Source organism: Lipophrys pholis (assembly GCF_963383615.2).
Source record: "Lipophrys pholis genome assembly, chromosome: 12".
In the NCBI taxonomy this organism is placed as follows: Eukaryota; Metazoa; Chordata; class Actinopteri; order Blenniiformes; family Blenniidae; genus Lipophrys; species Lipophrys pholis.
Window position 1 is genome coordinate 14,696,773 of NC_137641.1, and position 60,948 is coordinate 14,757,720.

The 60,948-nt window shown below is 41.3% G+C and overlaps 2 protein-coding genes across 5 annotated transcripts; one reads left to right on the plus strand and one right to left on the minus strand.

The window, feature by feature from the left end:
• Positions 1 to 17,515: 17,515 nt before the first annotated feature.
• smad2 (SMAD family member 2) lies at positions 17,516 to 39,366 on the minus strand. Of its 4 annotated transcripts, none has more exons than XM_080477181.1 (11): positions 39,202 to 39,366; positions 36,248 to 36,769; positions 28,202 to 28,291; positions 26,913 to 27,106; positions 26,529 to 26,663; positions 26,307 to 26,369; positions 26,100 to 26,153; positions 25,790 to 26,002; positions 24,888 to 25,025; positions 23,874 to 24,018; positions 17,516 to 21,590 (listed from the first exon to the last, which is right to left on the minus strand). In XM_080477181.1, the coding sequence occupies exons 2-11, from the start codon at positions 36,502 to 36,504 to the stop codon at positions 21,467 to 21,469; spliced, it is 1,413 nt and encodes a 470-aa protein (XP_080333307.1). In that variant the 5' UTR covers positions 36,505 to 36,769; positions 39,202 to 39,366; the 3' UTR covers positions 17,516 to 21,466. The 4 variants fall into 4 exon arrangements, with proteins under 4 accessions (XP_080333307.1, XP_080333306.1, XP_080333309.1 ...); XM_080477180.1 differs by having other exon boundaries at positions 26,295 to 26,369; XM_080477183.1 differs by lacking the exon at positions 28,202 to 28,291.
• Positions 39,367 to 41,140: 1,774 nt separating this feature from the next.
• LOC308118013 (N-acetyllactosaminide beta-1,3-N-acetylglucosaminyltransferase 2) lies at positions 41,141 to 43,596 on the plus strand. Its single transcript, XM_080477184.1, has 2 exons — positions 41,141 to 41,299; positions 41,748 to 43,596. The coding sequence occupies exon 2, from the start codon at positions 41,777 to 41,779 to the stop codon at positions 43,118 to 43,120; it is 1,344 nt and encodes a 447-aa protein (XP_080333310.1). The 5' UTR covers positions 41,141 to 41,299; positions 41,748 to 41,776; the 3' UTR covers positions 43,121 to 43,596.
• Positions 43,597 to 60,948: the final 17,352 nt, after the last annotated feature.

The following is a 60,948-nucleotide window of genomic DNA, read 5'->3' on the forward strand; positions in this document are numbered from 1 at the left end:
ACATGTCTGTGTAGTTTCATAACAAAATCAAGCAACAGCGCCCTCCAGTGGCCCGGCATACTAACTACATCGTGGTCTCTGTGTCCGCTGCTGCAGTGTAAACGCCCTTACTTTTTTTTTTTGCGGATTAGGTGTTACAGGGCCTAAGGTGAAAGAAATACAACTCTCTATAATATAGGTTTACCTCAGCATACATCTGTAAACAGGGAGGCAAAATCTCTGGTCAAGTTTCGAGAAAAACCGATTTGCTTTTCCTGATGCTCGATTGCCAGTCGGCTTGCTGCCGTCCATTTATTTTACCACCTCACCAATTCACTGTACTTGAAACTTTATGTGAGTAAGGAAGTTTTTAATATCTGCTGTTTAAATGAAATCACTGCTAGCATTAATGTCTGGGCAAAAAAAAAAACACACACAGACACACACACACATTAACCACACAGTAAAACCCCATTATCTCCTAACCACAAAAAACAACAGCGCCTCAAGGTTAAAAAAAACCAAACTCTCTAAAGCCCGTTAGTGATTCACCGCAGAGCAGAGCACTTTAGACTGGTGTTTTACACTTAACCACACTTTCTAAAGCACATTACCCACTCACCACAGTTTATGTGTGTGTGTGTGTGTTTCCCTCTACTAAAATCTTTGTTTCACGTTAGTTGTGTGTGTGTGTGTGTGTGTGTGTGTGTGTGTGTGTGTGTGTGTGTGTGTGTGTGTGTGTGTGTGTGTGTGTGTGTGTGTGTGTGTGTGTGTGTGTGTGTGTGTGTGTGTGTGTGTGTGTGTGTGTGTGTGTGTTTCCGAGTATGTAGTGTGATTGTGTCTTACCGTTTCCTGGCTGTGTGTCCGTGTACATGTAATATGACACTTTAATGAAAGGGAAGAGAAAGACGAGGGGAAAGAGATGACAGAGGAGAACTGCAGGCAGCGACATACGGGGCAAAGAGAAAAAAAGAAAAAGAGACAGAAAACACATGTGCACATCAATACTGTCAAGCCACAAAGTCACATCAGACACACGAGACGGTATGCAGACTGTGTTACGGTGACGGACAGATTAAAAAAAAACAACAACAACAGAGAGACGAGGCAAACTGCAAAGGAGACGTGGAGAAGTTTGGAAAAAAAGGAGGTATAATACAAATATGAGCGAGCATTGAAACACTTAGTTTTTACTGGAAAGGTGAGAAAAGCGAGAAGACGAACAAGAGCAGGACATCCTTGGAGGGAGACAAAGACAGAGAAAGAGACAAAGAAAGAAGTGAGAGAGAGAGAGAGAGAGAGAGAGAGTGAGCGAGTTAACAGTGAAATTCAAAGAGAGGAACTGCGACGGGGCGGCAGCAGTACATCTTGATCAACAGATGACTGATCATATCGGCGCCGGCCATCTTTCACCAGCCGCCGTTTGACGACACAACGTGACCCCCTGTACACACACACCGACGCACACAAGCACGGGCCCACACGCACACACATCCATTTCCCCCGACGTACCCCGAGGCGGGAGCATCAATAACGGACGGCCTGGCCAGGGGCCTCCACTCGCTCACACACACAGCCGCGCACATTCATTCATTCACACACACTCACACACACACACGAGCATGTGCACAAATACATCCCCATGTGTGACACGCCGGCTCATATTCATGCATTCATTCGAACACACACACACACACACACAGACACACACACACACACACACACACACACACACACACACACACACACACACACACACACACACACACACACACACACACACCGATGGTCAAGCTAGAGGAGAATAACAGGAATAAATTGGGCGCGCGCACACACACACACACACACACACACACACACACACACACACACACACACACACACACACAATAGCCCCACAATATGGCTGTGTGCCCTCAGGCCTCAGGTCTTACTCCCACCCCTGGAGTCCGTGTCCTCCTGCTGCAGCGTCTCTGTGTTTACTGCTGGCAAAAAACATGGATAGAATTTACTATAGTTAAGATCGTAAAAAATAAAAAAAAAATAAAAAATTAAAATATATATTTAAATAAAGTTTCTTTTTAATGTTCCAACATTGTTATGTCTACTTTGAATATTCAAAACTAAGGTTAATAATTTAAATGCAGAATACAAGTAGTTTGTACCATCACTACATTAAGCTCATTTAATTTAATGATTTACATTTCGAGACTATAGTAATGCTTAGGTGTGTGTTTCCCATAATGCCTTCACATAGTCTCTTAAGACGATTATTACAATGATTCTGTGAAAAACAAAATGGTTTTTTGGGGTTTTTTTCACACAGGTTGCTGGATCAGTGCAGAGAATACTGCCCGTGACTAAAGGAAATCCGGTAGCTACTTTCTTTAATCAACATAATCTTCACAATTCAACACTCCCGCTAGGATTTTTGTGGAATAATTATAATTGTCAGAAAAAAAAGAGACTAATATGAAGAATGTACATTAGTTTGTGGATGTGCGCTACCTTTACCCAAAGCCAGCTGGATACTGGATAAAGAAGTACAGATGATGGATGGATTGTTTACAAAGTATGAACAGGATGAGCAACAACAGTTTGATGTGATGATGAATTTGACTTCTTCTTCAAAACCACCTTCAGTGATCTACAATCAAACTGAAGTGAACCTCAATTTCTAGGTTTACCGTACAACTATCTGTGTTACAAAGCTGAAATAAAACTGAAGGTTTGTCATGAAGTGAGTTTGGTGCAGAGAAACGTCTCATTTTGGACTTTTTTTTTTAATTCATTCTATTTACATGTTAAAAAAAAAATCACAGCTTCACAAATTCATTTGTTAGGACTTTAGTAAAAAATATTCCAGAGTTTCTTTGCATCAAACTAAAGCATCATGACATATGTGATAAAATTCCCGCCCTGGACCAGGGGTGTCAAACACATTTCAGTTCAGGGGCCACAAACGGCCTAATTTCAGTGCCATGAGAACCTTTTAATTCAAACTTCAAAGTGTTCCTCTGTTGTGGCGCAGAGTATACGTCATGAACATTTCTCTATTTTTGCAAAACCAACTAATGACTACTGGAAATTATTACAATCTCAACATCAAGACAATTTTAATGAAACCTTCTGGTGCAAAATACAGTGAAATGTCCAAATAACTTATAACCGTTGCTTCATGCATGTTTTTTATAAAATCACCCTGACAATGGGGCTTTAGGGTTAATGCAAGTTTGCTCACAGCAAGGAAGCTCGCTTTGCATGAAATGTTCAGGGATGATTTGGTTTTATCAAAGGATTTTTCTATCCAATTGTGACAGTGATTGGGTCAAAGGTCAATGACTAGAGCACGACAAGGTCAAAAACTTGTTTTCGTCATAACGTGGTCAGTTTTAATCCGATGTGTTTCAAACCAACGCCAAAATGTTCAGTTTTCAATTCCATATCCTCTGATGTGCCACATAGTGCAGTGATGTCATTACCCTGGTTAGCAGTTGAGGTCAAAGGTCAGGGGAGGGGTCACACGGAAATTATAAATTTGTAAAAGGTGTGTATATCAGTGTCAAACAGTGTTAACATGAAGCAATTTAAAAGACCGTGACAAATGATGTAAGGAGCGGTGTGGTAGATCAAACAACCTTGTGATCCACTGGTTTCCATGGTGACAAATGTGGAGTTGGCCAAGGCATGTGCTCTACAAAGTGCCTGTTCTAGTTCCACATGTAATTTTCACCGATGTTCTTTTTTTTTTTTCTTGTAAATTTTCTTAAATTTAGAGGAAAAAACATTGAAATTGTAATTGTTGCCCTTATTATTAGAGGAGTGGAAAAACTGGCCTTGTAATAATAATTAAAAAAAAGATTTTCAGCCTTCAATCTTCTTTGCAGACAAAGTAAACATCACTAAAATATTAATAAAGCTTTTTACTCAAGTAAAAGTTCATTTATATTCATCAATATTATTACATGATGATAAATCAGAAAGGCTGTGAGTATGTTCGTCTTCCTTCATCAGCTTAATGCAGAACCTGTTTTAATTAGTTGACGTCTAATTTACATGATCGAACATCAAAGATGGTGCTCGACTGAAGTAAGGCAGGGATCTGAAAAGACGAGCCAAATTAAATGAGCGAGAGCAGACGAGATGAGCGGGGAGGCGTCAGGAGGGTGGATAGACGGTGGCGCTGTGTCTCTGGCCTCGTGTCTGACAACTCCGAGGTGTAATAGGAGTGCACTTTAACACCTGAGTCCACCGCACATCTTCAGATGAGCTTTCCCCGCCGTCCTTTTGCTCTCTTTCATCTTTTACTTATATTATAGTGTTTCCGTCCCTTCTGTTTGGTCCCTCCTTTTTTCCTTCCTTTGACGTTATTAAACAAACACACCTGGTGTCCAGTTACCCGAAGGCCACACATGGGTTCTGCTCACTCTTCAAATACGAGAGCGGTACTGGATCAATTCTTCACAGCACACATCCAATCATCTTGCCTCTCCATGCTCTTACCTCCGTGTGCGTCTCTTTGTTCCGCGATGGTCTGAGTCCACTTCACCGGCATTGTAGTTACCAACAGTGTGGACCAGGTGGACCAAGACGAGTGGCCTGGAAAAGACAATTAATTTAGGGACTTGGCTGAAGGCAAACTTTTGCGAGCAGACCGTGTTTTAACCCGGAATAAGTTACTCGAATATGGAGCAAACAACATGTAGCTGAGATGCCGTTTTCTGTTTACAGCTTCCATTCAGAATTTTACTGTTGAGCTTAGAGAATGTTACATATATGTTTTTCAAAGACTGTGAGGCATCTGTTTCAAAAGACCTGGGAACTGTAAAGTAAGGCCTCCGAAATGTAATCAGAGTATCAAAACAACACCACCTCCAGATGGGTATTTTTACTAAACAATTCCCGCCACAGACATCAAATTCAATATGTGTCTCTTACTGAATGGTCCAATTTTTATATTGTTTTGGATTCTTCGTCACACATTTTGAATTATGTTCCAGTCGAATATAGAAAGCATGTTTGTACTGCGCAATGCTGTCTCACGTATTTGAATAGTTTGAACATTTATTCGCATAACAAAGTCTTTGCGCTCAATTCGTTTTTACACAGTCAAGCCCATAAAGCTAATGTAAGTAACTAAGTTTGGTTCACCAACTCATGTGTGAATATGAGTCCTGCTGTAAACTACTGAGTGCAACACTGCAACAGTCCATTCATAAGTACTGCAAAAAACATTGTTAAAAAAAAGTGGAGCGTCGAAAAGACCACGACCGAGCAACTACCAATAAACGGGACAAATTCACCTCAATCATCACTCGGTACTTAAAAACCAACATAATCAATGAATTTCCAAACAAGCAAAGCAACAATCTCTGTGTTGTTGGACTGGTCCCACAACCTGAAGACAATCGGTCGAGAAAGTGTTCCCCATTTCCAACCGTTTCCCTCACACACAAACAAATGAAAGTGATGCACAGTCCAGACTCCTCTGGGAGGTGTGGCCCACCCCTGACTATTTAATAACACATACAAATTTGCTGCGCATAAAGCTGTCTCCGCTTCTTAATTGGACTCTTTAGTTATTCCCGTTAATGTTAAATACTGGCAGAAAGGCTTTAAAGACTCATTAACACACACGGATTCACACTTACACACACCTTAAGGTTGGAAGGCAGGCTGAACTATGCTCACACACATACACACACTGAAAGCCATGTTGGAGGTGGACTACTGCACGTGCGCGCGCGCACGCACGCACGCACGCACGCACGCACACACACACACACACACACACACACACACACACACACACACACACACACACACAGAGGATAATTATTACCTTCATATGCAAATGCCTGCAGTGCCCGCCTGGCAGCCCAGCGTTTCTTAAAGTGTGTACTTTTCTTATTTAATTAATTAAAACAATCGTCAATGAACTTTAAATTAGTCCAGCATAAAATAATCATTTCCAAAGTGTGTGTGTGTGTGTGTGTGTGTGTGTGTGTGTGTGTGTGTGTGTGTGTGTGTGTGTGTGTGTGTGTTAATAATTAGCAGGCAGTAAAGCGGCTGTGTTAATTGCATTTAGGATCCTGCCTGGGGAGAGAAAGAGAGAGAGAGAGAGAGAGAGAGAGAGAGAGAGAGAGAGAGAGAGAGAGAGAGAGAGAGAGAGAGAGAGAGAAAGAGAGCGAGAGCTTCATCTCTTGTTCCTGAAATAAAGAATTCCCATGCATTTTGAGATATAAAATGGAGCGTGGAGCCCGGAGGAGCAGGAAAACACACACACACACACACACACACACACACACACACACACACACACACACACACACACACACACACACACACACACACACACACACACACACACACACACACACACACACACACACACACACACACAGGCCCGGCGTCCGTCTCACACACACTTTTTTTTTTCCGTTCACTCACACTCTCGCACACGCACACGCACAGCCCCTGGGAGGATGGCGCTAACCTTAATTAGCCTAACACTGTGGTGAAATTGATTGAAATGCAGAACATCAATTATTAAGCCTAACTGTTTTCATAACCCCACACACACCCCACCATGTAGCACATGGCGGGGGAGGGAGGGGAGGGATATTAGCGGGGTGGAGGTGTGTGTGTGTGATGATAAGAAAGGAAAGGTACGAGTGTGTGTGTGTGTGCATGTGTGTTGCGACAGGAGGCCGTCACACGCAATGAAATGACAAAAAAGGACGAGCGAGCCTGCCTATGTAAGCTGGCCAATCGTTTCGCAGCGTTGCACTTTTGTAAACCGGAGTAAAAGATGAACGGCGGAGAGAAAGAAGAGTGCAGGTGACAGGACAGGAATCCGATTTGACCTGAGAAGGAGGAAGCTGCTGCTGACCACCCGAGCAAAACATTGAGGAAAAACAAAACAACACACCACAATCTGAAATCCTTGCTTTGGATGAGATCCGCCCATTTTTGAACCAAAGAGCAGTCAGCAGGTGGAAGTGATTGTAAAAGCTGCAAGATGAGCTGGTCGTATTTTATTACCATAAAGATTAATAACATCAACATCAGAACTTGATCAAATGTCTAAACAACGATAAAAAAAAAAAAAAAAAAACGATAATCTTCAAATGACTGGAATAACTGCCAAAAAAAATATGGATATTTCGACATTCAACAATCACAAACATCACAAACAACATGTGGTCACACATTAGGACGACCCTGGTGAGTATTTGTTCATGTAGACTAGCTTGTCATGACGAGCTTGGTGTTTACAGCGTCTCTGGGTAAACGATGTCCAATCAGCCCAGACCAGTCCAAATGCAGCGACCTCCCTGACAGCCCCGACAGGCACCTCGGTGACCCTTTGAACCCAACTGCGGGTCACATTCGGGCGACTCCGACGCCACTGAGACCACAGACACACTTCCTGCTCATTCAGCTTTATGGCCTCATTGTTGGGTGGGTCCAGAATTCACAGGTGAGCCGTAAAAACACTAAATGCATTCAAAGTCCACTCTCTGATTTGCGGGCAAAGTGATTCAAAATAGGTTTTTGGCAAAATATTTTAGCCATTAGTGTCACATATTCGCTTAATTTAGAGGCTCGGCTGCTTTTTTGATTTAATGCAGGAGGCGGACAGAACTGAAGGGGACGAGTCAAGAGTGCCGGTGAGCAGGACGTCACTCAGGCTGCACGAAATTGACGATGTAAACTCTTTTTTTTTTTTTTTTACACCTCAATGCATTCCTAACAAGCTTTTATTGACTAAAAGCTGTAAAACAACTCACTGCTGTGAAGCAAGATGTTTTTTAGTTGTTTTCTTAAGCTTCACTCCACTCCAGTCTGACTGGTTCAGTCTTTTTACTGAGCCTCAAATCAGGAACACAAAGAATCAATAATCTGATGTCTTTTTTTTTTTTTTTTTAAACATGCAGTTGATTGCCTGATCCCAGTAATACAGAGAAAGATGCTGTGTGCAAGACAACGTGTGCGACCCGCTCGTGAAAGAGCATTGCTCAGATTCAAAAGCCGACAAGGTGTTTGTACAAGTCTGACGTAAGACAATCAACCCTGGCTGAGTTTCCCTTGAAAAACCTTGACCGGGGGGGGGGGGGGGGGGGGGGGATCTCCATCCTCTCTCCTCATGCGACCACTGCGGTGCCCCGTCCCCGACTCGGTGACTCGCTGACCTCCGGTCTATCTTTGTCCCGGTGCTGCCACGACCCACTGAGTCAGTGGAAAACTCATTTGGGCCTAATTACATGGGCCAGGCTCCTGCCTCTCTCTTACTTGCTTTCACGGAAGAGCCACTTTCTTTCTTTCACCCCCCACCACCCCACCCTCTCTTTTCTCCTGCACTCTTTCCCCGTCCTTTTCTCTTTGCTCTCTCGTTTCTTGCCTCCTCGTGCTCCAGTTACCAGATCAAGGTAGCCCCGCACTACTAGCCAGCCAAAACAAACACACACACACACACACACACACACACACAGAGGACATCCAACACTCTAGTGTGGCCAAGAGGCCACAGGTACACAAGCACAAAAGGCTTTTAGATGGTGCATTGTTATTTCTTTGGGGTCAGTCATAGGTTAGGGCCCAGTCTTAATTAGTTGACATAACTTATACATGATTACCTTTCTTTTGAGTCCTATAGCCAGAGCACACACTCACGCAGACACAGTGGCGAGCCACCTCTCTAAGACGTATGGCCAAGAAGCACACAGGGTTTACCTCCACCCCCGTGTCTCCTGTCCCCCAGGCAACGACCACACTTCACCCAGTCCAGGAAAGAAACACGCCGACACGTATCGGGCCGCGTGTCTAAGGTTTAAAAGGGAGGGGTCGGGTAGGTGAAATGTAAGGAACCCCGGGACGTCAGATGGCACAAACAACAACGTCAGAAACAAAAGTCATATTAATGATGGATGACAGTCTGGGGTCAGCGCTCGGGTCGTATGTCAGGGCCTGCTCCGACGCCGGGAATTAAAGATGGCAGACGATGGGAGTTTTAACGTGCTTTTTAAATATCGGCAGGCGTGACGGGTCGGACTTTAACGTACAAACAGGAATGGGCGGATGGAAAAAGAGGCTGTCAAAGCACAAATAAATGAGATTGCATTAGCATTTCGACAGCCAATAAGCAGGCCAGCTGGTAAAAGTAAAGAAAACGTAATTTGTAGTCATCTGCAACACAGCAAGTCCTCGCAACTCCGCCATATCATGTAGGTAAAACTGCTTTGGTTGTCCCATTTATGCCAAGCAAAAGTATGTCAATGACGTTTTGTGAAATAGCAGCTACATAGTGTAATGCAGGAAATATGTGCTGCATGCAATTTCTAGCAATTCATTCTTATTTTACCAGAATCACATCATATATACACACAGTATGCACATTATTCAGCTTACAGATATTATTATTAGTCATTTTTGACTGGCCAGTCAAAAGGGCTAAAGAAGATGGATTAATAATTAGCTGTGAGGCTGTTAGTAAAAAGCAAAATACACTAAAAGTTATACATATAAACACATGTAAAGTCACTTTTTTTCCCCCCAGTAAGGATATCTTATGCAGAGAGCTTAAGTTGTTCCCACAGGTTTCCCTCATGGCGTGAAACACCTGTACTGAGAACAATTATTAAACTAATAGTCCTATGGGTACTTTGGAGTACTGCTGATTTTTCAATTATCCAATTTTGAAATCATCACATCATAAATTATTGCAAACGTTCATCTTGAAATATTTTACATCGACTGTTAATATATACTCAATAACTGTCACAAACCTGTAAACCTGACTGCACTGATCTACTTATAATATCACAAATACTCAGCTCAATCACATTAGTACAAGATGATTAAAAAAAAAAGTGGCTCTGAATTCAGCGAGGGTGAATCTTAACTTGGTGAAATGTGGCTCTCAGTCACAAGTTCGTTCATTTCTGAATCGGTCCTTGATATGTTATTGAGTGCTCTCTTGATACGTGACTTGAAACATATTTGAAAAGGGATTTTTTTGGTAAAAAAAAAGTGTTTGACCAACGCATGTTGAGAAATCACAGCCAAAAGGGTTGTTTTTTTTATTGTTTTTTTTAAATTCTGATATTAAATGAGTTTTATGGATATTTATCAACAACAAACCAAATGAATTGTTTGCCTAAATGTTCTCTTAGTTCTGAATAATTTGTTCACCTGGAAAACTGTGTCATTTCACCAGTTTTCCAGGAATTACGTCACAGTGGGAATCTTGTAGGAGCTTATATCAGCAGGAAAGTAAATGAAATGTGGGCCATCAACACTCGGGGTACCTGTCCCCTCTCACTCGGTTTCTATATGAACCCACTGAACACCAAGTGACTGAGTAGCCTCAGAACCGATGAAACGATCCTAATTATGAGCGGAGGGCTATCAGATCAGAGATATGAACTCCGCTCGCGCCAATCAGCCGCACGTTCATGTGAAATCCATAGTGGCACGAGACGTACCGCTGTGACTGTAATTTACCAACCCGGATTGTTCTCATGGTTATTGAAAAGCGTTTTGCGTCTGCAGCCCCGCTGCACAGAAAAGTAGGGCCCCGTTACAGCACGCCCGGGTCGATATCTGCCCCATAAACCAGACGCCACGGTCGCAGCAGCTGACGTGCCCGCGTCTATAAACCGCCCCGAAACATAAACATGAACTCGAATCTGTTCTGCAAAAACCGCAACGGATAAAAATGACTGCCACCATTACCAGTCTATATTACACTTCCAGAAAGTTTAGGTACACTCAGGATATGGTATTAATTTGTTTGGGAAATGCTTACTGCTCGGTTCTGTAATAGGGCTCTGGGGAGGGGATGAGATCCAAGGCCAAACCATAAGGAAGGAGGGCAAGCATCAACAACAAACAGCCTAATGATGCTCTGGTAATGGAGCGCAAGTGGGTCACTTAGGACGAGTACTTACTCCGGCATGCAGAGACGCACATGGCAATATGTGCACCGGCAAAAAAAAGAAGCAAGCACAAACCCTGGTAGGTGACAAATATTTGCAACAAAACATATGTAAATGAAGTAAACCGGTGATGTAAACAAAAAAAAAAAAAAGAAGAGAGAGAGAGAGATGTGCCCGCAGGTAAAACAATTAACTCGGTTGCTACATTTGAGACATAATGACATCAACTAATTTGCTTGTTACTGATAAATAACCAACAGCTCATACACTCTCTCACAGATTATTCACTCGGCGTCTACCAAGCCTTTTAACTGCAGAGGATTTTTTTATTTATTTTAAATGTGTTTTAATGTGTCTGGGATGTTTAACTATGAGACCTTCATTTTCCTAAGTAGCTGGCTGCACTATATGCAGAAGGGAGGGGTTAAAGGTTTCACTCACTGACAGTAAACAAATCTAAATAATTCAGATAGAGAAATTAGTATCTTATTTATTTCTTACTTAGCAATTACCGTTTCGGGGTTATGACCCACTGCCTGCATGTATGCGCGTCCGAAAGAGGAACATTTTCAGCACAACAATGAAGCGTGTGAAGGAAACGATCTGTTTCATAGATTAAACAATTGGTGCATTGTGACCAGCAAAATCTGATAAACAGCTGTTTTAAATCCTATTTCTAAAGTCTCAAAAAGTGTTAAAATTCAATCATCTTAATGCAGGGTAATTGTGAAGATATGTTCATCATGTGAGCTTATTTCTAAATTATTACAATCACAGGGCAGTGATCATGATGAGGTATTCGAATTTGAACAATACAGAAAAGATCCAGTCTGAACATCTCATTCAGCAACGTAACTCTACCTCCATCTAGCGGCCATTTTCAGGAGTTGCATGAGGGGCCTATAAAAGGGAATTATACTTTTTAGACAAAATACTTTCTGGGTCCATTTGGGGCAAACTCGTATGTACCGTGGACCACAAGCTCACTGAATCCAACCACTGACAGTTGTCCTGTAACTGTTTTCACATAGATATCTGTTTAGTTACACTTAATTTGTCTATTTTGAGACTTGATTGTCCATCCCCATAGACAATTATGACAAATACCAATACGCAGCATTACTAAACCTACATGGACCACTTTGTAGTACCAGGAAAACACAGTATCAAATGAATGTATACATTGTATTTCCACACAAATGTGGGGGAAAAAAACATATAGGAGTATAGAATCGTCATATCCCCAAATCTTATTGATTTTTTTTAACACCACCCCTAATGCTCCATCACTCATTTGAGCTAACATACTACATACTAACAAACTATCATTTCCAGGTGTTGTCTGTTTTTCACTCCCAAATGATCTCCTAAGTTCATATAAGCTGGATGGTACATCCATTTCTTGGTCTGAATGTTGTCTTTTATTCCTAAATTCTTCTAATTTCTTGTTTACTCATCCTGTGAGCTCTTGCTGTTTTCTTTTGAAACCGTAGAAATGATGGAATTCATAACATGCAATGCTAAGAAAGGCTGCCTCTCGGTTGGAAAATTATGTGTTCTTGTGTGAAAATGAAAACAAAGTAAAACTGTTCTTCAATGTGTAGAGGGTCATAAACTTTGACTTTTTCACTTGCATTGAATTGTAACTAAACATTTGTTTGAATTGATTTGCAGTTAAACTTTTATTGTTTTTAAATAAGTATGAACACATCTCATTAGTATCTAATCACAGGTTGGAATAAGTTCAAATTGTAGAGTAACTGGAAGGTCAAACTATCAATTACATCATTGATGAAGTTCTTTGTTAAGCTTTGAGCTTCCCAGCTCTTTAAATTCTAACTTTCAATGAAACTTACTGATCTTAAATTGGTGCCACAACTAGATAAAACACATTTTATTTGATTGTGTGTTGGACCTTCGCCCTTTTAGCCTCCCAGAGATTATTCATCTTACTGGTCAGTTCAGGAAGCCCAGAGGGTTGGACATGGACTTTGTTTCATGCTATGGTCAACATGCAACTCAATCCAACTATCTGGAGAAGTTTGGGGTAAAATGTCTTGCTCAAGGGCACTTCGACATATAAAGAGGGGGAGATGGGAGTGAACCTGCAACCTTGCAATTATAAGACAAACTGTTCTTCTACCTTCTCAGTCCTCCATAAATACTCACAGTACATACTATATGATCTGTACTTGGTCTGTTAAAAAGGAATCGTGGTATTTTGGGTGCTCTGAACAATTTTTATGGAAAATTATTATCTGCCACTGAAGAATTCAGCTTTTTCTCAGGATCCTGAAATGTTTCTTGTACCTGTGCTGTCCTTGTACAAACCTGATCTACGGTCTATTATCTATGCTCCCTTCTGTTTTCCTTAAAATGCTCAGAGCAAACTCTGCACAGGACACACTCTAAGGCAGACTCAGCTTTGACTGTGTTGTTGGTGTGTCTTGAGGCCTCAATAAAATACTCCTGACAGAAAGACTTTGTTTAAAGGCTTTATTCCAAAGCATCACCCTTGGTGGCTCTGAATAAGGTGCCATTAGAGGACCTCCTCCATGAAGGCAGCTGCAGGAGCACGCACTCTGCCCCAGTTCTTGGTCCTCAACTTTACCAGCTCCAGAAGGATCTGTTTTATGTTTCTGAGGAGAAAAAAAAAACAGACATTCAATTTGTGACCAACCTGCTGATTTGTATGACCACTTTCAGTGGATATATTAAATAGAATCCTCATTTCTATTTAAACTCTTTGAAATATATTATGATGTTTTTTGATGATAAACGATCATCAAAATATGTTTTTATGTTCATGTCTCAAATTGACTTATTGTGAAGACAATATAAAAGATTAATGATGAGCTTCGGCATACAATCCACACAGATGACCATAGTGTCATACACACCTGCTGCACTCGGCCTCCAGGAGGAGATTTTCCATGCACTGGACGACCTCGTTCATGTACGGCTTTCTCGCCGCCGTCCAAGCGTCCTCAAGAACTGCTCCTGTCAACTATAAGTTTCAAACGCATTGTGTTTTACTGCATGAATTCCAGCCCAAACTTCAACAGTGATCCAAACATTTTAAAGACATATTTGAATCAGTTTTCGCACCTGGAGCAGTTCCGCAGCACAGCTGATGTTTGATCCCACCGGGTTGGACAGCAGGCTGATCAGGAGCTCCTTCAGAGCATTAAGCAGGATGTTTGCTCTGGTTACCGGTCCTTTGGAGCTCTTAACCTTAAAATAACATCAATACATGTGTTTATGATGGTGAAAACCCCCCAATCTTTTTGTGACTTTTTCCTCTAATATGAATAAATGTAATGAGAACGGCTATGTATTTACAGTGGTGGAAAAAGTTTTTAGACACCCTTAAGATTTTATACAATCTCAAATATTATTATGAAACATTTGTAGAAATGTGTTTTGTTTTTCAAGCAATGCTCTAATGCAGCCACACCTCTTGTAGAGGTGAAAGATGATGACAAAAATCCTGAGAGCATTTCAAACGAGAACCTCACAGACACGGGGCAACACAGGTGTATTATTACCTCCAGGTGCAGGTACAGTTGTCCAAGGAAGAGGACAAAAGAGTGGAATGTAGTCCGAGTGTCGGCGTCACCTCGGACCGCCGCATCCCTGTGCTCATACTCCTTTTGGCATCTATATCAAAACAATAAAAAGATGGCAATCTAAATTTAAACATATCATGCTGATGAGGGCTGTCATCAGTCAAAAGCTTTTCTCTGAATTCAAGATAAGCACAGATCAAATCATTAAATTGAACGTACCTTTTCAGGAGCAGCTGACGGAAAGACCTGCTGGACGGTCTGATGGTCAGGTGCTGGGCCAGGTGGTTACACACCCTGGCTGCAGTGGTGGAGAACTTTGGAATTGGCAATTGACTGCAATTACAAAAAACAACAACTTTAATAAACAACTATGGCACCTCATATAGTTACGTGCTTCTGTATAGTGGTCAAAAATTGTTTTAAATGAGAAGCAAGTGTCTCCCAACCTGTATGTAGAGTTGCTCCACCAGCTCCATCAACAGCTCCTCTGTGGTGACCCAGCAGTTGAGCACAGATGTCATGCTCTCCACTTCTGAGTCAAAGGAGTCTGGTGAGGAGCTCAGCTCCCTCAGGGAATAGTTCACCAGCCCAGCCAGGGTTGTTTTGCCGTAGTCTTCATCCACAGGAGGATAACGCTAATAGCTGCTGAGCACAGCAGCTACCGGCTCCTTAAAGTCACATGAGGCTGCATTACAGCGCGCATGCCCGAGTCACCTCGCTTCAGTGGTTCAGCTCGAACGACCGAGTCAGCTCGAAACTCGAAAGAGTCGTTCACCTCCACTGAATCGGTCAGCAGCTCTGAGCTGCTCCGTTCACCTCGTGAACAGCGCGCCCTCCGCCCCTCCCTCACCTGAAAGTCTGCAGCGGCGCTCCGCTCGGAAAGTTTCTTAAAAAATAAACACACCGCTTATTTCTCAAAGGTTGTAGGAATAAATACATGAATAACACATGGATAAATACACAATAAATTATGTTAAAATACGACTGTAGCGTGCATTGTGTCACGTTTAATACTGTCCCCTATTATTAGTTCTGCCCTATGAACATCGCGTTATTTATTGACACTAGTAAAAAAGAAAATCAGAATGTTGGAGGGAAAAAAACCCCTATAAAATCAAATGTATATATTAATATATACTGTATATCTGTCATTCTTGATGCCCGGTATTTATTCAGTTTAATCATTTATTTATTTCCTGGTTCCAATAAACCTCAGAAACAACAAACATAATCTAGAATAAAGAGACCAGGGCCATTAAAAACTAGTGTGTACTTATTGTTTATTTTCCTCAGAAGTGTTTCAGCATTTATACATGATGCTCCGTTGTTCGCTGCAGTTCAGCTGAGCCTCCAGGTCCTGCGGTGGGTGGAAATAGTGCGCAATTTCCGTGAGAAAAATAAATAAATCTCGACTTTGATTTTCGACTTTTTCTGAAATGCATTAAGTTGGGTTTTTTTTAACCTCCGAATTTTTTTTTCTTTCCCCTCTCTCGTTTATCTTTTGATACAGCAAGTGGCTGAGACAAAGAATTGTATATTTAATTCTTCTGTGAGGAGTACTCATTTTAACGGGTGGTTATGGTCTGGCTGAAGAGCCAGAAGAATGTAATTTTTTCGTAAAAATAACTCGAGATCTCGAGAAAACCACTGAAATTATCTCGTTATCACGGAAAAGCGGAGAGAAAATAGTTAACCGTGGCCTTCTAGGGCTTCCGTAGGTCTCCTACTTTTCAGACAAGGTCAATATTTATATCTACACTCTTCCTGTGCAAATGGAAAACCTTTTCAAACTACATTTACAAGAAAACTAAACTCCCATTTTTTTGTTGCCCAATTGTCGTCACATTTCTCAAAGTACTGCGAGCATTTGGTGAACAATACTATGAGCATGTCAATACATCAGGTGCCAGATGGAGATGAGTAATAATCTAAATGACATAAGTTATGCCTGTTGCGTTGTTTTTTACAGAAGTTCTTTTTTTCCCAGGCAAAAGAAAGATCACTTGTATTTTTGCAAAACGTTCTTGAGAATAAATATTTAAAATTTCAAGGAACATGACTGTTTTAAGAAAAGTAGTAACACAATGACATTTTTAGGATTTGCGTTAGCAAAGTCTTCCCATAAAACAGGAAATAATCCCACAGTGGTTTCAAATGTCAATTATTAATACATAAGAATTTACAAAAAGTTTCAATGTGCATACGATCACATTCCATTGGAGAAAAATGCAGAAAACCTATTTTACGGCTCCTTTTTTGTATTTATAAGTGCAAAGGAACTATGAAGCTCAAAAAGCTGTTGTATTGGAATCATTTACATCTCGAGAACATCTCATGCGGTTCATGAGTCAGCTTATTATCTGACGAGGCATCCCGCTCCTCTTGAAGGGCGGGCCTCCCTTCATCGAGGTTCTGGGTACAGAGTTCTGAGCTTCTACACGTGATTCAGCTGATCCCAGAGGTTTTCTATGGGATTCAGGTCTGGAGAAAGTGTAGGCTGTTCTATTTAAAGGTACCTCAGTCTCCAGCAGCCGTTCCCTCATGATGCCACCTTGATGAGCTGGAGCCGTTGTCATCCACGAAGATGAAACTCTGCCTGTGTTGTTCATGTCGGGGCACAATAACTGGAATAATGACGTTAATTAGACAGCGTAGAGTCGTCAACGTACCATTCACAGAGTGTACAGCAGTTCGGTATTGACGAGACACACCTGTCCACACTGCGACACCACCGCCATAGCTTCGTCCGGTGACAACAGTGGCTGATGGACATCCTCACTGGCAGCCATCATTTCCGCTCAACGTGAATGGACTTTCATTAGAGAACAACACCGAGGCCCACCGGTCACTCGTCGAGAGTAAATGATCCATAAATTTCACCCAAAAGGCCCAAAAATCCCAAACTTTTTGCTGCACGCCTTTTCAGTATTTCAAAAGTTACACGCGTGCACCCATCGCTCGTTGACCTATTTCTGCGAGTCGAAGTCAGATTAGTGTAGTCAACCCACGAAACACAAAATTCCAATTGAATTAAAACAGCTTTATTAGTGTACACTGTAAGAAGTTGTATAGGATAGTTGGAAAGCCTATGAAGATCAGTGTTTGAAGAAGATAGAAACGCTAACAGATTGTCTAATGGGAAAAAAAAAAAAAAAAAAAGCTCTGTTGATAGCAAGCAAAAGGAAGAGTATGTATGGTAAAATAAAAAATACAGCTATAGAACGTCATAACATCACTAGTGACATGTAGGAACTTCACTTTCTCCAAAAAGCCAGCTTCTTTGGGATTCACAAAAAAAAACAAAAAATAGGCTTATTTGGGGATACACAATTGTCATCACAATTTAAAAAAAAAAAAAAAAAAAAAAAAAAATACAACAAGTGATCAGTAAATAGGAATGTGGACCTTCAGAACGTATTGAAGCAGCCTTTTGTGAAACCATCTGTTTTTATCTGCCCACACAAGGTGAGACGAGCTGGTTGGTTTTTAGGGTGCGACACTAGGTGGCACTCTTTCAAGAGAGAGAAAAAAAAAAAAAAAAGAAGATGCAAAAAGGCTTTTGCTGGATCCTGGCAATATGCACATAACGGCATGTGGAGCCATCAGAGAAGGACACTATGTATAGAACTAACCAAAGTTAGCAGAGATGCAACAACCATGAGAGAAAAAAATAAAACTACATTTTTTGCTTTACTTTTGTTAAAAAAAAAAAAAAAGAGAGAGAAAAAAGTCCAGTCAATATTTACCCTGATAAATTAAAAACTAAAAGACAGCAAAAGTACAGGACAGCTGGATGACACACAATTACCACCACATGGAGCTGGTTTTAAGTGAGGGTTAGCGAGGTGAGCGATTAGTTTGGTTTGCACCAAAATAATAATAATAAAAAAAAAAGCATGTTTTATGACGAAGACAACATAAAGACAAGTTGTCTTGCTTTCTTTTGAACATTTGAAACAGCTTAGAAAAAGATTCACACATCAAGTGTGGACGCAACCTTGGAAGATGCTGGCGATCGGTAAACATGAGCAACAGGGACGTCTCGTCTCAGCCCTTCCATCAAACTCGAGCTCGACTTCTCAGTAAATGTTCGAACGCACGCCACAATGAAGTGAAGGTTTTTTTTTGTTAGTTTTTTTTTTTTTTACAGGTATGAGCAAGTGAAAGCATGAGATAAGGGAGCTTCATTGGATCGAATCTTACTTGGCATACATTTACATTTCTCAAGTTACAATTTTAGTGGGAACGAATGTGTTCCAGGCCGGAACCCAAAACGAGAGTTTACAGTACAATTGGGATACAAGAGTATGCTGCGTGCATGGGAACACACTCGGAAAGACAATTCTGATGGATTATACCCCAAAATCTTAAAAAGGGCAGCTTATTTTATTTATTTTTTAAACTGTCAAGATTTGATCGGGATGAAGCCAATGAAACCCAATGCCGGCACTTTTTCTTTGGTCACACCCCCCATCCTGAAGAACTGACGCCAACAAACCAGGCTTTTGATGGAGGATGGAAGTTACATGCTGCTGTGAAAGAATTGCTTAATGATATATCCTATGCTACATACATCACAAATTCTAAATCATCATCACCATCTGGAACAGAAGGTATACTCTAAAATACAAATATCCAATCCTAATAAAAAGGAAGAAAAGCTTTGAAGATTTTAAATATATTTATATATAAAAAAATACATGAAGATACAAAAATGTAGCTAAAAGAATGCATAAAGAAAATAAGGTGTAGTATACGTTTGAATACTTAAAGCTTAAATACTTTAAAAAGTTTTGGACTCTGACAATACCAATGCAGGTCAAAAGCTGGCTTTAAGAGGAGAAATGTCATTAAAAGGGACCTACGATACTCAAATAGTTTAGTTTCTTTCTTTTTTTTAAATTCTTGTTTCAGAGAGTAAACTGAAGAAATACAAGTTATTTTAGCCTCCAACTTCTCCCTGAATATTTCCGTCTTCTGATTGGTCAAGCTCCAGCCGATTTCTCAAAAATGCTCCATCAAGCGCTTGTAATTTCACACCAGCTTCAGGACAATTCAAGTTCAAACGTTAACATGAACGACAAACTACAAAGGATAGCATTATAGGTCCCCTTTAATGAGCAAAATTCATGTATTCTTCTAATTCTTCTATTCTAAAATAAGGGAAATTCTTTTGTCATCACTTGGGCTTTTAAACATTCCTATCTGTACAATTCAAAGCATATCTCGCTGTATTTTTTTTTTTATATCAAAGGCAACTTTCTCAAGGGTGCATAATTTGGGGGCAGTGCAAGTACAGTATAGAAGCCATTTCATAAATTAAAGTCCTCCGCTTGCGGGACTTTTCCTATCAAAACAAGGACGATGATTGAAAAAAATGTGCATCCATCCAAGGATCAGGATCGACTTGTGCAGTTTCTACGTCGCGAAACATACGGGGGTGTTTTTTTTTTTTTATCTTTTCGTCTGTCAGACAGAAGTTCACTTTTAAATCTTGTATAACCTCCGAAATGGAGCCTCTTCTCATCAAACAAGTTGAAGCAAGTTTAAAAAAATATATCGAGGAGAATGCAAGACGAGAGCGAGCAAGAGCATGCGGGTGGGAAACAAAGTGTCGAGAGTTCGAAACGAGGAGGGGCGTTCCTTCACCGGAGCTAACGCCTACTGCTTTCATTATTCTCCAAAAAGCAGGTTTCTAAAAGTCGCAGAGGGGCCGACGAGGCGGACGCTCTTGCTCCGAGAGTTCCTCAAACTATTCATTCCAATTGTCTGTGCTAGTAGGTAGTCGTTGATCACGCGTTAAAATGAGTACTCCTCACAGAAGAATTAAATATACAATTCTTTGTCTCAGCCACTGGCTGTATCAAAAGATAAACGAGAGAGGGGAAAGAAAAGGGAAAAAAAAGTTTAGTGACAATATCTTGATCGCCCCCTGGTGACTGGTACGAGTCATGACTCCTGCTCATGCAGGAATAGCGAATGAAACGAGAGCGAAAACTAAAGATCAGCATCCCTATAGGTGTTATCAAATGTTTTGGGTCCGTTTGAGGGTTCGTTTCTTAAATCTTAAAATCTGACTTCCCCTTTGCGGGGAGGGCTGAATCAAAGATAAGTTGTCGGTCTCTATTTACAGTCGTTGCTTTCGGACACTATCCTCTGCATACACGTGGTGAAACGGGACGAAGATCTGCATTAAGCGTGTGGAGGAAATCATCTGTCAAAAACTAAATAAGTTTTGAGGCGCATGAACGGCGAAAGAGCGACTGTGTTTGCAGGATATCTGTGAACTCGTTGGGACTGCGGGTGTTCGAAGAATCAAACCCAATGCTTCCCGGGTGATGGACCCTTCGAGAGCCACGGTCAGGTTTGCGATTGCAAGCTGGGAGAAGGAGGAGGAACATTTCAAACACAATGGAAAAGCCGTTTGGTCTCCAAAAACCGGGTAAATAGAGCATCTGTGTCCAGGTCTGCGGGAGACTTTGGTTGAACGCGACTCCTGGAGTGGCAGTACTACTGTTGGTCCAAACGGGAGCGAGTGACACCGAGTCCAAGTTGTGCTGTGGGAACAAGTAGGTAGTGAGTGAGTGGCTGGACAGAGCGTCTTAAATCACATGCAGGATCCCAGTGAAGCTCCGTCCTGCTTTGGATTTCTTGATGGGACATTGAAATGTTGGCTGCTCCGTTATGACATCACTGGCAGCTGGTCGTCCCACCGCAGGGGGACTTCAGTTCATAGGTCAAAGGTGACAAGACAGTGAGATGTTCATCCAGAAAAGAAAAAGTCCACTCTACATCCTTCGTAACGTTGTCCAGTATTGATATTTGTGTCGTCCTCCAGGTCCACTGTGTGTCTTTTTTTTTTTGTTTAGTTTTTTTTCCACTTTTAAAAAGGTTAGTACATTATTTAAGACTGCATGGTGGTGTCCTTTATGATATACTGTCCAAACCAATGGGAAATGTCAGTGCACAGACTCCCGTTTAGGACATACTGGAGCAGCGCACTGAGGGTGAACCCATCTGGGTCAACACCTTGTCCAACCACTGGAGGGGGCCGTTCAGATGCAGTTCAATCCAACATGGAGTGCTGGTGACCGTCTGCCGTCTGCGGGGAGAAAACGACACAAGGCAAAAAGAGTACGATCAGTGTCGGGAGGGGTTGAGCAGTTTTCCCAAAGAAATACAGTGAATCTCAGTTCTGGGCTCAGGCCAGGAAAGACCGGATGAACAAATGCAGCCGTCCGTTGCGGGATCTAACGAGTGCCTGGCCTGGGATCCACAGAGGGACTGAAACACCAGACAGGCTTAACCCCGGCCCTGTGAGGACGAGCCAAAACACCAGCAAACACTGCTGTCTGGCTCCTGGGAGGACGCGACACAAAAGAGGAGCCGGCAGAAGAACAGATGTTTTGTTGGACAGACAGTCGTGTGGCCGCAGAGACGAAGAGATGCGGACAAACGCCGGGTAATCTCTGACATTTTGCAACAAAGGGAGGACTAGAATAGAGATTATACACATGCTGTGCAGATGAGCATTCAGCACAAGCTCAAACAAAGCTGCAGCCTAATAGCGGACAACCATTTGGACCAAAAGACAGACAGCAGGTTAACAAAGACTAAGCTCGAATTTTAACACAGGTCAAGTGATTACATCAATTTCAATGTCAAAAAATGTCAGTTACACTTCATCCAGCAACTAAAACACTCAAAATCTAAAATACTTTACCTACAAACAACTGGAAAATCTAAAACTCCCAATGTTTCAGGAGAAGGAGAAAGATTACCAACAGACCAAAGCAACCTTTATGACCAAAAGAGCCATCTTTGTGATTCGCCACCAAATCAAATTCAACTGAAATCACAAAACATGTTTAACCTTGAAAATGAGGCAAATGCAGCTTATAAACTTTCATATGTACTTATGATGGCTGTACTTTGCCATCTAGAATTTAAAAACTTTATAAATGAGATATAAACATTTAATTTTCAGCCATTTTTGGACCTGATTTGAGCAGTTTCACTCTTCTTTTTCAGCAGTTTTGAGATCATTGTGACATTTTTAAGCGGTGCTGTGTTGTTGTGGTCGATACAAGTTTTCCCATTTTAGTTGTTGTCTTTTTTCCAAAGTCCTTTATAGATAAGAGTCCTTTAGAAAATGATTCTGGGGTGGAAAGAGAACAAAAATTTGCTACAATGTTTATTTACATATAATCTTGTGAAAGCTTGAGGGAGCCACAAGAGGGGCTGAAGACTCCTGGACTAAAACGTACATATCTGTGTAGTGGCGAGTTTTGGTCTGTGGACATCAAGTTTAAACTAAAGGATTCATCACTTTGACACTGTTAGACACTTTACTTATGATGTGTGAAGAAAATGTTCCTAAACACGCAGCATCACAATAAATGGTGCATGTATCTTAGCAGAGGTGGACTTTGTGGTTTTCATTTTAAAACCTTTGTTAAAAATAGCATTTTCTTACCAGTAGGTTTAATCCCGCCAAGGAGAGTAACACCGTTAAGAGAAGCATTGGATTATTTTCTGAAACGTTTCATGTTGAAAAACCACGAGATCATTGTGTTGTTAAACTTTACCATCATATAATTGATACCAAGTTATTGCTCAAAATTATTATTATTGCACAACATTAGTGTCACGGCAGGAAAAAAAGCAGGACAGATTTTATCAGGGTTCTATATCATGACGTCAGAAACGTCACGATGCGACATAAAGAGCAATCATGCTGCTTTGAAAAGAAACGTTACAAGTATGATCTTGAAATACGATTTTCCTATCGAACTAATAAAGTAACTCATGTCAGTGTGGATACAGATCATTATTAAACTTCTAACAGAGTTACTATGAATTCTATTAAATCAATTATATTAAGGGCACTTGAAATTTTCAAACGGAAACAGAACTATCTAACATTCAACTATTATTGATGTTTTTGAAGTTACTTAAACTAACTTCCACCAGCGATCATGGATAAATGTTATGGAAACGTGCACTGATATTTCAGCTGTAGATCTTCCTACAAGTGAGAAATGGCATTTAGGAATGTATCTGGGTCCAAAATTAAGGAGTAAAACGTACAAACGAAGAGCACAGATACCTACAAAAAAAAAAATATATATATATATATATATATATATATTTAAGCACAGACCCTCCCCCTCTACTGTTTGTGTATCGCGCAACCATGCCCAAGTCAAGAAGCAAGAGGAGCTCCTGCACTGCATCCTCAAGCTCACCAGGGCGACCTTGGTTCATCAGGACACGGCAGTGAATTAGACTGAGCGACTCCCTGGCCTGACAGGAACATTACAGCCTCCCATTCATTATGCATTACAGTGAAAAAAAAAAAAGAAGAGTGATGAGGGTGACACACCTGTACTCTGCTCCCCAGCCCTTGACGAAGCTCATTCTGATGGTGCACATCCTGGTTAGCTGGTAGACGGCCTCGAAGCCCTGATTGACTGACTGGGCCAGCAGTGCCGCAAACTCCTGGTTGTTAAAAATCTTCAGATTGCAGCCTAGAGCAGGAACGAGAGGTGGATGAGTTCATTCTGAATTACAATTGAAAAGCTGATCACAGCATTTCAAAGCACCGAGCAGAGCGACTGCGAGGTGTAGGTGTGCTGTTTGTTGGTGATCATTTACTTCAAGGCTGCTGAATCCGACCCCTGAGCGTCAAGATGGCAGTGATGCACTTCTATACGTTTCTACTCCTCTGCGAACACACTGCTCATTTGGCCACGAATGAAATGTTTAAAGTTCCATGGGTACGAATGAGTCAGCGTGTGGGTGAGCGTCTGTGAAATCTCGTCACGTTGTGGGAGCTTTGGTGCCTTTTCTCAAGTATCATTGATACCTTTATGCTACTATTCACCAAATCGTTGATTTTATAAAGTTAAGCATCTGTCTTTTGTTTATTTCTCTATCTGTGGACATCGGGTCAGCGCTGCTCAGGCTCATCTGGTGGTTTAACTGTTGTGATACGTCATAAACAAGGTTGTTGTCTGTTGTTGTAAAGTGTTTCCCTGAGATGATCTAAAAGAAGTTTCTTTAAGAGGTGCAGGTAATACTTTTATTGACTATATCTTCAAACAAGTGAGACTAAATAAGAGCCATTAAGTCATCTCAAAGTCAGCTTTGTGATGTTCTGCCGCTAAACCTCCTGATCAGGAAGTCAGGACAATAGTGCTCCTCCACAACCAGGACAGCTCACCACTGGTTTAAGAGAACCATTGTGTCCAAGTACTGAGAGCCTTTAGGGGCAATATTGAGTGTTGCTTAATATTATGTAGAGGGAGAGAAGTAATTCCAAGAGATTTAAATTGTTTTTCGTTTTTAATAAAATAGCTCAATGTGACTAAAGTAGAAGAAACACTCAGTAGGATACCTGGAGGTATCTTGCAGACGGTAGCGGGGTGCCAGCCGTATCGCTGGTTGCAGTTGGGGCTCTGGACAAAAATGGCACTGTCGCTGAGGCACTCGGCGAACACCTCCCCTCCGATGTAGTACAACCTCACGCCGCGCCCTGAGGAGCAGCAGACGGGGGTGAAAAACAGGGGTTAAATCACTTAGAATCGCATATCTGGGGTAGATCTGGAAAACTAAATTAACATTTGACCGAGCGACAGTTATGAGCAAGCCATAACTTTTCAAATCGGCAAAAAAGCCGAGCTGATCCCTTTAAACTTTAACGACATTGTAAGCTTTTCAATTGAGGCCTTTATTTGGAAATAAACGGTTTTATCATTTAAATGGTAGAAACATTTAACAACTGGGTGGCAGCTGCTCACACAGCTGGTACCAGCGTTTTTCCACTACCAATCTACATTCATGTTGGAAGAATTTTTACTTTAAATAAAAAAAAAAAAAAAAAAAAAGAGGTTTAAAATGGCCCGTGATGATCCATTGGTCCTTTTTCATTAGTGAAAAAAACTTGAAACTTGTTGCAAATTGTCAGAGATTTAAGGTAATCTCATGCACATGAACAGTGCTACTACAGTTGACCCGAATCATCCGTCAGTAGATAACTACCTCTCTCCATACTGTCTAATTATCACATGCAGTCGTTTGAAGGTTTTAAATCGTTCTACATGCAAAGAAATGCTTGGAAAATTGTCAGGTTATTTAAAATTTACAATATTCGCATTATTTTTATCATAATGACCCAAAGATCACAATTTGTCACTGCAACAATAAACAGATCGGCTTTATTGTTGCGCAAGCGCATGATAAAATGTGACGCAATGTAAAAACCTGTTGAACTGATAAACTACTCGAGGCGCCTCTGACCTATATGTCTCCGCGTCATTTCGACTGTTGCGTTTCTGTTCACGTTGCTCAGAAGCCCTAAACAGAAACGCTCGGAGTTGGAGGGGTCGGTGAAGCCGTCGACGGTCAGAGACGGCTGGGAGGCGTGGAAGGTCTCTCCGACCCGCTGGTTGAGCTCATAGTAGGCTATAGAGCACCAGAACGCTGGTTCACTGTAGGTGACCGGCTGGAGGTCTGTAATGGGGGAAAGGGGGGTGGGGGGGGATTGTTAACACATTTGTGTACAAAATCAAATGAAATGAAGAAACCACCAAAAACAACAGAATCTTACCCAGACCATGACTGACAGGAGACAAGGTGCTTGGTGACATTTCTGCTGGTGAGCCTAGGAGGAAGTAAAAAAAAAAACAAATGACACTTTGCCGTTTTGTTGGGTTCCGTTTTTCCATATCCCCTCAGAGACCATCCTTTCACTCCTGCTATAATGTGTACATGTACACTCGCACCACACACACCACTAAACTACCTGATTCCATACTTTGATTCATCTGCTGGTCACTCGTTTCTCCATCTTCACTCATGTAGCCGGGTGGAGGAGTGTCTGAGGAACACAAGCATGACACGTATGAAGGGACTGACAAGTGTGTGAACTCAAATGGTGGTTAATCGCAAGTTAGTTATTAACTTTGCGCCTTTCGATCCAACTCCAGCTGGCATCTTAACCCAGAAGAGAATGCCGTGTAAAGTTGAAGTTACAAACCTGGTATATAGTTATTGGGAGGGTCGATGCCAGCGGGGAAGTTGGTGTTTTCGGGGATGGAGTTTGTGAAGTCATCTAGAGGCGGGAGCTCTGTCAGGATCTCAGTGTGGCGTGGCACCAACACTGGTGGCAGCACTGCACAGAAAAGACAGAGAGGAAAGAGCGTCACTGACAGAGAATTTGTTAAGCAGTGCCATTTAACAATTCTCTGCCTCCAACACACATGTAGAAATAGACTACCCCACCGAATGCCACAGGGCAAGGTGTAAGGATATCTGAACAGTTTCATCTGCTCTGATGACAGTGATTATACAGCTGTGGAGCGAGGGCACCTTGAAAAGAAAAAAAGAACAACAACACTGCCAATTTCCCTCGGATCATTACCTGGCGTCTCCACTCTCTGGTAATGGTAGGGATTGACGCACACTTCATCCTTCTTGAGGTTGAACGCAAACTGGCAGGTGTCGATGGCCCTCAGCTCGTGGTGGCTGTGAAGGTCAGGCCACCTCCACAGGCGGCAGTAGATGACGTGGGGCAGGCCCTTGCGATGGGACACCTGAAGGCGGCCATCCAGAGACCTGAGGGAGTTAAGGAAGAGGCTGACTGAAGGCTCAACAATGTGACTTTACGTTGGTGTTAATGTTGCCCATTTTCTCATTTCAGGCTTAAATACTGTGGATTTAGGTAAAGAGGCGATTAAACAACAACTGGCTGATTTCAGGTGGTTGTGTTGTACTGCATCCTCTTCAGGACCCCTTGAATGAAATCTGGTATTCTTTCATGTCTCTTTAGGCTTTTTGTACATTTATCTTTTAAATCATTGTCATGAGCGTATTTCTCTTTCCCCCCCTCTCTCTCCTAGGTCTACCGACTCATCCAACTCTATACGGAATTGATAGAAGTGTATGAAATACTACTTGTTGAAGCGTTTTCACACTTAATCCATAAGTATAACAAAATCAAACATCTCTTAAATATTATTTCATAGGTACTTAAAGGATGTATGCCCAGAGGGTGTTTTTCTTCTAAACTGTCATTTGGTAGCACCTACACATCAAAAATATGTTTTTTAACACAAGCAGTTTTTTTTACCAATACAAAGTTGATTTTCTTTGTAGCTTGACAATTTAAGATAGACGATCATGCTGGACAGGCCTACATTGATAATGGCTACCATTATTGCACCGTTAAAATCTAAAATCAAGTTCTGACGGTCAATATTCCACAGATTGACAGTTGTTCAAAGTGAAACTTTAATGAATAGTTTAGATCACTATATGGTTCGTAGCAATCATGAAACTTCTCGTTGAATGTCTGTTTTCCTAATGCTTTTCTGAACAGCCGCTGAGATCCATATGCAATAAAAGTATAATTTCTTTAGTAGTCATTGGTTGCCGTTAACCCTACAGTTTGAAAACTTTCAATCACAAAATAAATTTATAGCAGATTTGGGATGATTAACAACACTTAGTTGCATAGAGGTAGACTCAATACTTCCACTTCATGCATTTCACAGGGGCGGTTTTCTTCCTGAACGCACAGTTTCCCCATCAGAAATAGTATAACGAAACTCTGAAGAGTGCGATCACCACTTTACAAATAATGATCACAGCCTTTGTTGAACCCGAACGGGAGTGGAGAGGTGTCATGTCTTTGTGTGCATGCATATTCACCTGCCGTGGTCATGGTATCCATACATGCCTGCAGAGTCCCACTGCTCTATCGTGTGGCCTGAACCCAGACCCCAAAGGTCTGAGCAATTGCTACAGACGCACAAACACACACACAGACATGCATCCACATGTACAGACACACACACGCACGCGCGCGCACACACACAGACACACACACAGGACAGGTGGAGAAAAAAAAGGATAAAAATAAAAGCAAACAGATGGTAAACATGAGATGTTCCATTCCAAATCAGGATATGATGATATCACAAATATATGCAGTTGATCTCCTAGTGTCACAGAGGAGTTTCAATAAAAGACGAACTGCATGACAGATGACTGTGTGACGACTCTAAATCAGACAAGTAGTGATGAAGGTTCAGTTAAAACATTGAAATGAGTGATGACGCAGAGATAAAAATCCATCTTCTGAAATCAAATTAAACATTTCACAGATCTCGGAGTGGGATGCAAATACTGCCCAAACTGCACAACCGCAAATCCATGTGTCAGTGTGTGATTTCTAGGATGTGACAAGTGTGACATGAAAAAATAACCAAAACAACAAAAACAGGATTTACACGCATCTGCACAACAATGATGTGAATGAAAAAATTAAGAAATTCAACAGAGGCACGATGTGTGTCCAGACGCGACAACAGAGAAACGGATACAACACTGGTGTGTGTGCTCGACTATAAAAGGTTCACATCCTGTGGTTGCTCGAAAGCTTTTCTTAAAGCACACAAGAATTGGGGTGTTCCTCAATCACAAAGACGTATTTTTACTGAGAGGGCTCCTTCCTGTTTAGACCCTACCACAAGCAAAAGCCTGTCGAGAATCCATGTTGATCTGCATGCTGGAGCATCTTCTAAATCTTTGCAAGGGGGATTGCACTACACTGCAAAACCAGATTAAAAAACTAGATAAAACAAGAAGAAATGAAAATTTCAAAGAATGTTAAGAAGTGAGACGACGCAGCATTAATCACATTTTGACAATAAAGTCACACGTTTGAAAAAAACACTTTCATTTGAAATGAACATTACCCAATTCATGCCTATAATTTAAAGGCAAATCAAGTATACAGGTACTTCTCAAAAAATTAGCATATTGTGATAAAGTTCATTATTTTCCATAATGTAATGATAAAAATATATATGTTAGATTCATTAGACACAACTGAAGTAGTTCAAGCCTTTTATTGATTTAATATAGATGATTTTGGCAAAAAAGTAAAGAAAAACCAAAAATCCCCATCTCAAAATTAGCATATCATGAAAAGGTACTCTAAATGAGATATTAACCTAATCATCTGGAGCACCACACCCACCCTTGAATCAACGAATTAACTCTAAACACCTGCAAAAGATTCCTGAGGCTTTTAAAACCTCCCAGCTGTTTCATTACTCAAAACCGCAATCATGGGTAAGACTGCCGACCTGACTGCTGTCCAGAAGGCCATCATTGACACCCTCAAGCAAGAGGGTAAGACACAAAAAGACATTTCTGAGCGAATAGGCTGTTCCCAGAGTGCTGTATCAAGGCACCTCAGTGGGAAGTCTGTGGGAAGAGAAAAGTGTGGCAGAAAACGCTGCACAACCAGTAGAGGTGACCGGACCCTGAGGAAGATTGTGGAGAAGGACCGATTCCAGACCTTGGGGGACCTGCGGAAGCAGTGGACTGAGTCTGGAGTGGAAACATCCAGAGCCACCGTGCACAGGCGTGTGCATGAAATGGGCTACAGGTGCCGCATTCCCCAGGTCAAGCCACTTTTGAACAAGAAACAGCGGCAGAAGCGCCTGACCTGGGCTACAGAGAAGCAGCACTGGACTGTTGCTCAGTGGTCCAAAGTACTTTAGTAACACCTGAGCAGTGCCACCGGCTGATTGACTCCATGCCACGCCGCATTGAAGCAGTCATTTCTGCAAAAGGATTCCCGACCAAGTATTGAATGCATAACTGAACATAATTATTTGAAGGTTGACTTTATTTTGTATTAAAAACAAAATAAACGTGACCTTTTTTGCCGCCTTTTCTTTTATTGGTCAGATGAAATATGCTAATTTTTTGAGATGGGGATTTTTGGTTTTTCTTTACTTTTTTGCCAAAATCATCTATATTAAATCAATAAAAGGCTTGAACTACTTCAGTTGTGTGTAATGAATCTAAAATATATGAAAGTCAAATTTTTATCATTACATTATGGAAAATAATGAACTTTATCACAATATGCAAATTTTTTGAGAAGTACCTGTATTTTGGCAAGGAGGGTGTCCGGATGACAACAAAGCTGAATAAGCAGTCAGTATTAAGATTGTCATGTCATATCATCGCAGGGTGTAACAACTTTAGGTTGTGTGCAAAATAAAGTATACGAGTAGACACAATTGAGTCCGTGCTTCTGAGGTTTTTACAGTTTTTTTTATTATGTTTTGACCCAATTGAGTAGAACCCATTCAATAAATTCATTCTGTGTATGATTTAGCAGGATTCGTAGCAGGTGTAGCACCTGAGAAGCACTCAAGAAAGAATAACCTAAGTTTTAGAAAACAAAAAACTAAACAAACGCAGCTCAGAACACAATTACTGCAGAGGTACATGTCTCCAATAGTTATTTCCCATAACCTGAAACTGTTAAATTTCCATTTTAATTGATACATAAACTGAAATATCTCAAGCTTTTTTTGTCTTACTACCATCAAGATACGTAAATCACGGATAGAGTATAACAAAATGATTGAATTCTGCAGCCAAAAGCTTAATAAATATGAAAAAGATCTGCCCTTATGAATTATGCACCTATCAGAGTGCTGCTCACTCTCTACCGTGGTTTATCATTTTGCACGAGTATCTTCTTAAGCAGCATTGACAGCAAGCGCATCGTCTGCGAGTTAATCAATGACTGGTCAGTGTCACCTTGTCTATGAGGAAAAACTCAACTCAAACAGCTAAATTTAGCTGTGAAAAAAAATCAAAACATAGATAAGTGAAAGACACTGACTCTTCCATTCGGTAAGTTCTTTCCTGATACAGGAATATATTTTCCAACCTCATTATTCAGCCTGATCTTAAACACCAATGACAAGATTTGTAAAAATAGAAAATACAAATGTTTACCCTTGAATGAGGGGCATATTTAAAGATACAGATATTGTGGTAAAATCCCAGTTTATGTTGGGTTTTTTGGTCATATTTTTTAACCTCTACCGTTTAATCATCTGGAAGAAGTAGTTCACTGAGTAAAACATATAAAAGAAAACGAATGAATGTTTAATCACCATCTGAAATAAAGAGGGAACTTGCACACAAAATGACTACAATTACATCATCCTTCATGAACAGCTCCTACTGCAGCGTTACAGACTTCTTGAATTTTCCCTTTGGTAGTATCTGTGAGTGTCCTCATAACCAGAACGGTCCTATTGTGGGACCGGAAGGCAAGACCTCCACTCTTCCTGGAATGCTTACTTACGGTTGAGAAACGCTCAGCGTTGTCTAATCAAAGTAACGGCCATGCCGGTCCGTACCCGTGTATCTCCACACTTATCAGCCTGCTCACCGAGTTCAAAATCTCCAAGTACACTATCTGAAGTGCCGATAACATCTTAGCTTCTTCCTCTCACTTAAAGGTCAAGAGAATGACTGCAACTATGTCCCTTTATTATTTCAATCGAGCCCCAAGTGTTGATCTCGACCTGTAAATCACTGTGAATAAAACTTACAAAGCTCTGTCTGTCATTGGAATGAGAGTAATATTTTTATTTTATTTTTTTACCTGAGGCTGATGTAAACGCTTTGTAACTACATTAAACTTTGATCCCTCTCTGAGGTGACACAGATTTCCATCACATCTACTTTGGGAGAAATCTACAAAGCCCGACACCTGCCATCACCTCATCTGACATACTGCAACCGAAACACCCTCTCCCCCCGAAATGTCAACTGCAAAGGCCAGAACAAGAGGAGCCCATTATCTCTGACTTTATCAGCTTCTCTTTTATGCTTTAAAAGGGAAGACAGCCTAGTAGCCCGGAAGGCCGTCTGGAGCACAGAACCAGTAGGAGGCATTACTCTTCATGGAGTTGAAAGAATTATGTTAAAACCCTGAAATCATGATACGAAAAACGTCTTTACTTTTAAAGACAAAAAAATATATAAGGGCGAATGCCTTACAAGAACTACGGTTACCTTATCAGTACCACGTCAGAGGTTACTATCAGCCTACATTCCACTGAGTGAAGAAACAGAGAGAGAGAGAGAGAGAAATATGGCAACATACAAAGCTCGCATGGCTTTCTTCATTTATTTTCCCTTCAACCACACGAGTTACACTGAAAAGATCTCCGCCATCAACTTCCTACAATCCCCACAACAGTCAGGCCTGTTTCACAGTGTGTGGAAGAGGTCGGTATGCCCCATGGAAACTCTTGGAAGTGAACAATAGATGAAATTTCGATAGCCTATTCTTGTAAACGTCCTTATAGGCACAATTTTTTTCAACATCAATGCGTGTATTGTTTCAATATGATAAAAGCAAGTAGTAAAGCCGTGGTTCGCACTGTCACTTGACAGCGAGAAGGTTCTTTGTTTCAACCAGCCGGCCAACAAGATCTTTCTATTCGAGGTTTGCAAGATCTCCCTGAGCTTTGTGTGGGTTTTCTGTTTTCTGTTGGTACTTAGTGACGAATTGTCTATAAGTCTTAAAGTACACATGTGGTTGGGGAATTTGTTCATCTGTATTTGAGCAGAGTAAATATTTTATCTCGAATGCCTTCAACCCTTTAAAGACTTTCTTGCATGTTTCAAGACATCTCCAACATTTCAGTGAAATTCAAATCTAGGCAGGAAACTGATATAATTTGTATTTCATGAATGAACTTACAATTTCTACGTGACCTTTTTTGCCGCCTTTTTTTTAATTTTTAAACAATCCAATACTATTATTGAGGAATGTGGAGTTTTTGCATGACTCAATTATACAACCACGTAATGGTCATTTGTAAATGCTGCAATGTCACCTCTGGTAAATACCTACCACACGATAACCTTGAGTTACCTTTTATATTATTCTAGCTCTGCCCCGCTTAATAATTTATTCAGGCGGCACTAAAAAAATGTGCATGTCGGGACGATGACGACAAGCTACTCCACTGTACTGCTCCACTGAACTGACCCCACATAAGTCAGCACCGGCTTAACTCTACAATCGTAAGATGCATTACGTGGCGTACACTTGCAAGGTGTGCGTCTACCCAACAAGCATTAGGACGACTACAATGTGATTATGTCTGCCTGGGCTCAGTTAGAAACGCGGCCAGAGTGCACTGCTGGGAAACTATCTGCCTCCGTTCAACGTCCTCATATAATATTACAAGATGTAGAAAGCAAGTCTCTGCATGATCAAGGAAAAGCAAACACACAGTGCATTAGCAATGCATCCTGCAGCTTTTTTCTTTCTTTCCCTTGTCTGATCCTTGCAAAATATGTGCAAATTATGTGGTCAATACGATCCATTAAATCTGAGCGTGGCGCCTCAACAGAGGCATACCAGATTTACCTAGATCATACGGCCATGCCAAAAGGAAAATGAGCGTCTGATTTCCATCTTTTGTTCCTACATGCTAGAAATTAACCCGGGTAACCCGGCACAGATAGTGCTGCCGTGCCGATTTGTGGCTACAATGGGGGTAAGGAGGTGAAACAGATTTTTTTTCCACAAGGTAATTCCATTATTTATACTTTGTAATTAAAAAGAGGGAATTAAACGCATGGGACTGAAAGAAGAGAAAGTGCACATTAGGTAGAATAATTGAGAAGGGCAGCTCATAAAATCTTCAGGGGAGCAGACTCTTCTCCCATTTCCACTGTTCCTCTGTGGATTGATCGACGTTAATCACATGCTTCTCATGGGGCTCCCCTGACTCTGCCACTTTTGCCACGATAATGTTTCACCTGGTCTGATGACTCAACTTACCTAATCATGTGACACACGGATCATACTGTAGCACAAGTCACATACGTGTAAACTGGGACTTTATAGGACTATGCAGCCACAGCTGGGTTGAATACAGAGTTTACTGAGAGAGAGGAAAAGGCTTTTTCATGAATAGTTTTATTTAAAAGATTTCAAAGGATGAAGATGCGATATGAGGTCAAGGTGCTCCGAGTTTCTGTATGGATATAATGACTAGAAGTGCCATTTCCTCGCTATAAAAGGCATATTCTTCACCGTATCTCTGTGGTTTTCAATGATGCACAGCCTCATGTAGAAAACTGATCAAGTGGGCTGGTGCTTGCACCACAGACTATAGTCACTTTAAACTGCTGTTGGCTGTTAGCTCTCGGCCGCTATTCACAAAACCTAATGCTTTAATGCTGTTGATTCATTAGAATGGATTAAGTCAGGAAGTACTGCACCAGGGACAGAGGCTGATGGACAGGAGTGTTCCAAAACTTGCTAATTGATTCCGTTTCTCTATTGCATGGCACTAGTTAAGCTTTGTCTGGACGTTGCGCTCTGCAATGCGGAAAAAGTGAGCATCTTGCCACTCCATCCATGGAGGTTTCTTGAGCCAGGAAGGAAGATAGCACAGTCACTGCAATTTGGGATCCCAGAATGTAAATTTTAACCATTTCAGCCTTAAGGCACCCAGCTGGTAAGATTGCACAAAAGTGTTGCAAGAGATGAGAAAAGCTAATCAGCGGGCTGCACCGTCTTTTTGTCATCTTTTGAAATCGGCCCTACGCATGAATTACCTGGATGGTAAAAAGAACAGTGCTAAAGAGAAATTTGAGCTCGTGTGAAGCGAGAGTTCATCAGACAGACATTGTGCAACAAATATAAATCCAGAACTCAACTCAGCGTCAATTGGAACTGCAGAGCTTTTCTGAATTTCAAGGTTAGTTTCAGATCTTTTTTTGTTTGTTTAATTAAGTACATAATACACTGTAGACATCTCATACTGGGAGCGTTTCAGCTTTACTTAAACACACACACAACAAATGTGTCATAATAAGCAGCTGGGATGATCATTTCAATTCATGTTGCTAAAACTCAAGAAAAACTAAAACATTTCAGATGAAATGTGTGTCCGCAGCTCACTGACGACGAGTTTCCCCTCCATTTCATGTTTATCACCAAATTCCGAACCACTTTGACAGGCCACTTGTTTGCAGAGACGACTTGGCGAATCGTTAACAAAAGCCATAGCACACTATTCCAGAATTTTCTGCACGTTTTGATTTGCATTTTGTGTACATGCTCACAACTAGTTACACATTGAAAATCCAGGAGACGAAAAAGATGAAAACCAAAAAGAAAGCGGCGCCTAAGAGAGTGAACTTTGCACCTCACTTCTTAAAAGGCACATGAACTATGCCCATCTTTTACACAAAACCAGTGAGTACAGTTGAGTCAAACTGTAAAAAGTTAATTATGATGTTTAAGATACTCAATGTGTTACTACCATTTGATAAGTTAGCACAGCACAAGGTGTTTATTAAACCAAATCTGCGATGTTTATTTACGCCAATAATAATAAGTTCTCCTTCTTTGGCTACATAATTCAGCTCTGTACACAGTCACCTTCCTATAAGCTATAGGAAAATGGGAGGTATTTGGGTATATCGATCAGTCAGGACAGAGTGGAACAAGTTGTATAGGTGCAGAACGTCAAATAGGAAGATGAATTAGTTTGGTGTCATGAGTGGGACATCTGTTTCCTCTAATGAGGTTTCACTTCTGCTGCAATACTAACCTATGGCACAACATCAAAAGGGAAGTGGTCCCGCTCTTTCACAACTTTTCCCCCTGCGAGTTTGCGGGTACTGCTTTTCTTACTTTCATGTGTGTTGGTGCACCTCACTCCAGAGTTGGTGGTATTGTGCCACACTGATGCATCACACCAATGCCAAAGGGGTGTGTGTGTGTGTGTGTGTGTGTGTTTTATCATCGCATACAGCTTTTGTGTGACTGTAATAATAATAAGAAGCACAACTACAGAGACAAAACAACATAGATAAATCAGTGTGGTCTTATCTCACCTGGGTATGGTGACACATTTTGTGTTGCTGTTTTGTGTGCTGATGGCCTTCTCCAGCTCATCCAGCTGTCCCGTCTTCTTCAGCTTCTTCACCAGGCTTTTCACCGCCTTTTCGCACCATTTCTCCTCTTGGCCACCTCCATTCTGCTCGCCTACCCCTCCGATGCCGCCTCCAGCTCCTCCGCTCCCGGCTGGAGTCTTCTTCCACCCCAGGAGACGCTTCACGACGGGGGGAGTGAAGGGAAGAATGGAGGACATGGCGGCTTGTGTACGTTGGCAAGGATTTAAGGGTGTTTGGATTTCCTTCTTAATCTGACATAAAGTTAAGAAGGGGTCAAAGGGGGGGAGGGTGGGCGGGTTGATGGAGCTGTATCTCTATTGAAGAATTAAACTACACTTAAGAAACACATGTAGGTATTTTCACTGAGGTTTAACCACAACTAAGGCATTGGGCTTAGGGAGTGTTGGGGAATATCACAAATATAAACACGAGGAGGAGGAGGAGGAGGACATCCAAAGAAACCTAAGAAAGAGGAAGAGATATAAACCATCAAAATAAAAATACACAGTTAAAAAACACAAACAGAACATTCGGTGCACTGACTGTTCATGAAAAATAGCATCAGCTGTGTTCATGTATGTGGTTACTTTGCCAAAATCCCTGACTGTCAATTCTAACATAGCCCCTGCTGTTAACTGACCCACTTTATACCGTGCCTTATGTATCAACCAGACACTACACATCGTACACCCGCCTTTCCAGTCGGTCTGTTAAACTGATGATCATTTGCCTTCACTTTTGTTATATCCAAATAATCCTTTCACCTGTTCAGATCCCCATGTTGTTTTACTTGTAAAAATTTGGATTGCCCAGTATTTGTGTTATGAACCCTCTGCCTCAGACCTCTGTACAAAAATCCCACTCCTCTGCCACTAAGGAGCTGGTTTTAATCTGCTTCCAAACAAACCCTGGTCAGATTCAAGAAAGAACTCAGCACAGGCATCTAAACGAACCAAACTAAGCCTTTGTGCAACTCGTATTTGTTGGAAAGAGTCTGACGTTTTATCACTTTCATAAATTTTTACAAGCAACTGTAAACTCTTGGCTGGTAAAAATAACGCCATAATAATCCCACTGGCACATTAAGGCCAAACAAACAGCTTTTTATTTACTGAAATTTTAGCACATTCTGTTGAATAACATCAATCACAATAACACCAAATACAATGTCTATTTATTAACATGTTTTAGTTTACTATATGAGCAAACACAATGTAAGCTGGAGTAAAGTGTGATCTCTCAGTTTTCCTTATTTTGATCCAGACCATGTAAACACAACACAAATTTGAATACTGTCCTATCTCCAAGGGTGTAACGTCAACGAGATGATGGTATGAAGATATATACTAGGACAGGATGATATATCATCATCAACTGGCATTTTATCGTGAGCATATTGGTTGAAAATATAATCATAATTTAATTTATTTAAGCGACCAATCTTTAAAAGTTATTTACAAGAGTTTAAAGTCGTGATGGAACTTGTTTTTACTTGACAAGAGAGAAACTTTGAGCATGTCTGAGGTGGCAGATCTATGACAAAATCTATGATAATCCTAGTTAATCCAATCACCAAAATCTTTCATAAAAACAACAGGAGCAGGATCTCAAAGCCTTATCAGCCATAGCTTGTAGGTTGTACAGTCTTAAAACTATCAGAAAAGCAAAGTTATAGTAGAATAAGACAAACAACAGCAGAATACGGATAGACACAAGCTATAAACTTAGCTTTTCCTTTCATTGCCATGATCCATTTGATTGATGGAAGCATATTCAAAACAAAATTAGCCAGGAACCTGGAGTGAATACTCCTAATTTACTGTAAAAGTATATGTTCCAAGCAGCTAATAATGAAGTTGTTTGACTTTGGGGTTAGGATATATCAGCACTGCGGGTCAATTGGACTTAAATGAGCAGGGATAGAAGTACTGGCATATACTGGGCAGCCAAGGAGGAAGGGATCACTGTCCTCCTGTGTGTTACTCTGAAAGTCCAAGCTCCTTCTAAGAATTCATTTCAGTAGCTTAACCCTTGGACTGCGTACCAACAGTCGGTATGAATGGCTTTGTGAAACAATCAGACCATTCCTGCAGTCTCAATATTAGAGGCTGCATTCGTTTGCCATTGTCTAAACAGTCCGAGATGCTATTATTAGGTCTCACAGTAGCAGCGATACAAGGTATATGGCGTTGATGTTTGCATTAGAAGGTATAGGATAAAAATCAACTTGATGTAGTATTGGTTTGTGGTTATCAAAGACGAGGAATAATCTTGTGCTGCAGGGGATCTCAGGGACAAAACGCAGCGCTGTGTCTGTGAGCCTTCAAAGTGAACACAAAGTCTCCATGCAAGTTAAGCAGGCAGGAGCACAAAGCGTGCCCGCACGGCCACAATGCATGTCAACTCCAAACCCAGCAGCCTCGTGTGTGGTGGCGGGGGTGGTGGTGGAGAAAAATAATAAGCAGTCGTATTGTGTCTGTAAGGCTCTGAGAAACTGTGTGTTTGGGTTACTTCGCCTCCGAGAGCGTAAACATGAACACACACGACTGGAAGAATAAGCTAACCCGCTAGTAACGAGCCAGAGCATGCAGACTTTAACAAGCAGCTACAGAAAAAAAAAAAAAAAAAAGGCAGCTCATTGTTTGTGTGTCATTAGCCGCAATGTGAAGACAACGGGGGGGAAATATTCTGCTTTCTTTTGTCTGGAAATGACTGATAGTCCCCCTCCCTCTTCTCCTCCTCCTCCTCCCCTCGCCTCAAAAAAATAAAAAAAGAGTAGGATAAAATCCGCTAGCAAGCTTGCTACTTTGTGTCACAGACAAATAAACACGTCTGTTGCATGTTTCGTCGCGGACAAATTGAACCTCGCTTCATTGTGTTGGAAACACGCTTACCCGACGCGGCGGTGAAGTGGCGCTCAGCGGTCACTCAGGCAGCTATTCGAGAAACTCCGCTTGTTCATTTTTATAAAGACATCCAGGGAGACTTTAAAGAGTATTTTCCACCTCCGAGCCGCCGGGATGATGGCCCCTCATTCAAAGCGCAACCTAACGTGGAATGCTTCACGCAAAACATAAACGGAACCTTACTCTGCTAAGCCCCGCCTTCTCTGGCTTCCTATTGGACCAACGCGGGAATTCAGCCGATAACCTGTTGCCAGACAACGATTCTATTGGCTGGAACCCGAGTCCGTCACACATTGTGACGTCGGAACTTTATCAGCGGGTACCTTGATTGTCCTTTTGCAATTGTGTAATACAGAAGCTTGTAGTCTCTCTCTCTCTCTCTCTCTCTCTCTCTCTCTCTCTCTCTCTCTCTCTCTCTCTCTCTCTCTCTCTCTCTCTGTTCATTTCGGTTCAAATACAAAGGACAATACTATGCGTATTGAGAAGATAGATAGATAGATAGATAGATAGATAGATAGATAGATAGATAGATAGATAGATAGATAGATAGATAGATAGATAGATAGATAGATAGATAGATAGATAGATAGATAGAAAAAACAAACAAAACATTTATCTTCTTCACCACTTTGGTGATGAAGCCAATGAGGTGATGATGTAGGAACCACCCTGCACAGGTTAACACAGCGAGACACACACCCACATTCACATCTACAGTCACTTAATTAGCCTCGACTTGCATGTTGGATGGACACCAGAGTACCTGGATTAAACTAATCAGACTTCAACCTGCAGTTTCTCCCTGTCAGAGAACAAATGCTTACAGGAGAGTCAAGAAGAAAAAAAAAAAGTCCCCTGAGCTGATTAGGGAGGGCTTCTATGTACCTGAGTCCAAAGGCCAAGAATCTAAATATCATTCCAAGTCAATAATACAGGCAGTAAAGGATGTTATTTAAGTTGAGAGGGGAGAAGCAGCGTTATTATCTATGTTAAAGCAATTATGTGTTTCAAATGTGGGGATGCGTTGATCTGTTTGTCCATTTTGTTTAGAAAATGAATATAAGTCACCGAACAGTTATAATAAAGCAGGGATGGAAAATGTGTAGTTTGTGGGACAAAACTGGCATGCAAAAGAGGATGGAATCCATTTTGCATTAAATGTAATTTGACAATAAAATAAACTATAATTTTAGCAGACATGTCACAAGGCAGAGGCTTAGAACTGAACAGCCAAATACTAAATGCTGAAGGAAACTTGCTAGAAAAATTGAATGAATATGAAAACCATACTGTGAAATCATACATACTTACTGAAGGCTACAGAAATTTGCATCTTGCAAAGCGTCCAGCTTGGTGCTCAAACCCTTATAAATCCTTTTTTGGGCTATCTGCTGGCGCCGAAGGTCTCTTGGCCCTCCATTGAAAACCATCCATCTATCCATTGAGCCAATCGCATGGGCAAGGTACACCTTGGTCAGGTCATCACAGGGCAAACACAGAGAGAAGTGTGGTGTCCTCCCCTGCACCACAAATTCAGGGAGAACACATCAGCAGGGAAAATTTGAGGGTCAGGGGAAAGCCTTCCCTTCCGTGTTTCTTTACCCCTTCTAATGTCATAAAAGAAACCAAATCAAGAAATCAATTCATGAAAATGTTGTGGTTCCAGCATCGTGATTAGAGGGCAGCATCCTCCTGCACTTCAGAGAACCGCTGAATTAAGCAAATAAGCACCTGCAGCCATGCATGCAAATCAGGCTCCTTGTCTGGACTCATCATTATTACCTGGCACAGTCTGCATCGGCTGCAACAGGTGGAGCTGTGCCTTCGTTACGCGCAGGCGCAGTGCGTGCAGCAGACGTCTCACCTGGGACGTGTTGCTGAGCTGCGATGAAATGCTTCGCAGCCACATCTTCACTCGTAGACCTGCTCAGTGCTGCGTGATGGACGCAGGTGATGCGCCGCGGATGTCCTGTACCTCTGAATACCCATAGCCAGGCCGGATGAGACAAATCAAACAAGAAGCGGATACCTCCAGTCACTGTGTGTCAGATCTAAACCAACTGGAGCAACGAAGGTTCACTCACTTGTAAGTAATAATGATAAATCTGTTGTTTACATTCATTGGGAATTGAAGTCACATTAATCATATATTTTTCAGGTTAATAAAATTTAGTGTGGATGTTACTTGCCAAATATTCCTTGTTGAAAGGAAGAAACATACAAACTATGTTCCTTCATATTCCAGTTTAGTTCCGTGCTTTTCCATTTCCTTTGGAATCATATGTTCCACAGTGTGTCCACAGGGGTTGTGTGGCAGGCAGCACACAGTATACAGGATGATGCTCTCAGTGTGTAGACAAGAACAGATAATAACCCTCAGTGGACCACAACCAAGGAGACAGAAGCTCCTGAGGCTTGACTACAGTGTTTTCTAAAAAATTCTCATGTGACCGTAGTGGCAGTGGCAGTTAGGAAGAGATAAATATAAAATAAAATCTTATCTTTGTTTTTTTTTTTATCTCCTCTGCATGCAGGTGTGTTTCTGGTTTGCCCACCACAGGCAATGGGAAAATGCTGCAAGTGCAACGGGAGACTGCTGTGCATGTGCTTGCTGCCTTGTATGATGACAGGTCACCTTGTGATTTATATCATGGTGTCCATATTCATCACTATCTCCTACACGCCTCCAAAAATAACCATCCACTATGTAGCTTCAGGGATTTCTTCTAATACTTCATCCATGGCCTCTCACCCGGTCGAGCCTTTCTGGAACCTCCGTTTAGAGGACAGTGCACTGTGGAACCAGATGCAGCATGCATGGGACCGTCAGCACAACCCAATACTGCGGGGAAACATCACTGGGATGATGAGAAGGCCAAAAGCGAAACTTATATCGGCACTCGAGGACGAATGCATCTCTGACTGCATGTCACACAAATGTTCCATCCCTCACAAGTATGACTTAAGCAGCTTGCCAGAACAAATGCAGGCATTTGTCAGGTCAATGCACTGCAGGGAGTACCCGCTTCTTATCAACCAGCCTGCCATGTGTAAGAGGAGCAACGGTAGCTTTGGTTTGAACTCGCCGATGCTCGTCATGGCCGTCAAATCCCAAGTGGGAAACTTTGAGAATAGGCAGGCCATCCGGGAAACATGGGGACACAGTGGCTTGGTGAAGGGGGAAACCTATAAGAAAGGCGGACTAGTGCGCACAGTGTTTCTGCTTGGAAGACAGGACTCTACTACAGGTCCTCATCCAGACCTGAAGAACCTGCTGGAGCTGGAAAACCAGAAGTACGGGGACATTCTACAATGGGATTTCAGAGACACTTTTTTCAACTTGACTCTGAAGGACTTACTGTTCTGGAACTGGCTGCAACAATACTGCCCCACTGCCACCTTTGTCTTCAAAGGGGACGATGATGTCTTTGTGCGAACAAACGCCCTCCTGGATTACCTCCATAAACAACTGGAGGAGCACAACCTGTGGAGCTCTTACACCAACGAGACAAACATAGATCTGTTCGTCGGGGATCTGATTACCAATGCAATGCCAAACCGTGAGCCGTCCACCAAATACTACATCCCAGAAACTTTTTACAAAGGAGCCTACCCACCCTACGCAGGTGGAGGAGGTGTAGTGTACTCTGGCTCCCTCGCGTTACGTTTGAAAGAGGTGTCTGACAGGGTCCGCCTTTTCCCTATTGACGATGTGTACCTCGGCATGTGCCTGCACAGACTCGGGCTGTCTCCCAGCCACCACCCAGGCATTTTAACGTTTGATCTCCCACAGACAGACAGAGGAAATCCCTGCGCTTACAGATCTGTGCTCCTCGTTCACAAGCGGAGTCCCAAGGAGATGTTGACGCTGTGGAAACAACTCCACAATCTGCCCGGACAATGCTGAGGCACATTTGCCAACCAAATAGGATTGAAAATGAGCATCTGGCAAAGGGCTGCCACCGCACTCATTTGACAAAATTACTCCCCGTGACTGAATCGCGTGGAGTAGAGCACATTTAATGCCCCTGTCCTCTGAAGATTTTACATATTCCGGTGAGGAGACTGATCTACCTCAAAGGGGACTTTCTTATTAAAAGGACATTTCAGAACATGTTACTCTTAATCACTACAGGTATGTATTTATGTCCTCTCAGGTTAAGATTTATAGAAATATCCTTTACCTGACATGTGTATGGACAATATTATACAGATATTACAAATGTCATCTCTCCACATTTCTTTCATGGAAATCACGGGGAACATTTTAACAAAGGCTGACTCTAATCGTGCCTGGTGAAGTGGGATGTTGAGTGTTCCTACAAGAATTGTGTAAATTGATTATTCTTGTGCTGGTAATAAAGTAATTTTTTTCACACTGTTATGCCATGGATTGGTGAAGTGGTTAGCAATGTTTCTTCACAGGAAGAAGACTTTGGTTCAATTCGAGGCCAGGGCCTTCCTGTGTGGTCTGTTCCGCCCGTGGATGCGTGGGTTTTCTACAGGTACTCACAAAACATCTGCCAGCCCTGTGATTGGCTGAGACTTGTCTATTCATACTCTACCCTTCACCCCAGAGTTAGCTGTGATGGGCCCTGGCACCTACAACCCTGAATTGAATAAAGTATGGGGTTAAATTAGTACTAAAAACAGTTCACTCCAAAGAATTCACTCTGGCCTGCCTGTGGGATGTCCAAAATCACAAAGTAACCATTATATTGAATGCTTCCAAAGAAATTGCAGTTTCCTATTTGTTCACTTCAGATGGGACCTTTTGAGAGTAGTGGGGAAAAAAAAATAAATCAGACATACACACTGAACATGTAGAGTCCATATGTGCTGAGAATCCACAGGCATTCAGAGCTTTCACTAGATTTGCCAAATGAAAGTCAAAACCAAGTCATTGTTGTAGTTTTTAAAAATGAAAAACAAACCTGTAGATGTGGGTCATATTTTTTTGTTGACATTTTCACAATAATCTCAGTCATTTTCAAAAGTGAAATAATATTGTAATTTTCCTTTTATGCTTTTTTGTGATAATTCAATATTTGCTTCTATGTTTTTGCCCTAAAATAGGCGAAGACGTCTTGAATAGTCAAACATATAGCTTGATTTACCACGATTTCTCTCTGTCTGGCTCACAGGACATCAGATTTCACTTTACATTGCCCTGAACAAAGACGAGTTTCACTCTGCTGTCCTAAATGTTTCAAGTAATAATCTGTAAACCTCTGAATTTCCTCACATTTGTCACATCCATTGTCTAACACCGTGTTTGTGGAAGAGTGAATTTGTTGTATATAAGTAAGAATAAGATAATGCTCTTCAACGCCGTTTCAAAGTGAACAGAGGAGATAAAGAAAACAAAACAAAACAATAAAAAAAAAACCTTATAGTGTTTTAGTGGGGCCACATTCATTCATCATTTCATCTTTTAAAAGTAAAACAGAAACAATCTAATAAGCAGTCCTCAAGCCCAAATCAGTTAAGATTCTTAATATTATTTATTAAGATAATTTTATTGGGTTCTCTTCTCTTCTCTTCTCTTCTCTTCTCTTCTCTTCTCTTCTCTTCTCTTCTCTTCTCTTCATTAAAGCCCACGTTTGGCTGGCCTCAGTTATTGATCTTCACCTAAACAGGCAGACAGTCCTGTAAGACTACTGCAGCAGAAGAATTTAATTTAAGAGGAAGATCTGATGAGCAGTAAGAAACGAAAAAAGGGAAACACTGCTCTCAATAGTTTTATTACTGCAACTGCAACCGTGATCTCAATAAACTTAAACAAATAAATATAAGGTCGATTCTGACATTTACAAATTCATGTGGTGATTAGTTTGATTGCCATCTAGTGTTGATGCACTGCAAATGCAGGAATATTCTGGAACGCACCGGAAATGTAAAGAAATATCGGGACTCTTATTAAACAGCACCACCCAGTGGTGTTATCTGGTAACTACCAGAAAGTTCCTGAAGCTTCTGGCTCTCCTCTAGTCAGAGTATAAAAGCGGGGACAGTCCCACTGCTGAGCCAGAAAGCAACACAGGAGAGAAGAGACACTTGAAGACAGTTTCATCAGACAACCAGAGGACTCAACCCTGAACACAGAGAGGATGCTGTGCTCTCATGGACTCCAGTCTGCCGTCAGTCCATTCATGGACATCTACCTGCCTGTTCGCAGTCTGTGGCCAGAGGTCTTAACCACAGAAGTGACACTTTGACATGGATCCATCAATTCTGACTGACCAGGTAAGAATTTGGCTTATGGCTTATTATAAATAAAAAAAAAAAAATTTTGGGGGGGGGGGGGGGGGGGGGGGGGGGGGGGGGGGGGGTCACTGTGAAATGTTCTATACTTAGACAAAACAAAACAAAACAAAAAATAACTAATGGACCCATTAGCGGATCTACTTGTCATTGACTGTAACTTTTAATTGATCACGCATATTCATTTTAATTGTAAAATATTGAGAGTGGCTGGATTAATAAAGCACCATGGTTTCTTTCTTTTGTTTTACAGACAACCCAGGAATCTTTAAATAGGTTTATATTTGATTAAAATGTTGTCCTAAATCACTGGTGGTCTGTTCCCAGATTTGGTTGTTTCCACACTACAATTTAAGTGTAAAGTTAAAACAGATCTCTTAAGCTGGCGGGGAGTCATGCTTGTACCTGAACTTGAGATATGAGGTATATACTTCTTTCACATTGAGACAAACTGTGAATATGTGTAGTTTTCTTCGCGAAGGTACATTCTAGTACGGCAAAAAAAAAAAAAAAAAGCATGTTCCCCGGGGTCACACGCCCCCCCTGGAGTAACGCCATCCGCGGTTTAAACTAGAAAGCCTGTTTACATCGCGTATTACGGTAAAGCAGTCGGAAGCCGACGGGAGCTTCATGGTGCGTTCAAGCACACCTCAGTTGCCTGCATAAATCACAACAACAGTACTGTACGGGTGTATTGTACCAAAACGTTATCGAAAATCAAATTGTTTTCAGTAAACTGCAGCAGATTCTTGTTCGACAGGCTCTCAGGTACCTCTGGGCCAATGTGTGTGTGTGTGTGTGTGTGTGTGTGTGTGTGTGTGTGTGTGTGTGTGTGTGTGTGTGTGTGTGTGCAAGGTTTGTACATGTGGGCGGCTGGGTGTATTGTACAGCTCACCGACTGGAGGAGGAGGAGGAGTAGTGAAAGCTGCTGCTTTTGAGGTAGAAATGTGAAGAACTTCATCAAAATGAGCTTTAACTTGAGTCTTGGGCCCCACTTTCAAATATGAACCGGTAAAATGACAATCTCAGTTTATAGACGTGCTGGGATCTCACTAGTTCAATAATTCTCTGGAGTTTTTCTTGCCTTCTTTCATCTACATAATGACATTAAAACGAACAACATGTTGGCTCACAGTGACGTGGAAATTAAAGTATACTTCTAAACCGGACTTTTGCAATTCTCTTTTCTAAATAACTTTGAAATACGTCTCATAATAATCCAGTTTCACTTAGAGACGTAAAAGTAGAGACTGTTGGCATCCATATTTGATAAAACTTTAAGTTAGAGACCCTGGACCATTTTCTAATGAAGTTGCTACAGATTATGATTTCTGGGACAATGTATTTTTTTGCACTGAGCTTCTCTCTCCCTGTGATTCTGCTTCTCCAAAGTTTTTTTTTTTTTTTTTTCCCCAAGTAAAAGAGACTTTGTCCTCCCCAGTGTCACCTATGCTTGCTAATATCAGATCGTCTGGTTTTTATCTGTTAAGGTGACATGAAATGAACATGTTCTAATCAATGTTATGTAAATAAAACGGAACTGATTTGAATGCTCTTAGGGTTGATCAGTTAAAATGAGCTTTACCCATGAAAGCAGAGGCATCTACAGGTGCATCTCAAAGAAAGAGTATTGTTGGAAGGTTGATGGATTTGTCGGTTATTCCTTCACTAAACTAAACATTCATAGCCAATCTGTCTTTGTCTGATCATTTTGGCTTGATGTGTATGATTAAAAAAAATGGAAAAAGGATCTTAACTAAATGTTCTGAAGTTGTGATATTGATTGTGTTAATTGACTGAGCCCAGGGGGGGCGCGTGATCCCGGGGAACATGCTTTTTTTTTTTCTCCTTTTTTTTTTTTTTTTGCCGTACTAGAATGTATACTGTGAGGTGTGACAGCAAAGACGATCATCTGTGGAAAAAACCGGAAGAAAACTACACGTTTACACACTCACTCTCTCACACACTCACAGTGCATGCAGTGCACGCTCACATGACCCGCCCACTTCACCACTTTCAGCCAATCACAGGCCAACTCGCTCCAACGGTGCGTTCAAGCCACACAAAAAGAATCGGAACTATTAAACATCACTAAACCTTAACATTGTAACAAGAACATAACTGCAGAGATGTGACACTATTTTTGTCATTTTCCTGAGTAAAAAGATACATTGGCAGGAATCCCAGCCCCTTTTTTCCAATCAATCAATCAATCAATCAATCAATCAATCAATCAATCAGTGAAAAACTTTAATTGTCCTCTTCAATAAAAGAGAAGATTTCTTAATTTCTCTCTCTAGTAGTCTGTGTGTGTGTGTGTGTGTGTGTGTGTGTGTGTGTGTGTGTGTGTGTGTGTGTGTGTGTGTGTGTGTGAGCAGCCTGGGGCAATGAGGAAAGCCACCCTGAGGAGGCGGGGTTTAGTAGCATCCCACCAATTACTGATTAACACAAGAGTGACTGACATAAAATTAAACTAATCAGCATCATTTCATGTCCCAGACTTGAGGGGCTTTTTAAATCGCCCCTGGCTCAGTGATAGGCTTAAAGTCAGCTCTGGTTTGTTGTTGCTTGTTTCCTCATTACCACACACTAAAAAGACTTTCTGTAGCATTTACTGTACATGAGTGGTTCTCAGTGTAGGGTCCAGGGCCTCTGAGTGATGGCAGGTTTGTGAGTTAAATTAACTATGGGGTAATAAAGGGATCTATTAGGCCCCCTGATTTTTGGTTGTGAAACACTCATTTAATTCAATTCCAATCTCGACCAAACAAAATAAACAGAAATGATCATTATTGGACAACAGGGGGCGCTGATGGCAAAAGACCAAACCTCATTATTTTCAAACATTAAAAAGGGATTAGTCAGTGAGGGACAGTCGTTTTTCAGTCAAGGCCTTTCCACAGAAAACTACCAACAGCGAGACACAAGGCACAGCAAGGCTCATTTTGTGAATGTTTAATTTGGAATTCTGTAAAAAAAAAATATATAGTGCCTTTACAGTAAACAAATGTGCATCATGTTGCAAGAAACATTTAAATAAAAAAGTTAATAAGTTTAAACACTAAAGTGTAAACAGTACACTTTGGTATTTATTTAAAGACACTCCTAAGGTACATGCAGTGTAACAAACAGGCAGTTCGTTCCTCATGTAATCACACACAGCACTTTACATCCAGCACTTTAAATGTTCCTCAGCACTTTGAGGGCCACACAGCACTTCACGATGACGCTATTTCCACATATAAATAAATTGCACACCATTGTTGTTTTGAACTTATTCACTGAAACTCCCGTTGTTGCCCGTAGATCCGTCCGGGTGCGCCCCCTGTTGGTTGGCCGTCTGTAGAGGCAACGCAACAACGAACTGATTGAGCATCGTGCAATATATGTGTATTTAAGACTGGCTGATTCTTTTAGATGTTGGTGTGTGTGCTGTAAATGTTTTTAGGTGTGAGTGGAAAGTTTCAACTCACCTTCTTCTCTTGCGTTCAGGCCGGTGTCCAGGTAAAAGATTCCCCCTGTGACAGACACTGCACTGGGTTCCTGGGTGAGCTAAGACGAAGAGCAAACTGGGGGAGTATTGCATTTAGCAAGGTTTAGGATTTAATTTTTTATTTAGGTGATTGATTTTGAGGTTTATTTGTTAATATTGGTTTTCGTTTCATTAACTTATGGTTATTGTTTTGCTTGGGAGGATTTTACCATAGTTTTAACTGTCACCTTTATCACCTATGGAGGTTTGAGCCAGTTGAATAGAATGTATTTAAGACGCCTTTGAACATCGTTCTCTGTTCTGCTGCTGAAGAAGTGACACTCCTGTAATCCTCCAATGCACTTGCACTTTTTGTTATTTGTGCACTTTTCAAAATAAAAAACAAAATAACATGGACCACCCAACAAGCTGCCTTGTCATATCCTTTTGCTGCTCACTGACCCCACCGCTTTCCGGACGCTCTGGGCCACATGCAGCTAATGACAATTAAAATTAAACAAGTTTAACTTCGTATGCAAACAATCATGAAAATTTCCAAAATAGTGCTGCAACAGTCAGAGTGCTGAACATGTGTGGGGCCTTGTTTTGGCCTGTGGCCTTTTTTTTTTAAGGCCTTGACGATTGTTTGGGAGGGCTCCAGGCCAGCCATCTTGAAACCTCTCTGTGGTCTTTCTATCATGGATCACTCCTGAAACTCGTCTCCATCCAGTCCACCCTGCCTGTACACCTGTCTCTCACACCTTGTCTACTGTATGAAAACATCTGTATTAATCAATTCATTACATGTTTTACCAGACGTATGTAGTATTGCTTCAGATGTAATTTGAAAATCATTCCACTAGATGGCAGCATCTCCCTGCACAAGCAATCTTTAAAAAAAACCCCACTGAACTCTCAAACTTTGCTGCCATATTGGCACTTTGCCACGAGCGGTCAGCCTAGGTCAAAAATAAATAAATGAATAAAAATCAACCATTTCAACCCGAGGAAAAAACCCTCAAGTTTATTTTTAGGACCATGCTCTTTAAATTGCACCTCTCTTTTACATTTTCATCATTCCCACTTCTGCTGGTTTCATTTTGCAGTGATTAGAATGAAATAAGACAAACATATGATGCAATGACTCACACAGGATTGCAACTCGGAATGTTTATGTCTCAGACTTCCCTTTTAGGGAAAAATTGATGGAATATTTAAAATTAAAGTTGGACAGCAACTTCCTGGCGTTAACGTGTCGATGCCGAGCTCAAGATTGATAGCATGTGTATTTTTCCTCAATGATATCTTTACTGGGCTTGGGCTCTCCACTTGTCAGTAGTAGTTTAAACCCCTCGCCCGCCTGCGTGTTATTTATTTATTCCAGATTCACAACAAAGCCTGAAGTGAAGGACTCTGTCGAGAAGTAGGGCAACCACAGCAAGATGCCAGATAAAAAAAAAAAAAAACTCACCAAAAACCAAAAAAAACCACCTTCCTCCTTTCAACATATTGTATCTCTCAAAAAAACAAGGACGGATGATGAAACCTCGACCGGCAAACACAGTGCTTCACTGCTCGGGGGATATTGTGTCAAGGCATGGTGTCAGTATTCTTGACACAAAAAGGGAATATATGATTTTTTTTTTTTTGACTGGTGGGGGAGTTTATTTATTTCTTTCTTTTTTTTGTCTGGCGTTCACCTTTGGATGAACTCCTGAAAGTGGAGGCGGGAAGAAAAGTGATGAGGAGGAAAAAAAGGTAGCAAAAATAGAGAGGAAGGATGAGGAGGAAGAGGAGGAGGAGCAGAACACAAGGCTCAGCTCCAAGTAAATCATCTGCATTGTTCTGCTCCCTAATGCCGCTCATATGCACCAACACACACATACATACACACACACATTGAAAATGCCAGGACAGCATCAAACACAGACATACCCACACAAAGGGAATCTCAGGCACAAATTCACACTTCCATGTTCTCGTCTTAGTTTGTCCCTGGTGGAGATGGTTTTTAATGCGCCATAATCCCCCTTTTTCCCCTTGAACACATAAAAGAGATATCCTCCTATCTATGTAAGTGCTTGTGACGGCCACCAGCCCCTCATGAACACACATGTGTTGACACACACACACACACACACACACACACACACGCACACACACACACACACACACACACACGCACACACACACACACACACACACACACACACACACACACACACACACACACACACACACACACACACACACACACACACACACACACACACACTCATCAACATGCAGTTATTCCTTTGGCGCTGGATCGCAGGTTGTTAATTGGCTGCCAAGCAGAGTGTGTGTGTGTGTGTGTGTGTGTGTGTGTGTGTGTGTGTGTGTGTGTGTGTGTGTGTGTGTGTGTGTGTGTGTGTGTGTGTGTGTGTGTGTGTGTGTGCACTGCAGAGCCGGGGATGCTTAGACATTCCCGTCACGTCCCAGAGCCTCGATTAAGACGTTGCTCCAGTTTCGAATAGACAGACATGTGGGGGAGGAGAGGAGGAGAGGTAGAGAGGAGGCAGCAGGGGGCAGAAAAGATGAGAGAACGCCAGAGGAGAGAGGAAGGCAGAAAGAGAGGTGATGAGGTGGAGCACAGCAAAGAATGAGAGGGAGCAAAAATGAAGGGGATGGAGAGAGAGAGAGAGAAGTGGTAAAATACTGCAGTAGTCCCCCGTGTGAGAGACCTGGACCTGATAACTTGTCCTCGACTGGATTTCTTATCGATGTTATGGAGGCTCATGAAAATATTTCGGGTATCTACGGTAAAGGTACACTGTCTAGACACTATTGTAAGGTGGATGTGACATCTACTTCTGTGATTCAAATGTTAAATTCACAAATCTGCAAACATTTAGCACAGGAAAATTCACTGAATCAAAGGGTCTATTTCAATTCTGACGTTGAACGTTATTTGTCTCCCAAGGTTTCTGAATGTTTTCCACAGAATTTCGTCATCATCACAACCTCATTTCATCGACATTATCAGGACACTTGCAGTAAACAGGTACAAAGACGCTTTAATTTCAAATTTCCGGTAAGTGTTATCTTCCATATTCTGCCACTGCTGCAGGCTTCACACTGATGTATTTGCATCTTAAAATTTCTGTTCATCTCCATTTACAATCACAATAAATGTTTTTATAAAAATGTTCTTGATAGAAAGAACCAATAGATTTGCTCTCCACTTATTTCTTTTCATTGTAAATTCTTTTTGAATATTAAAAAGGAAAAAAAAAAAACATTCAGGAAAAAAACATCCCCCAAGCGATCAGATTGCGTTATTACCGCTGCTCTTTGGCGCCCCCTCAAGGCCTGCACTACACTGTGAAAACCGCCAGTCTAACCTACAGCCCTGATGGGATTTGCTTTTAAGTATAAGCTAAAGAAACAATATTTATCACTTAAAATGATTCCATCTTAACATTCCGGGTCAATTTCAAATGATTATGTCTCCATTTGATAAATGACACTTGTACAAAGAACAAAAAAAATGTATCAATTGTTTTTTATGAACAATAAGTTATATTGTGAGCTTGTAAAATAACAATCAATAGTTTCTTTCATATCACATCTGCAATTTTCAAAAGAATCAATCAGATCTAATACACATGCAAACTGAAAAATGTAGTATACAAGACAACAAAAAGGACACATGTACTGTTCCCATGGGTAAACAGACCAAAGTAGCATAATTAAGTCATTAAAATTATTGCATGAGATATATTTTAAAGTAAAAAAATATCTTCTAATGTGCTGCTATTGTTAACTGTCATCCTGGTCACATCATAAATGAACACCTGTGCTCTTGGAACACCATTATTATTAACCCTCGACAGTAATTCAAAAGTATATGTTAAAAACTTTAACAAGACATCATCTGATGTTGACTGAAGTTGTAGATATGAGTGTGCATGTGGTGATCTGTTTCTCGCGTTTCACCTGTGATAGGCTGTTGACTTGTCGCGAGTGCACCCTGGGGTGGTGGTTAGCACTTCTCTGATCAGCTCCAGGGCCCCTTGATCCTGAACTGGATGATGCACAGATAAGATGAATGGAAGGGCGATTATTTCCCAAAACTTTCAAATTCCTCATGTTACTGTATACCTAAAACTAGGATGCTAGAAATCACATTTTGTTTGTAGCCACAGTGGTTTGCAAAGTCACTTTAGGGGGCAAACTAAATAACGCAACACTTAGAACCAATAAATCCAGGCCTTGATCTGAGTATGTAAACATTTAACCACCACCTAGTATCCTCTGAAAAAAAGAACGAGGTAAAAAAAAGACCTGACTGTTTCTATTTCTAATATCTTGTATGGCCTATGCATGCAACATTTTCATGGGTACATTTGAACTATTACTACTTTCCAAGAGTGTTTCTACAGTAAACCTTGGGTATCAAAGCATATGATTGTGTTTCTACAGCACATTGCATGGACACATTGAGCGTGTTGAAATGTGTTAGTCTGTAAGAGGCGAGACGGGTCAGACAACAGATCGTGACAGTTTTTCTCAGGCTTGTGCCAATCAAGGTCTTCACTGAATTCTTGCAATAGTTTAAATATTTCAAGACTCCTGACAGCACTTGGTGCAAAACTCTAACTTGTACACTTGTCTTTACCTGGAGGATAAGGACACATTATCTCGCCAGGAAGTATGATCGTCAACTCCTGATGTACTTCTGATTTGGTCTTTCTTGCGGTCGTGGTACGGTTCAGTTTTGGTGGGGGCGTTCTAGATGGTGTGTTGACGTCTCCTTGTGAGAGTGAGGGTTCTCCGGTTTCTTCCGACCATCCAAAAACATGCATTTGGAATTAATGCTGACCGTAAATCACCCAAAGTTGTGAATGTGAGTGTGTAATTGTCTCTGGATTGGCCAGAGATGGATGTAATGGATGGATGGACTTTTTTTTTCTTTTTCTGTAGCACATTTTCATCGCTTCAGCAGTCTCATGTAATTCACACTATTAGTTGCACGCACGCAGTGCTCAACCTCCATTGGGAGTGATTTGGGGTTCCGTGACTTGCCCAAGGACACTTTGACACATGTAGAGATGGAGCCATGGATCAAACTGCTGCTCATACCCTCCAAGAAAGAGCTCATTGGATCAACATGAATTCATTATATCATCCTCACACTCATACATAGATACATGCATTGGCCTCCTAAATTAATCAGGTAAAGTCAATATTTTAACGCTGTTATGCGAGCAAGATACAAATGTGTGGTTTGAGCAGCCTTCTATAAGTCTTCTGTTCAGCCCTATTGATCTTAGGATCCCAGCGGACTATGTGTGGAGGCAGGTTACACCTTGAACAGGTCACCAGTCCATCACAGAGCAGACAGAGAGACAACCACGCACACTTTCACATCAATTTTAAAATCACCAGCCAAGCTTGTTTTTAATGGACTGTTGTATTTTACTGAAGCACCGAGGAGAAAACCTCGACAGACACAATGAGAACGCGCAAACTCCGTGTCCAGGATGTAAACCAGGGCTCGTCGCACTGTGTCAGCGCTAAAAGCTATAACGAGTACTTTGTAAGACTATGTTTGTCACCGTGGAGTGTTGGGGTTTGGCCATAATAAAAAAGTTGAGTTAAATATTCTAAAGTTTTGTAAAACAGTTTCAGAATTGAGAAAGTAAAATATGTACTACATGCAATGAGGACAAGTTGAACGTTTTAGACATGACTATAATTTGAAACGGTAAATTGTAAAACAATTGGAGGCAAGAGATACATATTTAGGAGTTGAGAGAGTGGTCGGCTTTCAATCGGAAGGTTGCAGGTTCGAGTCTCCTTCTCTCTCGGTCCACATGTCAAAATGTCCTTGAGCAAGACACTGAACCCCAAACACCTCCCATTGGATGGATTACAGCCATATCCATTGGTTTGGCCAAGAGGTTTAAGGAGCAGATTTGGGATTGGGTGTTTGCAGCTTTGAATCCCATATACCATACCATAATTAGACTGAACCTCTGCATTCTTGAAATAGGGTTGGCCAATGAAGAAAAGAAGGGAATCCGCCAAAGGGACTCAATAAAGTTTGATTACTTTAATTAGTCATTTAAATGATCGCAGTATAAAGTTGAATTGAACGTTTTTTAAATCAATATCAGTATCTAGTGCCACCAATTAATCTCAAATGCATGCTTTTGAACTGTGGGCGGAAACTGGAGTACCTGAAGAACACCCGGGGAGAAAACACAGGGAGAACGTACAAACTTAACACAGAGAACCTTCAAAGCAGGGATTCAAACTGGGGATAATCCCGGTTGTGAGACTGGCCTGCTAACCACTGCCCTCCCAAAATGACATTATTATTTACTTCCAACACATATTATGACTCTCAAGTTAATTAATGATATTATTCATCTTCTTGATAGACTCTCGTCACCACTCGCAGTTGACAGTCGATCTAATTAAAACTATCTTAATGATATCATAATGTGTATCATCGGATTTTCTTGTTCCCCACAAGGTTTATACTTCTGCTGAATAAAAATGAGAATATGATTAAAATTCAGAGTGAGCAGAAACACTGTCCCAGTCACCTCTATATGTGACAATGACAAAGAGAGACGACGGGAAAGAATGAGAAAAGAGGAGGGAAGGGGGGGGACTGATAAAAAAAAGGCGAGATCTGAGCTATGAAAATACATAAAGATTAAAGAATAAAAAAAGGAAAACACAAAACAAGTCAGTAGGAGTTGTGGGGAGGCACCACGGTGATAATCTGAATGTTAGACACTCTGAACTCTTGGTTAAACCCAAATGAAGCCATGAGAGACTAGTGGACATTTCTAGGTCACACATATGCAATGAGTCAGACAGACCAGACGAGTCACCGTCGCCAAGTTGCCTGCAAAATACTGTACACACAGATATTTCTTACTCCAGCTTTCCTGTTATGCAATCGTGCCAGAAAGAAAGAAAGAGAGGGAGGGTGAGAGGGAGAGGACATGAGGCACTAATCAGACACCAGCAGACACACACAGACTTCTCACAGCTGTCTGCGGAAGACTGACAGCAGGCCATGTTGTTCTTTCCAAGCTGCAGCATCCAAAAGGCTTGTTTTGGTTTCAGTGCTGATGAGTCACCATCTCAGACATTTCCACCAGGGATAGTCTTCAATACGAGTGCAAAGTCAGATGGCGGCAGAAGACAACAACTGCTCTGCTGCTTTGGAACAGACACGAGCAGAGCTCCGGGGGCCTCAAGAGCGCGAGGTCAACCGTGGAGTGTCCACTCGCACGACATTAAATGAGAGAAATCAAATACTTCTTTCTCAGCTAATTGCCCTCATTTGTTACCTTTCTTACCTTTTCTTGTCTGCTTAAAGGTCAGAGGACAAGGTTAATTAAAGACACAGCCGTCATTGCTCTCTTGAAACTGCCTTTCTTTGCTTTTGTGACCTTGGCTTTCTTATTTCCCACGTACGGCCGCGTGTGCATGTGAAGGACTGCTTTCTAAGTGATCTCAAGGTGCTATCATGTTTGTTTGATGGAGGATAATTAAATAGGCAATAGAAACCAGGCTGCTCTCATCGCTATTGATTCATTTGTCGCACTCAAACGTGCACACACACGCACACACACACACACACACACACACACACACACACACACACACACACACACACACACACACACACACACACACACACACACACACACACACACACACACACACACACACACACACACACACACACACACACACAGGAAGTCAAGACCCTAAAGCCCCAGGTCTCTAAGAGGAGATGTCTGATACTCCCACGTCAGCCATCAACAACCTTTCATGTTTCAATAGGCTGATTTAACCTAATCCATATCAGCCACCATCCTTCAGCCTCGGTAGCAGAGTGAATCCATACAGAGTCCTTGACTGGAAAGTGTTTGTTTGATGAAAATCTAACAATTAATCCTGCGAAAGACCCACCTTCCACCATAATTATTCTGCCATCCCTTAATCTTTAAATCTGGAGAGAAGCCAAAAGACAGAGAGTTCGGTCACAGCTGACAGCAAGGAAGTTCAATTCAATAGCCGTTATTATTTTTGGAGTCTTTCCCTACGTCACAAAGATTACAAACTGGGTGATTTGTGATGTTTGTGACGGTAGACTTCAGGAAGCACCTGCGTAGCGAAGGAAAATCATTGAAATTCACATTCGAAAAAAGATGTAAATTGTGGTATACACCTTAGCAGGTACTTTTTGAAATGTCATGTCACAATAAAGATTAAAAATACTACCCAGAAAAACCCATAGCCTCCAGCAACATTACTTCAATTGAAAGGTATGACTTGAGGACTATTTTGAGAACTTTCTTGTTGTCTGAGTAACACCATATGGCTAAATGTGTAAGTTCAGGATAAGATCATGAATTCAAAGCTTCATATTTTTTAAACTATGCAATGGTGAAGAAAGTTGATCGAAATAATCACACAGTGGATGTTTTGTTAGGTTTAGAAGTTTCTCCAAACTTTTAGCCCTGGTAACTATTTGAGGTGTGCACCTTTATTAAATCGTCTTTTCCCCTCTTTTTAATCGGGACATAATTTCAGTGTTACATGAATATATATTGCCTAATTTCAAAATAGGACCGTGAACATGTCTTCACAAAAACTAAATCCTAATTTTCTTTCTCTTTCGCTCTGACACCTGCTTCCAGTTTGGCCATTTGTGTGCTTTTACTATCTTTCTTGTTCTGTTTGCAAATAACCTTGCCAGTTCTGAAAAATATATTTCCATTTTTAAATTACATTTTTCATGTTTTTGAAAGCTGACTTTTTGCACCAAATTTTTTGTCTTCCCTATGTTGTTTCTGTGGCCACTTGCGGCCACCATTGAATACTACCTTCTAGCCCGCAATTGTGCATATCATTGTCACGGATTAAAGTCAAATACGATCCCTGACTTTGAAAGACCGCATTCAAAAAAATGGCAGTTGGTCAATAACTCAGCATTGATTCTTTTTACAAACTAACAATGATTCAGAAAAAAATGTCTACAAAGGCTTCATGTTCTTTGTTTTCCCACCGCTATACTAACAGGAATCCATAAACATGCAAACACATTAACATTTCATATCCTTACATTTTACATGCGTGCATCTGTTGCGGTGGTGAAATAAAACACCTGTTGCGTTTGCCTTTTCAAAGCACGTCTATTAATTTAACCCGAGCTTCATAAACCACAACATGGTGTCTTGGTTCCACGCGGGTCTTTGTTCTGGACATGTGTGTTTCTTTTGTTCTCTGTAATGTGTTTTGTTTGCCTGGATCTGTATGACAATGATTAGCTCTGATGGATGATAGTGACCAAATAATTGTGACAAGGACACAACATTAACATTGAGGCAGGGACAATGGCGGTGCAGCTGCATGGCCACTGCATTATTCAAGGCAGGATGGATGATGGAGGGAAAAAAAAAAAAAAAGAGGAAGGGGGAGAAAATAGGCAGTGGGAACAAGAGGGGATGGGAAGGAAGGATGAGAGGAGGAAGGGGAGATAGGGAGCTGAAGGAAGTCTGTGTATGGAGCAATTTATGGAATGAAAATGGACGGTGAAGGCGGAAGGAATCGCAGATAAATGTATAGCAAAGAAAAACACTTGCATTAACAGACAGACGGAGTTGAGGGTGAATTATCAGAAGGACAGGTAAGGTCAATGTGTCGGCGCAGAGGGTGGAACATTGAATTTGTAGCTGCATTTAACCATAGCTGAATTCCTATCGGGAAATGCATCACAGAATTCATTTCTTTTTGTAAATGTATAAGGCTGGATCCTGAAGTGTGATTCAGGACATGAAATTGATTATTGATGGTATCTGGAATACAAAATGTACACACAGGCATATTTCTCTTTGAGTTAATCAACGCAAGACACTCAAAGCACAAAAGTACATTTTTGTGGCGAGAAAATAAAAAGAAGGATATAAAGAAGGACTATAAAGCAGTAGTATAGAGAAGTAACTATATGATGAACTTGGAATATAATAAAATGTGTCAGATTATCATCTAACGAACAAACTCTATAACATAGTAAACGACAGGAACCATAGGAACTCATTGCTGGGCCTCTTTACATTCAAAAAGCAGCTTTTATGTACTATTAGAACCAAACAAGATCATTAGCATTGATTAGAAGTTACAACTAAACTAACCCGGGTACTTGATTTAAGTTTGATCTCTTAATCCGACCTTAGTCTGTCATTAAAAATGTGTCTTTACCTGAAGCCATGATGACAGGCTACATAAAGTTGTTTAGTGATGACATGTCCTCATAATGTGAGTAAGGAGACAGACACTGGTCCCCACAATGCTAGCAACACGGAACACACACCACATGCGTGAACACAGTCGCGCATTATGAGGACACGCTTTGAGTGTATGTCAAAAGATTTATTTTTCCCACATCATCAATAAATACCCGTCAACCCACACAAACCCCGACACAACACCCCTCCTGCCCCGGCTGCCAGAGAAACTATTGGTGCAAACGCTATGGAGATGCCTAGATAAAGCCCGTCTTCGCCAGAGAACTGATGTAATCGCTGCTGTCCTTTAACAAGAAATAAGACAAACTGGACCCAGAGGACAGATTTATTGATCCCACGGTGGTATCGGCCCAGTCCATCAATGAAAAATAAATAAATGTGAGTGAATGTAAAAATATCATGTTGACACAAAAGTCTAGACTTCGTCTTCACGTTCCGTTTCCTGCGTTGCGATAACCTACAGAGACCCTCTCTGACTTGATCCTCATGAGTATGATTTTGAAAACTAATCACAACAAGTCGTGTCTAAATTAGTGCCAGTCTGCCATCCGTAGACGGTTTGTCTGCGGAGGATGGAATCAGAAGACGTTTGGACTATCGAGGCCATGAGGTTTGGTATTGCAGTTCTCCAGTTTGGTTCAATCATGGTCTATTTTAGGTTTTTCTCTGTGTTGAAATTTGTTCTGTCTTGCCTTTGGTGTCAGTGAGCTAATAAAATATGCATGGTTTGGACTTTTCACCTTTCCGATTTTTATTCCTTGTATAAATCAAAGGAAAATGGAGCCTTTTATGGTTGGAGCTCATCCATGTTTGATGTGCAGCCAGGAGGGAGACCTAGATAATAGAAGCTATCAGAGACATACAGCGCAGTGTGTGTGTGTGTGTGTGTGTGTGTGTGTGTGTGTGTGTGTGTGTGTGTGTGTGTGTGTGTGTGTGTGTGTTGTGTGTGTGTGTGTGTCCTTTTTCAAATTCAGTTTCGTTCCCAGGCATTAATGGACTTGAATGTATTACGACGTACACTTTCTGATGGTCTGACACCGAGCTCAATGGGTTCACGTACACATGCTCACACACGTTTACATGTGATTTTAATAAAGTGTGTTTAAATTTATACGGCAACAACATGAGACGGAATCGGGCAGAGCGCCAAATGAGGTCAAGCAGTCGTAAAATTTCCCTTTCTTCGACTTCAGACATTTGTCAAAGAGCAGCGAGACGTTTGAATTGAGTGCTCTGAAATGTTCCCATCTTAAACTTATTCATCATTCATTCATCCCTTATCCATTCAGACAAATTCAGCCATTCAAAGTAATTCAAACAGCCATTGATTTATTTTTTTCTGTCAGGGTAGAAATAATAAGAAAATACCTCTGAGGGGAGATCACACAATGTGATCAAAGTAAAGCAATGAGTGATCCATCAGCTGCTGTGGGTGATAACTAATCATCTGCAGAGATTGTCTTTATAGAAACTTCACTCTTATCTCTATTTTTGCATTTTGTCGAAGCTCTTGGCAGCTAACGCTCGCTGTGGGAGAAAATCAATAGTCATTTTAGAAACATGACTTAATGATGACTTATTACACACTGTAGTGAGCACTGGAGGGATGGAGGTCCGACTGAGAAACAGAGATTTTTCGGCACATTTCCCCTTTTGCCTTTATTAGCACTTGATAAT

Bases quoted from the DNA above. Each gene is read 5' to 3' on its own strand.
- smad2 (XM_080477180.1), bottom strand. From the start codon at position 36,504: ATGTCCTCCATTCTTCCCTTCACTCCCCCCGTCGTGAAGCGTCTCCTG. The intron at 26,664-26,912 runs GTAATGATCCGA...TTTTCTGTGCAG, and splicing joins CCAGAGAGTGGAGACGCCAG to TGCTGCCACCAGTGTTGGTG. The intron at 26,003-26,099 runs GTAAGATTCTGT...CCCCCATTACAG, and splicing joins TCCTGTCAGTCATGGTCTGG to ACCTCCAGCCGGTCACCTAC.
- LOC308118013 (XM_080477184.1), top strand. From the start codon at position 41,777: ATGGGAAAATGCTGCAAGTGCAACGGGAGACTGCTGTGCATGTGCTTG.